The following is a 68,923-nucleotide window of genomic DNA, read 5'->3' as shown; positions in this document are numbered from 1 at the left end:
TATACAATTATATATATATGTTACTTCTATGAAAAAATTCAACTGGTATTTTGGTAAGAATAGCATCAAAATTTTACATTACTTTGATAGTACTAGTATTTTAACTATATTGATTCTAACAATTCATGAATTAGGAATGTGTTTCCATTTACTTTGCATCTTTTTCAATTTCTTTCTTTAGTTTTTTTGATCATTTTCATTGTATTGATCCTTCACCTCTTTGATTAGATTTATTCCCAGGTGTTCTGTGTGAGTGTGTGTTTAAACTGTAAATGGGGTTGCTTTCTTCATTTCTTTCTTAGTTTTTCCATTATTAGGATAAAAAAAAAATGCTACAGATTTGTATGCATTGATTTTTGTATCTTGTGATTTTATTGAATTTATCACATCTAAGAGTTTGGGATGCATTCTTTAAGATTTTCTACATATATAATTATGTCCTCTTCAAATATAGATAATTTAACTCCTTCCTTTCTTAGTAGAACACTTTTTATTTCATTGTTTTGTTTGTTTGTTTGTTTGCTTGTTTTTTCAATAGTTAAGCCTTCTTTTATTTCATTGTTTTGTTTGTTTGTTTGTTTTTTCAATAGTTAAGCCTTCCAGCATTATGTTGAATAGGAAGAACGAGTATGGAAATCCTTGTCTCATTTTATAAGAGAAAAAGTTTTCATTTCTTTTTCTATTCCATATGGTGTTGGAATAGGCAAATCTCTCTTTTTTCCCCCTTTTTATTCCTTTTTTAGTTTCTCATTTCTTCAAAGGTGTCTTAAATAAGACATCTAATGCACAAGCACCACCACAAAAATCAGACAAGTGGGATTGCATCAATCTTTTCAGAGTTGGTAAAAAATTATTTTCTAATTTTGACCTATAATTTATAATGTAGTATGGCACACACAGAGGATATTTTATTTAATATATACAACGTTATTTTGAGAACACAAAATTCATAAGATTTAATGCAGTTGTGAATCTTTGTTTAACTGACACTATTCAGAATCAATCTCCGAAATTATAAAGAAAACTATCTGCTTACTTGATAAATATAATTTCAGAGGACAGGCTAGTCCACACTTACTGGTGTTCGTGTGTGCGTGTGTGTGCATGCACATATGTGTGTGCTAAATTAGAAAACATTTACTCTGAGAGCAAAGAAGAATACTCTACATATTCCAATAGATTTCTTTTTTTTTATGAAATGGATCATACAAGCTATGTTAATGTATTACGGGGGAGTTGAGAGAGTTTAAGAGCCTCTTAGTCCACCTCTCTTGACTTTGAATTAAATAAATTAAACAGCAAAGGTTTTGTATAAGAATGATTAGTAAGTGCTGCAGACAGAATTCCCCATGAGATGCCTGTCACCATGATTCATTATTTATATACTTAAAAAGTAGGACAATGGAGTCTGGTTCCCGTCCCTTAGGTGATCACTTTCTACTAAACAAACAGCAAATTCGGAGCACTTGGTTTATAGCATGAAAACTTGGATACATCGAGTGCTTCCTTGTTATAATCTAAGAGCTTTATGTAGGTCAAAGATAATTTAATATATAAAGAAAAATTATGAAATTTTTTTTCATATAAAGTTTTCTCAGTATATTATTAGAATAACAAATGAAGAATATGAATGTTAAAAATAGTCTTTTGAAATTAAAAAAAATATTGATGAGCTAGAGAATTAGGAAGCATTGCCATCTAAGCTAAGCAAAATGTTTCTAGGAACAATTGAATTATTGTCTTCACTGTTAAATGGTATTATGATTTTCTTATGTGCTAAAAGTAAAGGATATTTACATGATGAACTGTCTGAAATGTTCTTATGGACATTACTTTATTTTACTTTCCCTATTTTTCTTACTAGAAATAAAATAGACATGGCCATTCCCATGTTATGGTGAAAAGGAGCTGGATCCCATGTGGGTAACCCTGATTGGAATCCCACCCCAGCAGCTTAAAATAACATGACAGAGGCATGTGTGATTGTGCTCAAAAACCTCTACAGGACAGAGAAATGAAGAGGAAGGGAATGTAGCATGTCTAAAGCTCATTGGAGGATGCTTTCTCCCTCTCACTCTGTGTCCAGCAAGCACAAACACTCTCTGTTGATTAAGAACAATCACATCAAAAAAGCAAGTGTGTGAGGCTTTGGATCAGGTATGATCCTCCATTTCAGTTGCAGTCTAATAACTTCATGTTTGAGGTATTTAAAATAATTTCTAATTGTTGCTTATTACTTATGTGTCACATGGCACTTACCAGAAAAATTCAGTTCCAGAAAATTTCAAAATGTATAAATGTATATATGAATCAAAGGTAAGACATAGAAGTAGATTATGCAAGACAATATTCTAGCGGTAAGTAGTTATTAAAAAAAAGTCATGGGAAAGCCTATAATGGCCATTACTATGGGACTTTAATTCCTGACATTTAGAGAAGCAGAAGTTTTGGGTAAATATGCAGTGTCTTTCTGGCACTGGATCTGTCCCTGAAGAATATGTATTTTGGTGAGGTCTCTGAGTGAGTTCTCTCTATTTCAATATTCACTACAATCACAGGAGAAAGAGTGCTTAAATCAAAGTATATCATGTAGGTATAAATCTATGATAAAAGACTTTTGAAAGTACTGTATAGTTTACTGAAAAAAATAATATAAGTATGTTTGGTTTGAAATTATCTTGATTTATTTTAAATCCTATTTATTCTGTGAATGAGAGACAGAAAGAGAGAGACAGAGAGACAGTGCCCCAAACAGGGTCTAAACAGTGCAACTACATGGATTACCTAGACTCAGAAAGCCACAAATCATAGACACGCATATGCCCAGGATACCCAGGGAAGCCTCTGAACACAAATCTAGAAATTTCCCATGAGGATCAGTCTCTCAGAGCATCAAGTTTTACTACTACTAAAGTAGTCATGAGAATATTTGTTCCAATTCCTAATTAGTGAATTATTGATTCCTTTTCATTTTTGTTATTAAAATGTAAATGTAATTCTTCAGAAGCACATTTTCTGCTCAGTATGTCCCTCCAAAGAATTTTCTAGGTAAAATTTGAAGAAAATTTATATCTACTATTTTGAATATATCAAAAAATAGAACTTGAATTTAAGAAACATAAATTCTACATGAAGATTAGAAAACTAATCGCAGTATAATGTGATGAATGATATTTATTGTTAATTCTCAAAATGAAAATTATTATTTCATACTCCTTATAAACTCTAGTAAAAATGCAAACATAGGTTTATGCATAATTATTTAAATTTCACTTGATAGAATGGAAGGACTTTCTTTTAAAACTTAATGAAATTTTAGCATTCTGGTCCAGAATTCACTTCCTTCTAATTAGTTCCCAGTATGGATGTGCTTTTTTGAATCACACTTAAAAATATTATCTCAAAAGATTCTTCATCTAGGGCCAACCTCTTAAGTCAGAGGTCGGTGTTGTGTACTGTGAGTCAGATCCCACATGACTGACCATGGTTAAAATCCTGTCCATGGCAGCTTGAAAACCATGAGCTTTTTGATCATCTCAGTCCTTTGCTTCTGAAAACTTTTAATGTCTAACACCAGTATCAGTATTTTTCAACTGTTTAAGACTTTAAGTTTGGGCTGGTAGATGGTGTGATGGTTGAGGTGCTGGAGTCCCACATGTCCGATTGCGGTTCAAGTCCCAGACTAGTGGCTTACTTTCTCTCTCTCTCTTTCTCTCGGTCTATGTCTGGTGAATGTGCACACCCTGTAGAAAATTTTTAAAAAATAATAATGAATAAAATAAAATGATTAAAAAGAAACTATGCTGATCACATGTGTGCACATACCAAAATTCTAGAGAGAATAAATGGAGAAAACAGTTGTTGCAGCGTGATCACACTCTGATGGGATTTTGCTTTCTCACTTTTTTTTTCTGTCCCTTTCTCTGGTACTTGCCTGTGCACACACCCCCCTCACAAGTAAGGGGAAACAAAATTTAAAAAGGCTCTTCACCTTGATAATGATCTCATTATGATGTTACTGTCTGTTGAAACAATTGTTACCTCAGATTGCATCCTTCACACATGATGTGGATTGAGAAGATAACTCTATAATAAATTTATCATGTGTTTGTGATGTCACAAAGTAGTTAATATGAAATCCACTGCTTTACCTCTCGAGATTTCTCCAAACACAGCACTGAAATGCTGAAAGTATTTCACATCAAGATGGAGAATGTTGCATATTTACAAAAAGTTTTTATATATTTTTTTAAGAGAGATATTTTGCTTTAGGGTGCATGTGCTCTCTGGAGAGACAGAGAGAGAGAACATGAGAAATCACCATCCCCAGGGGAGATGGCCAGGCTGCAATTCCTTCTCCTTCATTATCCTCTTGGGATTTTGAACATACATGTATATATATATATATATACACACACATACACACACACACTCAGTGAGAATTTCATAGTACTGGGTCCGACATCCAAACTATAGTTGACTACATGAGATTCCAGTGATGTAACCATTACACCAACTGCTGGTCCCAAGAAAGTTTTTCATAAAACAATGCTTTTATTTTTATATTAGGAACTGACACATGTTATTAGTTGATTTTAAGCAAAAAAATTTTTGTAAAATGTGTTCAGTTACATAGTTTTATCAATGAAAATTTAATATAAAATAATACATTTCCAGAATGCTATTTTAACTTTTTATTTTTAAAATAATTATTTTATTTAACTTCATTTATTTTATTTTTATTTTTTAATTTGACCAGACAAGGACAGAGTGAGAAAGAGAGAGAAAATGTGAAAGCAAGCCACGAGGTCCTGTAAAATGTGTTCAGTTACATAGTTTTATCAATGAAAATTTAATATAAAATAATACATTTCCAGAATGCTATTTTAACTTTTTATTTTTAAAATAATTATTTTATTTAACTTCATTTATTTTCTTTTTATTTTTTAATTTGACCAGACAAGGACAGAGTGAGAAAGAGAGAGAAAATGTGAAAGCAAGCCACGAAGTCCGGGACTCAAGCTGCATTCAACCATGTGGGAGTCCAGTGACTTTTAACACCATGCCACCTGCCGGCCCCAGCTTTTTTTTTTTGAAGATTGGTAACACAATTTTAGGCCTTTCAAAAAAATATTTTCCTCTGTGAAAAACTCTTGCAAAAGAAACATTGGGACGTACTATATTTGTTCCATAAAATTTCATGAGTTCTGATACCAGTAAACACAGAACATAATAATTCAGTCAAATATCATTGTATGCCATCTTAAAATTCAGTGAAATGTAAAAAAGTCTATTCAAATAAGAATAGGTATAGTTATTTAAACATTCAGCAGGCACTAGTTTCAAAAAAGGGTCATCTTTTGGCAAAATGGTCATATTTTTAGTTCATATCAGCTCTAAAAATGCAGTTTGTGCATTCATACAGTCATACATAACATTTGTGACTTAGCTTAAAAGTCACTTCTTCAGCAAAGGTTTTCATAAAACTTTGTGCAGTATGTTGTTAACAACTTATTTTTTCTTTATTAGCATTCATCACGAATTAAATTATAGCATCATTAATTTAATCTGTCTCCTCATTAGAGTTCCTGCTTCATAACTATAGGATCTGGGATGGTTAATTTTATGTGACACCTTAAGTGGGCTAAGGGGTAGCTGCTAACACATTATTACTGGGTATGTCTGTAAGAGTGTTTCCAGAAGAGATTAGCATCTGAATTGGTAAACTGAGTAAAAATATTCACCTTCACCAATATGGTTGGTTATTACCCATTTTTTTAGAGGGCAACAAATAGAATAATACAGCAGAGAAACAGTGAATTCTTAAACAGGGAAATTTATCTTCAGTTGTAACATCTGTCTTCTCCTACCCTAAGACATCAAAGCTCCTGATTCTTTCATCCTCCTCACCTCTACAGGATATTTTCATATCTTCATTCTCAAACTTAGAATTACATTTTTTTCCCCTGGTTCTCAGGACGTAAGACTCAAAATTCTTTACACAATCAGTTCTGTGGTTTTCCAGCTTGTAGATATAAGATTATGGAATTGCTTAACAACCATAAAGCTAAGGCATTCTTCATAATAAATATCTCTACAGATGATTAGATAGGTATATAAATATAATAGATGGATTATAGAGAGATAGGTACATCGAGAGATGACAGAAATACATAGATAGGCAGATTGTTTTAGATAATAGTAAAAAGAAAATTTTTTGAGAACCATAATCCAGGATACAAGTCTGCCTAAAGACTTAGAAACTATTTACTAAATATGTAAGTAAAATAATTAATAAAATGATATAATTCTTACATAAACAGAAGGTTTCTAAATCTTAAATGTAAGTCCTTCTTAAGAAGCAGCATCATGGGGCCAGCGGGTGCAGTGGCGGGTAAGGCACTGGACTCCTACATGGCTGACGGTGATTCAACTTCCAGACCTAGAGGTTTGCTTTCCCATTTCCCTCTCTCTCTCTCTCTGGTCAAATTTTAAAAAATAATACATAAAATTAAGTTAAATAATTTTTAAAAGTAGCATAATTTATTTTGACGTAACAATTTGTAGATTATATATTAGAATTCTCCTTCTGCCAACACGTTTGAACAGCATTTATCATTCTATAATTCAAGGCATTTATAATAACCAAAAGTTATCCTGGTATAAATGAAGCAAACTCTTCCTGTTTTTAGTGTATAATACTTAATTCCAAAATGAAGGAGTCTGAAGATGAAGGAAAATCATCATGTGGATAATGTAGATTAGATCAAAACATACCTACTTACAAGTTGGCAATTTCAATTTTTATCGATCATTGGAGATAGTGGAAAAATTTTGGTCAAATCTCAAATTACTATTCTGTTTTATTGCCAGAAGGTGTGTGGACTAGTCAGAGAGAGAGAATCCACAGTAGGGCCTGGTCACACTGCATTCCCTTTTCCTCCTTTTATCCATCCCGTCAGGATGCTGGGCATGCATGCACATGTGCCTAGTATGTTTTCCTTTGCTTGTTTTTTAAGGCTTAAAATGTATTTTGATAACTTGATGCTGCAGGACCAGTACTTGGCATAATGGCTATGTTGCTGAACTCCTATGTAGTTGATCAAGGTTCGAGTCCAGGACCTGGTGGCTTAAACTCATGCTGGGCGCATGTGTGCCTAAGATCCCGGAGAAGAGAATGGAGAAGGGATTGTGGTGCGACCATTGCCCTTGGGGGGTGATTTCTTGCTTTCTGTCTGTCTTTCTGGTGCACACACATGCCATATAGCAAAAACCTCTCCTCTAAAAATAAATAAATAAATAAATAACTTGATGCAGCATTACTGCACCATTTCTCAGGGAAAAACAAAAACAAAAACAAAAACAAAAACAAAAACAGAAACCAAAAATACCTCCAAATGTAAGTTATGAGAACAAGTCAAACATGTAACACCAATTAAAAAAAAAAAAGCCACAGCATTACTACCTAATATGGGCAAGGCTAATGTAGGCAAGGCTAAGACCTACAGTCAGACCTTCCCTTTACTGCAACCCTATTTCCAAGTTTGTATTAGGCCTCAAGAAAAGCTGTGAGCAGCAACACCTCAGACACAGAGGGGCCATTCCTGGGTTGTCCTTGCCCAAGTTAAAACCAAAGGCAAGTTAACACAAGACTTTTTTTTTTTTTTTAAAGATATACTAAAATGAAAATCTCTAAGGGAAAAATATCCTCCTTAGCACATGAAGGGGTAATATATGGGATAACAGAAGTGCATGAAAGCTGTCTGTGACCGCTGTGGACATTTGCCTGAGGGCAAACGGAGTAATGGGGCTGAGGTCATCTAGGGATGTTTGCATTTTGTGGTGTATGTAGCAGTGTTCCTGAGTTAGGGAGTGTGGCTGAGAAAGCAAATATAACATGATGCACAAAAAACAGAAGGCTCAAGATTAATGGGACTTTAGCTGGATCCATTTTGCCATGCTTGCCCCAGGCCCTCAACAATCACATCTGAGACTAAGTAATGCACCACACAGAGACTGATTTAACCATATACTACACAGAACTGACTTGTTAAATACCACTCCTCCCTTGCCCTTGGCCTCCAGCATTACTCCCTAGAGTAGTAGTACATGCAGGGAAGACCTAACTATTGGGAGAAATACCTAACATTTTTCTAGGGTAGAACCCTCACTAGTCCAAAAAGGGTCCTTTTGTAAAGGTGTTTAGGAAGCTAGACACTGCAACTTGATTAATATTGGGGACATTTGTTTGGAGTAAATTTAGCTCTGGGAGCAGCACTGTTTAACGCAGGAGGAGTTCCACCAATTGCCCCAATTCCTTCCAAAGTAGCAGCTTGACTAAAGTGTTCAGTTGTTGGTGGGGTCAATCCCAAGGTTCCATAGTGGCAGGTCCTGGATGAGCTGGGAGGAGCAGGGGGCATGGCGCCTCTGTTGTTTATGCCCATGGCCACTCCCATAGCCATCTGACCCATCTGTTACCTCCTGCTCTCTCAAGTTAGGGAAGGCTCCCTTGAATCCTTCCTGCTGTTGCTTCATCATTTCTTCCTGCTGCCACCACATGCCTTCCTCTTGGCACCCGTGCTCTTCCTCTGTCAGCTCCAGTTGCTTTCGTTTTCTCCCCTCTTGGTTGTGTATCTCTTCCATCCTCTGAGGTTCTTCTTGGTACCTCATCAAATTCTGCTTCATTACAATGACCTGGTGCTCATGGTGGGCAGCCTCCATCTCCATCTCCAGCTTCTCACTAGCGTCCTTGATGTTGTGGTTCACTTGGTCCTGTTGCTTCTCCGTCTCCATGAGTGCCTTCGAGCCCACGGCATACTCATACTCAAAGGACTCAGGCTGTGAAATCTGGGTGGCTTTTCTTGCTTCTTGGGACATTGCTGGTTTTTTATAACCAGCTTCTCTGGAAGTCCCTCTTTATCATCTAACTGGTCAGAGAGGAACCTTCACTACATCTGTCCAGAGCTTTCTGAGAAGTTGACTTTCCTGAGAACTCAGCAGTGCCTTTTCCTGAGGGCCTTCCTCATCATCAATGACTATGACTACAGCCCTTTCCACCTGGCCGAACACAGAAAAAGCTTCTTCCAACAGTTCGTTGGACACGTACTGAGGAAGGTTTCTGACCATAAGAGATGCACTATGGGAGTCAAAGCACACACACAGCTGCTTTCCATGGTGTGACATATTGTCCAGATCTCTTTTGGCAGTCTTTGCTAGGGTTTGTGTTTCCAAGAGGATAAAGCCAAAGCATTTGACCTTGTGAATGAAGGCTCAATCTGACTTAGCATATTTCTCAAATACTTTCTCATTTCCTCTTCAGTGGAATCAGGAGGAGGACTGACCACAAAGAGAAAGCTATGCTGTGTGAAGGTCTTCTCTCCTGGTTTCCTGAAATTCCTCAAGTCAATAGCCAAGCCTCCATTTTGGCTGCTGGTCTGTTGCCCATTTGCAAGTATTGGTGGTGGTGGTGGGTCTTGTTGCTGCTGGTGGTGATGTTGCTTACTTGGGGTATGATTTTGTTTCTCTAACTTAAGATTTTATTGCTCTGCTTTTTTTATACCCTCAACTTCAATTGAAGACAGTAAAGTGCCTCCTGGTCTTCTCTAACCTCAACTTCCTCTCCCTACTGTTCTTTCCTCTGAACAATGGCAACAGTGCTTGGTATGTTTTTCAAGCTACTAAGATAGATTCACACCACACTGGACCATGTGGTATATGGCTCCCAATGCACTGAGCTTAATCACTGCAGTATGAGCCTGACCATCAAATTACTTTTTATTTTTTTTAAGGGAGATTTTTGCTATAGAGGGTACATGCGCTCACTGGAGAGACAGAGAGACTGAATGCAAAAATAATACACTCCCCTGCTCTAGAGGGATGACTGCCACAGTCTCTTCTCATCCATTCTCCTCTTGTGAGTTTAGGCATACACATGTATGTGCTCAGCCTGAGTTTAAGCCACCATAGGATTTGAACCATGGTCAACTACATAAGAGTCCAGTGACATAACCATTATGCCATCTACTAGTCCCCAAAGTACAATTTTTATAAGATGTTTGATAGGACTTTTAAAAATATATGACAAAATAAAATTAAATGACAAAAATTAAAAATATAAATTTTATTTCTCAATCTCATCCAGCCTAAGATGCTCTTGTAGGTGTTGCTACCGTTTCGATTATCCATAAAGAACTGAGAATCCTGTAAATTTAACATGTCAATATAGTCCTTCTCGCATTATTAACTGAGAAAAATTAGGTGCTCAAGGACTTTTTAAACTTATTATTTATTTTTGAGGGGAGGAAAGAAAGACAATAGTTTTTTCTTTTCTTTTCTTTTCTTTTTTTTTTTTTTTTGAGAGGTTTTTGCTATAGAGCACGTGTGCTCACCAGACAGACAGAGAGACAGAAAGCGAGAAATCACCCCCCAGGTGGGATGGCCATACCACAATCCCTTCTCCTCCATTCTCCTCTCGGGATCTTGGGCATGCACATAGACGCGCCCGGTGTGAGTTTTTTAAGTCACCGAGTCCAGGATGCGAACCGGGGTTGACCATGTGGGAGTCCAGCAACATAGCCATTACACTAACTGCTGGTCCCAAGACAATAGGGTTTCATACCTTGATTCTCTTCCAGCCTTCTCACCCCACAGGTTCATCAACAGCAGATGTTATCATTATTTGGTCCTTCAAGAATCAACAAGCAAAATGACTCGAAAGCTTTGAACATCTCCAAACACTGCTGCTGCTGCTGATTATCTATGCCCTTGACCAGTCTTCCTTTGCTTTGACTGCATCACTGCCACATCTCAGCAGCCATTGCTTTATTTATACTTTGTACTTTGTCTTCAATATTATATTGATAAAGTCATATGTCATCCCCTATTATAATTTTTTGAAGAAAATCCTTCAGAATTTTTATCTTTGTCATTTGAATGGCAGAGGGTGAGAGGTAGGGAATAAGGGAGGAGAAAAAAATGAAGCAAAATATATAAGAAACAAGAAAAGGAAAATTATTTATTGATGGTAATGTTTACAGTAATATCCTTGATCGAGACAATATACAGTTTATTCTGGCTGAAAAATCTCATTTTGCATACTGTACTTATGTACAGTAAATGAATGTAATTACATAAATTTAAAATAAATAAATAATAAGAAATTTCCACTTCAAGGTTTGCTCTTTTCTACAGCAGATCAGGGTGCAATAATTTTGATACCTAAATTTAGTTTTCAGCCAGAATTGTGTCAGTGGAATTCATTGGTTTATACATGATGTTATCTGTTGTTTCTGCTATTAAATTAAGGCATGGTCATCTTAAATTAAGGCATGAGCATTATGAATTTTGTTCTCACAAATTGTTGTGTATTGCCTGATACTGCAGGCATCATCTTCATCATGATAGTGGCCCTACTTAAAATGAGTTATCTATTTGAAAATTGCTGATTTTTCTGTTAGGTATTATCTCTATATATTTCTAAAAATATAATTATTTAATTGCATTTCTTATTATATTTCTTATTTCTTCTTCTTGTTATTATTATTTAACTTGCTCTAAGGCACATGTGCTCACCAGAGAGAGAGAAAGAGAGAAAGAAGGAAGGAATATGAGAAAGTAAGCAGCCAGGTCTAAGACTTGAACCATGGTCAACCATATGAGAGTTCAACATCTTAACCATTATGTCACTTCTGGCCCCATCCCATAAATTTTTTTCACCTAGCCAGACACTTGTGTTGAAAGAGAGTCTGTATGTACTATCTCATTCTTCAGCTTTTCCAGGTAATTCTCAATGTGATTTAAAACTTACTCTTTTGAATCCCACTTCTGGGTATCTACCAAAAGGACAGGAGAACTCTCAGTCGAAAAAGTGCTTGCACATCAATGTTTATTGCAGCATTATTATGATTGCCAAGACAAGGAACCAACCTAAATATCCACAAACAGGTGAATGGATTGGAAGAGTGTGGCATATATACTCTTTGGAATACTTCTCAGCCATAAAAAAACAAGACCCTGGCATTTGATAGAAAGTGGTCAGATATGGAGGATCTATTGCTGAGTGAAGCAAGCCAGATATGAAAGAAAGATACTGTATGTATCCACTTAATATATACCAACTATCCACACTCTATGGTAGAGAGCGAAATATTGGAGGACATAAAAGCAGTGAAAATAGTTAACGAAGATAAGACAGTGTGGAATGGGGTGGGGGAGAAGAGAAGAGTATAGAGAAGATAGCAAGAGAACAAATAGAGAGGCATGAGATCAGTAGGACACAGATATGGCTTATTACCTATTGATGATGACATGTATAGTATTCTCAACTGGATTGGTCTGAGAAACATTTCATGTTGGGTAAAGTCTTTTTTACAAGCAAAATGAGAAATAGTAATTGACTATTTAAAAAATAATTGGAATAATAATAATGATTGGGAAAAACAATGAAAAGATATTGGATGATGAAATGGAGATTTTAATGTCTCTGTATTGACTGATGTGCATAGTATTCCTTCTGGAAAAAGAAATGTAATACACTGTAAAGTTATATGTGATTCAATGTAATATAAACAAGATTATGACGATAATAAATAAATTAAAAAAAGGTCTTTTGCAAACTCTCAAAACCAAGCATCAGAAGAAACATCAAGATTAGAATCGTCAGGATAATTTTTTTCCAAATACCCTTTCTTTTCAATTTCAAAAATCCTCTCTCCTTTTTGCCAAGATGGCGCCGAAAGCGAAGAAGGAAGCTCCTGCCCCTCCCAAAGCTGAAGCTAAAGCTAAGGCTTTGAATGCCAAGAAGCTAAAGCTAAGGCTTTGAAGGCCAAGAAGGACGTGCTGAAAGGCATCCACAGCCACAAAAAAAAGAAGATCCGTACATCACCCACCTTCCAGAGGCCCAAGATGCTCAGGCTGCAGAGGCAGCCTAAATATCCTTGGAAGAGCGCCCCCAGGAGAAACAAGCTTGACCACTATGCCATCATCAAGTTCCCCCTGACAACCGAGTCTGCCGTGAAGAAGATAGAAGACAACAACACACTTGTGTTCATCGTGGATGTCAAGGCCAACAAGTACAAGATCAAACAGGCTGTGAAGAAGCTCTATGATATTGATGTGGCCAAGGTCAACACTTTAATCAGGCCTGACGGAGAGAAGAAGGCGTATGTGCGACTGGCTCCTGATTATGATGCTCTGGATGTTGCCAACAAAATTGGGATCATCTAAAGCAAGTCCAGCTGGCTAATTCTAAATACACATTTTTCCACCATAAAAAAAAAAAATCCTCTCTCTTGCCATACAAATATTTTTTTCAAGTGATTTATAGAAATATAGTTCCAATGATATAAAATATCTGTTAATTGAGCTACTTTCTTCAGCAACTCTTCATCTTCAAAGTGCTCTGACAAATATAGCCTGTGATTTTCTTGAAGACTCTTACTATTCACCTTTCAACTCAAACACTTCTCAGAACTTGCTAAAAATTCTTGATGAGTTACTGATGTCCACTTGTGTCAGGTTTCCTTTATCCAATTTCTTACAGTTTTTAAAACACTCTGAGCAAAATATTTTTGAGTTAAAGTTAACCACATCTTGTCATCACCTACAACTATTTCTTTTCAGCTACAAGAGTTTTTGACAGCAGCATTTCACTGTAAAGGAAGAAGTGAATTAAATCAATCTTCTTTTTTGTGAAAAGGAGAGGCAAAATCCTTACATGGAGACAAACATCATTACAGATGCAAACACAGTAATTCCAAGACAGACACTTTGATTCCAGATAGGAAGACAAACCATTAAATGCATCCTGATGTTGGCTTGTTTTAGGTAGTTATTTGTTGCAGAATAAGTAGTATTGAATTTTACCACGATTCACAAATTGAACAAATACTACAGCGTGGCATTTAATAGGTAAAATCTGTTGAATCATCAACCTGGGTTGAGAAGATGTTTTTAGTTTATTACATAAAACCTCTGCAGCCTCAGGTGACATGTCATCAATATATTGATGTATCTTACTGCCTGTATGTGGAATCTTTTCAGTTTCTCATTTTGCTCCATTGTGTCAGCATTTATTTTCTCTAATTTTACACTTTCAGATTATTAGGTTCTCACGAGCTACATAACTTTTTTTTTTAACTTTTGGCCATTAAGTTCTACATTGTAAAAATTTGGTGTTTTGAGTCTGTTCCCCAACTATCCTTTACGTTTGAGATCGTAGTGGTTAAATGAAGCAACCAGAACTTTTACTTATACAATGTTTATATGTAACTATTTGTTTCTTTAATTTTGTTGGTGTTCTCGCTGCTTTTTAAAGATGCTTGTCATGTACAATAGCATAAGACTTCTCAAAATATTAACCCATGGAAATCAATTGTAAGTAACTGAGTGTAGGGACTGGTTTTGTGTGTGTGTTGCTTGTGATAGTAGTGTTGTGAAATGACTCAGGTGATGCTTACTCACTGTAGTTAACCTTATGGAAATTGTCTCGTAGCAAAGGCTTAGAATTCTTTTCTCTCATTTTGCTTCTTCCCTCATCTGTATATTATTTAATTCATTTTTTCTTCTTTTTCTTTAAAAATTTCTCTATGATACACAGAGAGAAAGAGTACTATCAATAGGGTCTCCCCATACCATAATCCTTCTCCCAGCCTTCCAGACACTCAGTATTACAGGTATGTACTACTGCACCTGTGTGTAACGGTTGACCTAGAATCTGAATCTAGGCCTTCTATGGAGCTCCACTATTGAGCAGCAGGGGCCTACAGCATGTATCACGATGGCTGGGCCTACTGCCTAATTCTTTAAGTAGAAAATTTAATAATTACAATAGTAATAAGGTATTATTAAAATTCAGTTCAAGTAGTCACAGTAAAACTTATAGAAATGTATTTTGCCAAATTGGAATAATCAATATTCTCGTACTCTCTGCTATAAACTCAGTTAAAAATTTTAACATTTAAAAAATATCCAACATTTAAGATAAATTGCATTTATTTTACTATTTTTCGTATGATCACACAGTTTGATGAACCACAATATTTTATTAAAAACAATGTTTTTTCACTCAAAAAGAAGTTCTACTTACCAAAATTATAAAAATTTTCTCTATCTCTCTAAATCTGTCTCCTTTCTTTTTTCTTTCAATTTGATTTTAAATACATTGAGCCTTTGAATAATGACTTTATTTAAACACAGAGTACATGAAGTAATATTATACAACTTTATGCTGTTTTATAAATTATTCTTCTAATTTTGTTTTCTTCATTTTTTTCATTTTATATTGTACTTTAGTAGTTGCTTTATTTTAAAATTAGTTAGAAATCTTAAAGTCAAATACTTAAAACACAGAACAATCCAGATATTGAAGATTTTGGAGGATTTTTTTTTTTTTGAGAGAGATTTTTGCTATTGAGCTCATGTGATCCCCAGAGAGAGAGAGAGAGAGAGAGAGAAAGTGAGAATTCACTTCACTAGAGGATTGGCCAGGCTGAAATTCCTTCTTCTCTGCTTTTCCTGGGATTTTGGGCATGCACACACAGACCTGGTGTGAGTTTAAGCCACGGAGTTTGGGATGCAAACTGCTGTCAACTACGTGGGAGTCCAGCAACATAGCCATTACGCTAACTGCTGGTTCCCAGGAAAAATATTTTTATCCATGGTAACAATAATACAAAGATTAGGATAATAGATTGAGATGGCAAAGAAGTGATGAGTGCCCATAAAAAATTCACTTTTAATTGTTTTGACTTACTCAGTAAATTGGGTATAACTACTAGCTATGAATGTGTTAGACCATGCTGAAGCATATGAAAACAGAAAATTTGCTTGTATTATTTAAAAGAGTGAGAAAGAGATAGGAGTAATACCTTTAGACCTAAAATAAATTGGTTTATTTTTATGAGTATTCAATATTTGTTCAAGAAAAAATTCTACAAATCTTTTGTAATTTTTCTTCACTGTTTCTACTGTATTTTTTCCCATTTGGTCTGATGTTAATACTAAATTGTGTATGTCAGCAGTGAAAATTTTATTTTTTCCCAAGTTTGAATTTTAAATCCATTTTTAAGTGTGGTGATTTACTCATAGGCAAGTCTGAAATAAAATATTGAAAGAACCATCTGGGCTTGGATATTTTTGGAAATAATATTTTACCAATTTTTCAAAATATATTATGGTCTTCTCAGATTTTTTTCTCTTTTGAATAAATAGTTATCACTTATATTTTGGGAAATTTGCCATTCAATTTTATCATAGAACCTAATTTATCTTTTAATTGAAAATGAGCAATAAAAACTATATTTTTCTCTAGTCATAACTATTATTCACGGTGCTATTTTTGCTGAAACAAACTGTCTTTCTATGAAATAAAGCCAAAAAATAAAATATATTGATCAGTGATAAAATATTTGTCTTTATTTTATGTTGCTAGGCCTAAATAATACAAATTAGGCAATTTATAAAGAATAGAGGTTTACTTATCTCATGGTCTGGAGATTAGGAAGTCTAATATCAAGGTGAGGGACTTCTTGATTTGTAATGGCATGGCAGGAAGCAATCACATGAAGAGGCAGGGCCAGCCAGCATCAGGGAGCAAGAGAGGGCTGTTTTTACAACACGCTTTCTCCATAACTCATTAATCCACCACAATAGGTTAACCCATTCTTATGGACTCTGTATTCTTGACCCAATCACCTCTTGTTTGGTTTCATCTCTTAATATTGATGTAATTGGGGCCGTCTGGTGAAGCAGAGGTTAAGGCAGCTGTATATCACATGATCAACTCTATGGTTTGAGTCCTGAACCTGGTGGCAATGAGAGAGAGAGAGAGAGGAGAATGAAAGAGAAGGGATCACGGTGTGGCTATCCCTCCTGGGGATGATTTCTCACTTTCTCCTCTCTCTCTCTCTCTCTCTCACTCTCTCAGTCTCGCTCTCTGGTGAGTGCATATACCCTATAGCAAAAAAACTAATAAACACACACACACACACACACAATCTGTAATGACAATGAGCTTTAATATGACAATTACTTAGGACACTTTGTCCCTAGCAATATTGAAATATATTTATTTTACATGTGAAAATAGATAATCCAGTAAACATTTCATTTATATTCATGTATTTTAGCTATTTAGAATTTATCTCTGTTCTGCCAAGAATTCAACAACCAATGAAAACTAACCCTGCTTACATTTTTAAGTAAACATAATTTTGACTCTTTCATGACAGGTCTTTAAATCTTTTCATCAACTAAGTCCACTTTAAGAAGTGTGTTTAGGGTCAGTCAGTAATGTGGTGATTAAGGTGACTGTATTCCACATAACTAACTGTGTGGTTTGAGTCCAGACATGATGGATTGAGAAACACGGTGGGAGCAAAAATCGTGAAAGGAGAGAGTTGGAGAAGATACTGCAGTGTTACCATTTCCAATAGGGGATGCTTCCTCATTCATTTTCTCTTTGTCTCTCTCTCTATCTCTCTCTCTCACTGTCTCTGGTGAGTGCAAACACCCTCTGACAAAAAAATAAAAGAAAAAAAAGTATGTATGTTTATACTATTGGAAGCATGGATGATTTAACACATTTTACATGTTACAATACCTGGACAAAATAAGATAAGTTAAATATAGAACTGTAACCTTTGCTTCAATTTTGTTACTTTTGTATATTTAAACCTGACTGTTAATGCACTTTTGCTGATTTAATTACCTGCACAATCATACTTAATTGCTTTCTGTGTCGTATAATGTTCAATAAAGCAAAGCAATGAAGCAAAAAATAGCAAGACCTCTTAGAAAGGTTAAAAGGAAACCTGTATTAGGACAAGAGTAAATAACACCTCCATGCTAATTACCAGTGAATGTCTGAAATTATAAATAGTGAAAATTCTCATTAACACAACTAAAAGGTAAATTTAGATTTTTATGATCAGGTAAGTAAATAAAACTTGGTAGTGGTAGTCACAGTAACTCTTTTTTTTTTTTTTTAGAATCATTTTATTTAATTTTATTTATTTATTTAATTAATTTGACCAGAGACTGACAGAGAGAGAGAGAGAGAGAGCGCTACCAGGTCCAAGACACAAACCATGGTTGATCATGTGGGAGTCCAGTGCCCTTAACCACCACGCCACCTGCTGGCTCCAGGTAATCATACGAACCCTTAATGTTAATTTCTCCTATTTTTAAAAACTTTACTCCAGTGATTTCTCTCAATACTGGAACAATAGGCATTTTGAATTTCAGTTCAGTTTCCAATAAAGACTTAAAGAATGAGTCCACTATTTCAAATATGTATTTACTAAAATGTAAGGGCATAGGGACCAGCAGTTAGCATAATGGCTATGTCGCTGGACTCCCATGTAGTCAACTGCGGTTCACGTCCTGGACCCAGTGGCTTAAAACTCACACTGGCGCGTGTGCATGCATGCCCAAGATCCCGAGAAGAGAATGGAGGAGAAGGGATTGCGGTGTGGCCATCCCCCCTGGGGGGTAATTTCTCGCTTTCTGTCTCTCTGTCTCTCTCTATCTGTCTGGCGAACACACGTGCCCTATAGCGAAAAACCTCTCCCCCCCAAAAAAGAAATGTAAGGGCATAATAAAGAATATGAGCATGTAATATAATTAATATACATTAAAATATACATTTTACTAAGTAATGGGCATTAATTATATAAAACTTTCTTTTTTAAAATCAAGAAACTCTTCAGTTCATTTCTATACTCCATTTGTTTCTATATCAGAGACACGATTAGTACTATTCATTTTCCTGAAGAAATAACCTATGATTGCATGAAAACTACATATTTACAAACTCTTAAAAAAACTAATTAAATTAGCCTCGAGACCTTTTAAAATTTTATCATCAGGATGGTTACTGTTTAAGTGGAGCCAATAATTCTGTTTCAAGCTTTACCGAGATCAAAGGACTCCAAACTTCTGAGAAACCAAATGCTCTCTCTCATTATCAGTGTATATAGACTTTTCCTCAAAAATTCTAGATGTCATATTCTCATAAAAAGGTATTTTGCTTTCTATTTGTTTATTATGTGAAATTAACAAGTGAAATACATGTATACTTGTGTAGAGCATGATAATAGATACATATATAAACACATTATGGAATGGGTTAATCAAATTAATTAGCTTAATCAGATTAATTAGCATATTCATTTTCTCAATAGTGATTTTGTTTTGTGGTGAGAACACATAAAAGCTACTCTCACCATTTTTCAAGTATATAAATATTGTCATTGACTGCAGTCACCCTGTTATACTGTAGACCTCTTGTACTTACTCTATGTAACTGAAATATTTTATCCTTTGTTCCAAATCTCCCAATCTATCTACTCCCCAGACTTTGCTAACTAACATTTTGCTCTCTGGTTCTATGATTTCTCCTTTTTTAGATTCCATACATGGGTGAGATCATGCAGTACATGTTTCTGTGCCTGGCTTATTTCACTTAGCAAAACGTCCTCAGGATTCTTCCATATCGTCAAAAGAGGCAGGATTTCTTTATTTTTCAAGCTGAATTTTGTTTTGTGTATATACTGTATTTTCTTTATCTATTATTCATGAACATAAATTTAGGTCATTTCCATATTTTAGTTATTGTGAATAATCCTGCAATGAATATGGAAGTACAGATAACTCTTTGACATTTTAATTTTCTTTACCTATGTACCTAGTAGTGAAATTATTAAATGCCATGTTAGTTCTATTTTTTTTATATTTGCTATAATGCACCTGTGCTCCTTTTTGTTTTCACTATTTGAGGTTATGCTCATGGCAGGAAGACTGTTGGGGTTCCCTTTCTCTCTCACTCTCTCTCTCTCTCTCTCTTCCTATGTAGAGGAAATAAGTAAACTTTAAAAAAGTACTATTTCTTATTAGATTGTTCTCATTCACATCAAAACCTGTTCTAATGCCTGAAGGTATTAATCTTTTTTTACTACAATGTTTTCAACAGTCTAGAAAACACCAAGGATCTCTTCTCAAAAAAGAAAAACATTGGATTACACAAACCAATCACATTGAAAAGTTACCAGATAAGCAAGTAGGAGAAATGAAGATGAATCCTGGTTGAACAAAATATAGACACAGATGGAAGGATACAGAAATAATAATAGCTATATATGCATTATAATATAAATAGCATAATATAAATGGGTTAGTATATAAATATATTCCCTAGATATGTCTGCTAAATCTGTTCAGAAGTAAAATTTCTTAGAGCCAGTGGGCACACCCAAAATCTTGATCGTGGTTTCTAAATATAATTCCCAAATAAAAGGGATCAGAGCTTCGTAAAGAAATAACTATTAGGACACAACAGAAAAATATAGTGACAAGCACAGTACAATGCTTGGAAAATAGTATACCAATCCAAATTGGAAAACATGTTATAAATGATCTGTTCACTAGTACTTCTTCAATAAAAATTATAAAACAAACAAACAAACAAACAAAACAAAACTCAAGAACTATGAAAGACTCACAGAGAAAAGAAAGCTAAGGAGACAAGCTGACAAATGTGGTGTCTTGGCTTAGACCATGGATCAGAAAAGTAACACCAGTCTAGAAACTTGTAATAAGTATTAATATTAAGAATTTGGTTACTAGTAAAGTACTAATATTGCTTTAGTTTGTTCCTTTTATTCTGTTTAGTCTTGGTTTTGACAAAATTACAGTGGTAATAGTAAATGTCTGCAATAAGAGAAACTGGCTGAGAGAATGACTACATTAGTTTTTGACATTCTATAAATATAAAATTATTTCAAAATAAAGATGTTATGAAAATGCTACTAAGAAACACCAGTTCTCATATAGTAACACACACATGCTTCACTAAGTAATAAGAATTGGCAGCAAGAATCATTAACTGTAATTTTGAAGTATTGTGAGAAAAATAATATTTAATAATTTTTGGAATAACTATACCATTATTTAAAAATGACTGTGTGCTCAGAGACAGTGCCACAAACTAGTAAGACGTTGTTGATTTGTGTAGATACCAGAATGACAGGGGAGGGAGTGGATAGTAGAGGGTGTTTAGGAGGGTATCAGGGAAGAGATCCTTAGTAAACATAATGCAAAGTTCTCCCTTGAAAATGATGTAGGTGATAATATCTTTGATTTGATTGTCCTGTACAGTATGCATACTTTATTGTGTGTTTTAGAGATGTACAACAATTAAATGTGAATAAGAACGAATAAAATTTTAAAAATCAGGGGCCAGCAGATGACTTAGTGGTTATGTCACTGGACTCCCACATGGCGACCATGGTTTCAGTCCTGGAGCCTGTGAGTTAAACCTCATGCCAGATGCATGTGCATGCATTCCCAAGAGCCCAGGAGAAGAATGAAAGAGAAGGGGTTGTGGTGGGGCCATCACCCTGTGAGCTGATTTCTCACTTTCCCTCTCAATGTCTCTCTCTGTCCCCTACCCTCGCCCCCTGAGGACAAGTACCCTAAGACAAAAACCTCTGCCAATTAATAAACAAATAAATATTATAAATACAATAAGAAAAAAAAAAGATACTGCTGCTTTGTAAGCTAAGGTCACATGTTTAACCATAATCCAAGCTACTTGGGAGGTTGAGGTAAAATTCTGACAGAGGTGAAACTGTCTCAAAACAAAAAATAGACTGATTTCTATTGCAGATAATATGGCAGATACAATGAAATAACTTGAAATGTTTTTCTGCATTAGTAATTTTTTAAAGTTAAATTTTATTAGAAGTTAATAAAAATAAACATGGGCATTTTCTCCCATTCAATTACTAAATCCTTGTGAACTGTATTTTTAAATTTTGTATTAAAAATGCCACACAACTATTTTCCAATCTAAAAAATAAAACACTATATTTATTTTCAGCTATCCCCTATTTCACAGTTTCTTATCTCATCAAAACTTCTTAAAAGAAATATTGACTCTGGGTCTTCATTTCAACTACAGTTGGGAATTCAAACCCTGATTTTTTTTTTTTTTTCTAAAATTGTTCTTGTCAAGGTTAGCATCAGATTTCATATGCTACACTCAACTTGCCATTTCTTTGTCCTCATCTAATTAAAATTATCATCAGTATTTTACCTAATTCACATTTTGTCTTTGACATATTTTCCTGTTAAATCTTCTCTGAAACCCTCAGTCCCTAGCTTTCTTCTTATCACACTAGCTGCTTACTCTCAGTTATCTTGGTTCTCAGTTATTTTGTTTTTTGGCCTCACTTCATACACTACCAGAGACCACAGAGATTTGGATCTGTACTGGTCACTGCAGTAGGAGTAGCAGTGAGTGGCGACATTTTGGTGATCAATTGCTTATGAATAGGAACAGAAGCCCAATCTGCTAATCTGGGGAACTTTTGCACTGTAAAATGCAATATTATAGTTTAAATAATTATATGTTCTTGAATACCAGTATTGAGTATGCTAAATTATATGACATAATGAATACATTAGTTCTTCCAGCCATTGATGTTGTGCCCTGATTGTTCTCAGTAAAACAATTGTATCCCTTTGTTTATTTTCAATGCATACTTTATTCTTAGAAGAGTGCCTGAATGGGGACCAGCAGTTGGCGTAATGGCTGTGTCACTGGACTCCCACGTAGTCAATCACAATTCGAGTCCCAGACCTGGCAGCTTAAACGTATGCTGTGTGTGTGTGCGTGTGTGCCCAAGATCCCAAGAGGAGAATGGAGGAGAAGGGACTGCGGCATGGTCATCCCCCCCGGGAGGTGATTTCTCACTTTCTATCTCTCTGTCTCTGTCTTTCTGGCGAGTGCACGCACCCTATAGCAGAAACCTCTCAAAAAAATAAATAAATAAAACAAAAGAATGCTTGAATGTTCAATGTCTTGCTGCATAAATAAATAAATAAATGCACAGGAACGTGTTATCTATGCCTATATCATGCTCTTAAATTGTATAAACCTGAGTTTTAAAGTGAGAGTGCAAGGAAGAAAAGAACAAACAAAGGGATCGATATAAATTATATTAGAATGTAATACCTTTTGCAAAACTAGAATCGAACCAAAATTTTGTATTTATAGCATAAAAATACTATTGGCACTTCTTTTAAATTTCCCAATTTAATTTTCGTTCAATTAAGTGCATTATTTTTCAATGCTTCTCTGATGACATTTAATAACTTTAATATTTTTAAAACTATATTTTCTTTTAATAACCTGAAAGAAAGAATGTGTGCGACCTCATTTGAAAGACCTTCATTGATTTCAAGGGATGCATTAATACAGGGGAGATTATTACCTCAATGTGACAAAATGATATTCTAAATTTCACCTAAGTATGTCAGAAGTAAATTGGCTTTAAGCATTATACTCACAAATAAGGTTCAATATACTTTTTAAAAGGAAAAAAAATCGCTTTAGGTATCCTAATATATTTTCTAGAATGTCACAAGATGCAATTAAATGCTTCTACTTAATAACTTTGTTCATTAGACAATGGTGTTTAACGAGAAGTTATTATAAAAATGGTTAGCATTGTCTATCAAATTAAAGAATTTAGCAAGTAAAACTAGAGACAAAAATTGTTTGTTCCTGTCTGTCTCCATGTCGCATCAAATCATGTCTGATTATAGCTAGATTCCCTAGTATTTAACTATTATTGAATGCAGTAATGAAAGAAGCCATGGAGATACTTAATTATCCACACAGTGGGTGTCCAATGGAGAAGCTTCTTTTTAACCTTTTCCTCTGTGATAAGATAATTACTGTCTGGTGCAATTGCTACTAATATAAATATTCACTGATTGCAAACTGTGGCCTAAAGGCTGTTACAGATAAAAGCTTCTCTGTGACCCTGTGGGGGTGCCATTGCTCATTTCTAAACAAATAAGGCCTCATCAACCAAAGAGCCATCAGTGTTTCCATATCCAGAAAATTTAAATAAAATTAGAAGATAATTTCTTGTGAAACATTATGAATCCATTTTACTAAATGAAATATTCAGTACTTTTTTTTTTTTTACTTTTTATTTAAAATAGACCCAGATAATCATCCATGAGAATATGAATCTGTGTTAGGATGATTACCCTGTAATATTTTCATGAATTATTTGGAAATGTAATGCAGATTCTTTTCTCCAGGCAGTATTTCTAACCACTATAGTGTATAAGGGAATGTTTCCTTGCTCAGAGTAGTGGAATCAATTAGTATTTTCTTAATATACTAAACATTCAACAAAATATTGATGACAAACACCGACAGATGGTATGTGTATGCTTCATCAATTCAGTGCTGAGAAATGGTAAAGATTTTGACCCTTAGAGGTTTCATGGTTCCTTTGAATCAACAGAGATAAAATTTTGTCCAATTCGGTTTTTGTGCAGTACGCTAATATCCTGCTCAAATTTCCTGAACATTGGTAGTGCATGTGTTTCTGAACTTGTATTCCTTTGAGAATCATATACATGATTAAAACTCCTCATTATTAATATATACTGGATAACAAGATGTGTATTGTCATGGAACCAAGTGGATGAGAATGAATACTTTAAAAGAAAAATAATTTTTGCTCTCTAACTTCTTGGTACAGAATACGTGGTCCAAAGAAATCATTAGTGTACATATTCATGAGTTAATCAGACTCGAAACTGAATGCCAGTGTAATTCCCTTGAGAGGATTAGGTAATACGGATGTAATAAGATGTAATGTGCAACACTATTAACATTGCTCACCTCTTACAGTACAGCGTGTCGTGTGCAACTATTATTCCAAATTTCACAAACTCGTTGTAGTCTCACCATTTCCACGTATCTCTTCTTACACATGTATGTATGTCTTTATTTATTTTGAAGGTTTTTCTATAGAACATGTGTCACTGGAGACAGAGACAGAGAGACAGAAAGCAATAAATCACCCCCTGGGGGGATGGCCATGCCACAATCCCTACTCCTCCAGTTTCCTTTCAGAATTCTGGGTATGCATACACGTGTGCCCAGAGTGATTTTTGAGGCCCATGGGTCCAGAATGCAATCAGCAGCTGGCCACATGGAAATCCAGTGAGTTCATCACCACACCACCTGCTGGCCTCTCCACATGGTTCTTACTGAATTTTAAATCTGGACCTACTCTAAAGTGTCCTTTCCATTCCACTAAGATATAAGAAAAGAGTTTGGACTCTTTTTTAATTTTGGGTGAAGAGAGATTAAGTCTTTGTCCTTATTGTCCTCTATACCTTTTGAAAAAATTTCCCATTACACTCCTATACATAATTCCAGCAAACACACCCATAGCACTGACTTTGAGATTCATGGCATTTATGTATAATTTTTTCTCTCTTCTTAATAATTTTTGTCAGGTGACCTCTCAGAAATTATTTAAAAATGTAGAACTCAATTCAAAATACTGAGAGGAGAATGGAAGAGAAGAGATTGGGGCGTGGCCATCCTCCCCCCATAGGGTGATTTCTTGTTTTATTTCTGTCTCTGTCTTTCTAGCAAGCGCATGAGCCCTATACCAAAAACTTCCCAAAAAAATTTTAGAACTCAGTTCAGTTTTCTTCACCAGTTTGTTTTTGTCATCACTAAAACTGATTTCAGTGTTACAATGTTGAAACTATTATGATCCAGAACTTTCAGTTGCTGACCAACTCTATCTTTTCATTGCTTCCCTCTCACTCCTGATAAACGATGGGATCCAATGTTCATAACTGCACCATTAAAAAATCCAATAATTTAAGTATTTTATTCCTTGACTACTTTTCTTCATTGTAGATTACTTGTTCAACTACTCTCCTTATGGCTATGAGTAAATGTTATTTGACTTTTGCTTTTTTGGCATGTCTGACTAGCACTAACCAAGTAATGGACCTTCTCTTTTTAAAAATTTTGCTATAAGCAATATGTACTCACTGGAGAGACAGAAAGAGCAAGAGAGAAAAAGTGAGAAAACACCCCCTCAAGAGATGGACACAATGCAATTCCTTCTCCATTACATGTGCACCATATATTTTTCAAGATGCCTTGTCTGAGACCTGAACAGGTGCAGTTGGCCATGTGAGATCCAGCTGCCTTAACCACCATGCCACTGGCTGGTCTGGTGAACCCTCTCTTCACAAGCTCTATCCCTATTAGTTTTTAGCCTGTACTTTCAGTAACAGTTGAATTCCTTTTGCACCTCTACTATTTCCTCACCTTAAGGTGGTAATCCTATTCCTGGTTTAGCAATCACTTCCTTTGTACCTGTTTCCTGTTTGGGAAGAAAGTCTTAGGACAGAACATGTGATCTTTATATAAAATCAAATAGAAGAGCTATGCACTCACACAAAAGTACTTTATGAGTTTTCTAGTCATTCAACCACAATTTCCCAGAAATGAATTTCAAACTCTCTGTTCCTTCTTTCTTTAGTCTTTTGACTTGTTGTCATCCTTGGTGCCATCCATTTCCTATCACACAACTTTTGGATGATTTTACTCCATAATTAACAGATAAAATTAAACTTGTAGGACCAGCAGATCACATAATAGTTACGTCACTGGACTCCCATATAGTCTACCACGGTTTGAGTCCCAGACTAGGCTTAAAATTCACAATGAGTGTGCATGTGTGTGGGCCCAAAATCCCAGAGGAGATTGGAGGAAAATGGATTGCAGTCAGTGTGGCCATCCCCCCAGGGTGTGATTTCTTGCTTTCTATTTCTGTGTTTCCAGTGAGCACATGTTCCCTATAGTAAAAATCCCTCTCTTAAAAAAAAATAAATAAAAGCTTGCTGATTATAGCTAAATGTCTACTACCAACAGTATCTCCTTCCTTTGAAAAACTGTTTTTATGGTTTTTGAGAGTATAACACAGATTAATAACAAAGTAGTTCTTTCTCCCTCAAACTGTACAGGGGACTTACACTTTTTTTTTTTTTTTGGAGAGGTTTTTTTTTTTTTGCTATAGGGACCGTGTGCTCCCCCGAACTGAGTTTTCTAGTCATTCAACCACAATTTCCCAGAAATGAATTTCAAACTCTCTGTTCCTTCTTTCTTTAGTCTTTTGACTTGTTGTCATCCTTGGTGCCATCCATTTCCTATCACACAACTTTTGGATGATTTTACTCCATAATTAACAGATAAAATTAAACTTGTAGGACCAGCAGATCACATAATAGTTACGTCACTGGACTCCCATATAGTCTACCACGGTTTGAGTCCCAGACTAGGCTTAAAATTCACAATGAGTGTGCATGTGTGTGGGCCCAAAATCCCAGAGGAGATTGGAGGAAAATGGATTGCAGTCAGTGTGGCCATCCCCCCAGGGTGTGATTTCTTGCTTTCTATTTCTGTGTTTCCAGTGAGCACATGTTCCCTATAGTAAAAATCCCTCTCTTAAAAAAAAATAAATAAAAGCTTGCTGATTATAGCTAAATGTCTACTACCAACAGTATCTCCTTCCTTTGAAAAACTGTTTTTATGGTTTTTGAGAGTATAACACAGATTAATAACAAAGTAGTTCTTTCTCCCTCAAACTGTACAGGGGACTTACTTTTTTTTTTTTTTTTGGAGAGGTTTTTTTTTTTTTGCTATAGGGCACGTGTGCTCACCAGACAGACAGAGAGAGACAGAGACAGCAAGCGAGAAATCACCTCCCAGGGCAGATGGTCACGCCACAATCCCTTCTCTTCCATTCTCCTCTCGGGATCTTGGGCACGCACACATGTGCCCTGTGTGAGTTTTAAGCCACCAGACCCGGGACACGAACCACGGTCGACTACATGGGAGTCGAGCGACATAGCCATTATGCTAACTGCTGGTTCCCAGGGACTTACACTTTTAAATGGATGAAATGTTTCTGTATTCATGTGTTCTCCATACTCTTACCTCTCAAACATTTTAAAATATCAATCTTTTGTTCTTTTTTTATATTTTCAATATTTCTTTGACTGGTTTTAGAACATGAACACATTCTCAGTCAGTGTATCTTAAAGTATAACAATCATAAGAATGATAGGGTTCCTGGCAGTGCTTAGGAAAATGGAAAATATTAACATTTCACCTATCAACGAGGAATATTCTGTTTCCATTGACAGTTTGTTGAAAGTGTAGTCTACACTTCCTGATTGTCTTTTCTTACACTTATTCCTTAATCTACTCATTTTATGTGGCTTTCACTCTTTAAATAAGCTTTCATGATAATGTTATCTCTAAATTCATAATATTTTAGTGACAGAGATTTGTCACAATTTACTAAAATTTGTGTTCTTTGCTTCTTCTTGGACACACAACTACACTGTATTCCCCAGTCTCTTAGAACTTAGGTGTCAACAAATAAAGTTCTAGTGAATGACATTTCAGTTTACCAATTATGACATTTCGTGTGTCCTTTATGTGTCAATGATTTTATGGAGAAAGTGGGGTTTCTTCATGCTATTCTTTTTACCCACCACTGTCTGCTGCCCGGATATAGACACAGATAAAAGATACTGATGATAATGTATCTAAGATACCAGGGAAACAAGATCCCTAAGTAATCACACAAAGGAGATCACTCACTAATAAAGACCCTACATTTTATGATACAGTGTAAGTGAGATATACGCTTCTCTAGTGCTTGAATATCCATTTGTTTCTGTTGTTTTCTCTACCCTAACCTCCCTAATATATAGATAATACATAGCCTCAGCAAGTTGATCAATAATACTGGGTGGATCTCCTAAATGGCTGATATTGCCCCAGCTCATCACGCTGTGCTTTGGCTTGCAGGCTTTTGTACAATGTTATTAAATAGTACTATTTTTCCAACTCAGAGGTCACCTCATGCAATGATCTCCTCTATGTAAAACTCGTTTCATGATTTTCAGACCCATATATCCAATTCACTATTTCATATCTTTACCGTAACACCTGAAGATCACCTCCAAATCACCACGTGGATTTTGAAACGTTGATCAATGTCTACTCCTCACAGTTATTCTTGATTTTTGCAAAAGATTTTAAAATGGATCAAAATGATGGCTGGATATCTTCAGTGACACTTTTATATTATCTAGCATAATCTTTGAGGATTCTGGGGATTCTATGGCAAGGATCATATTACATTTCATTGTGTATGAGCTACTGATAACTCTCTGAGCAGTAGATGACTAACAACAATCCACAATACTTTTCTCCAGAGAATTACAAATAAATTCAGTAGAGATTAAATTAATGTTCATCCCCACTGTAAAAGAAGCCACTTTTAACTGTATGGAACAAACCTACTTTATTATTTCTGATTGCCTATATATTTCCTGTGCTTTAAATAAACATTTCCTTATTTACTTATGATTACATAATTATTAAATGCAAAACATAGATTCCAGCACCTTGGGCTGGAATTTTTACTCATGGAACACTAGTCATAGATTTTTAAAATTTTCTACAGAGATTTTTGCTATAGGGAGGATGTGCTTGCTAGAGAGACAGAGAGGCAAAAAGCAAGAAATCATCCCCTAGGGGAGATGGCTATCTCTTGCAATCTCTTCTCCTTCATTCTTCTCTTGGGATTTTGGGCGTACATGCACACACACCTGGCATGAGTTTTAGGCTGCTGGGTCCTGGCCTCCAACCATAGTTGACTACATGGGAGTCCAGTGACATAACCGTTATGCCATTTGCTTGTGCCAGTAATAGATTTATTTTACCTCCAGAATATTTATTACTTATTTATGATTGAGAGACAGAGAGAACTCCAACGGGGTCTCAACACTGCAAACCTAGCCTAGCCTCAGTCAGCCCTGATTCATGGACAAACATGTGCCCAGTATACTCAGGGAGGTCTCTGGTCACAAACTTGGAATCTTCCCATGTGGGTTTAGCCTCACAGAAAGACATGTTTTGCTGCACAACCTTTAATGGGTGTGCTTCAAATGGCTTTGCTCATTTGAACCTATTGTAACTTCTTATATGTTCCCTAATAAGTAAAATAAAATTAACCAGTTTACTATGTGAAACATTTTGACATGCGTTCTTTTAAATTTAAAATAATGAACATTTTTTTTTTTGAGAGGATTTTGCTATAGGGGGCGTGTGGTCACCAGAGACAGAGAGATAGAAAGCAAGAAATCACCCCCCCAGGGGGCATGGCCATGCCATAATCCCTTCTCCTTCATTCTCTTCCTGGGATATTGGGCATGCATGCACACGCACCTGCCTTCAGTTAAAGCTGTGGAACCCAGGACTCGAACTGTGGTCACTTACATGGGAGTCCAACGACATAGCCATTATGCCAACTGCTGTTCCCAATAATGAACATATATTTAAAAATATTACCATCGTTATTATTATTATGAGCCATGCCAAAATTCCTTCTACTCCATTCTCCTCCTAGGATTTTGGACATGCATGCACACATACCTGGTATGTGTTTTGAGGCACTGGGTCTACTACTTAGTCATATGGGTTTCCAGTGCCTTAGCCACTACACAACTTGCTGGCCTTAAAAATATTATTTTTAATAAGTTTCTAGTATCTATTAGATTGTGCAAAATGGAAATACAAAAGTTTTGACAGATTATTTCTCATTTACAATGCTAATTTTGAACAAAACTATTGTTTTTACATCTTAAATATTAGTTATTTTAGTGTAATCTACTCCCTATTGCCAATGGATTTTCTTAATCAAAATTATGCTTTTATTTCAGGTACACTTTGAAAGATAAAGCTATCCCTGTCCTTCTCTAGACTCTTCCACATTGTATTCAGAAATTTATTTCTAAAACCTATTCATTACACTTGCACACATTTCTTTCAAATGTCCAAATCTCTTAGAATAGAAACAAAATATTTCAAATCTAGCACGTTCTACATCCTACCTACCTTGGAGATTTCATCTTCTCACCATGCCTAACACACTCTTGTCCCATTTTTCTTATTTCAGCTCCAATTTGTCGTGAAACTTCAATAATGCTGGACTTTTTTTTTTTTTAAAGTGGATTCTATTGCTGGGAATGATGTTTTCATGGCAGTCTTCATCTGGTCAATTCCAACTCATCATACAATACATTTCAGACATTTTGAATCATTCTGCCAGTCATGCTTTTTCTGTTTTGAATCAAACATATGTTTGTGTAGCATGTTGATAATTCCAATTCTGTAACAGATATACAAATATGTAAGTTTCTTTGTCTGCAACTCATGTTACTTAGGGTGCCAGTTCTAACTTGTGCTAAATCACAGGAAATTATAACCTCTCAGCTTATGGATTATTTTCTGGTTTTAGAATAAACCATTTCAAGTTCTCTCATGTAGTTAATTCAAGGTTTCAACTCATTAAGTTCAAGATTATCCTTCCATTTTTTAAACTCCTCCTTTATCTCTGTAGATACAAGTTATTGAGTAGGAGAAGGGGAGGAAAATGAGATTACAATATCCTAGACTGTGTGTTCTTTTTAGAAATGCATCTGGGGCATTCATTATTTACCTGCAACCACAGGTAAGGGGTTTGACCAACTACAATGTTTTAATCACAGTGATCAAGTGCTGTTCATCCTTATTGACTTAATACCTAGGTAGCTTTGCTCTCAATTATTTCATTATATTTTTAAGCTGATTTCTTTTTCTGATGTAGGCAGTGAAACATATGCCACTACCTTTCCTGGATCATGATAGTCAAGGAGCAGTGGTGCTCAGGGATTTCCAAATGTATTCAGAGTTTCTTTAATATCTCCTCTGGTCCCACTACACATGAACACACACACACACACACACACACACACACACACACACACAAGCATCTAGCTTTGGGGACACAAGAAGGAGACAGAGCCATTTTCTCAGGCATCCACTGCTTTGTAAATTCTAATTACATGTCCATTAATGCACTGTGACATTCCAGTGTTTCTTTAATATATATCTTAAAGTTATGAAGGCAGATAAAGCAAATACACCATGAAGTCTTTATTTAAAACTCAGAAATTGAATATTTTCAGTTGGGTAATTAAATTTGTACTTATCTCTGCTTCAATGAATATGAAATATTATAGTGTGGATCTGTCACTTTAGATTGGTTGTATGACTTCTCAAAAAAAGGCTACTTTGAAATTTTCATTTTAATCTCTTCAATTTTCTGTAAATTAAATATTAATCTATATCGATATAACTTACATATTAGTCTTCTTCAATATTGTGCTGTCACAATTACCTAACTTTGAAAAACACATTCTATTTCTGGTTAGGCCAATTACATGTGTGAAATTCCCACAGTGTAGATCACTAACGTTAAGCAAAAGGGTATATGTTTGTATGAGCTTCACTTAATCCTGAATAGAAATATATATTTGTTTATTTTTTTAAATTTTAATTACATAAATAGCTTTTAGATAATTTAAAATGTTATTTTAAATACAATTCAATGATTTCTCTTAAAATGCTTGTAAAAATTAACTTGGTTGCTTTAGATGAAAGCCTTGATAGACTTAAAGTTTTCTCATTCTATCACATACTTTAATGTCAGGGAATGATTATGTGATTCTTAAATGCAAAACTTAGATTGAAGATAGTATTTTCATTCCTCACACATTAGTAATAGATTTCTTTTACCTACAGAATATTTATCTCCTTTTTTTTTTTTTCCTTTTTAATTTGCCAGAGAGTGTATGCACTTGCAAGAGAAAGAGAGAGGGAAAGTTAGAAAGCACTCGGCACAGAGAAGGGTCAGATTGCAACACATCTCCTCCAGCTTTCCCTCCTTTTTGAATTTTGAACACTCATGCACATGTGCCTACTGCGTTTTTGAAGCTGCCAGGTGAGGAATTTGAACCAGGTAGTTGACCATGTGGGATTCAGATAATTTAACTACCACACCACACATGGAATAGCCCGATTTCTCTTTTCTTCAAATTTTGTTCAGAATACAGTAGAGAGAATCTAATGAAATAAACCTATTATGGAAGGAATTTTGTCCTAGCAAAAGCCATATGTTGAAGTCTTAACACCAAATGCAATTATATTTGGACATTAAAGTCATTAAGGAGATAATTACAGTAAAATGTAGTCATAAGTATAGGGTCCTAATCTAATAGAACTGTCTTTATAAATAAAAGCTGTGAGGTATTTGAGTGCATCTAGTAAAGGTTTTGTGAAGATATCAGTAAGATAGCCATATTCAAGCCAGGAAGAGATATCTGACAAAAATATAAACCTTGCTAGCATGTTATTCTTGGCTATTTGTCTGCAGAATATGTGAAAATAAAATTTTCTTTTTCAGCCATTCAATCTTTGGTAGAATGTTATGTACCCACAGCAGACTAATAAAATTAATATTGCATAAACATGTTTTGGATAGAGAACATTTTGACATAAAATATGAAAGGATTTAATTTCTTGGTGGAAATTTAATATATACTCACCAAAAATTTAGTTCAAAAAGTTTGAATGAGCATAGTAAAATATAATAATAAATATTAGAGATGACAAATATGCTTATATTTTGATTTGCTTACCACATAGTACATCTATGTTTTGAAAAAAATCATAATTTACTCACAAAGATGTATAATGACAGGACCAGCAGTTGGCGTAATGGCTATGTCACTGGACTCCCATGTAGCTTACTGCGGTTCAAGTCCCAGACCCGGTGACTTAAACTCACGCCAGGCATGTGTGCGTGCATGCCCAAGATCCCGAGAGGAGAATGGAGGAGAAGGGATTGCAGCGTGGCCATCCCCCCTGGGGGGTGATTTCTCGTTCTCTATCTCTCTGTCTCTCTCTCTGTCTCTCTGGCGAGCGCACGTGCCCTATAGAAAAACCTCTCAAGAAAAAAAAAAAAAAGATGTATAATGACTATGAAGAATATCATCACTCATTTCTAAGGGGCCCTAAAGTGTACTTGACATAACTGGTTAGCTACAGTTCCGAAGCAGTGTCTAAAGGAGAAGCTTACCTAAGCCTGAGTTGTGACATTTGAAATGGCTAAAGTGCATCATTCTTTCTCATCAGAGAAATATGTCTTCATAGAAACAAACCACATGGAGTGTGAGCTCAGTCACTGGCCTTTGTTTTGTTTCCACTTATTATATCATAAAACATTTACTTTCCCTCGTTATCCTGATATTGAGTTCACATAAACATCATAATCATAATAAAAGTGAGCAACCTTAGTTGCCCTCTCATTTGGCCTAGTTGCTTCTTCTCTAGAGTCCAATATACATACTAAACAATACTTGCTGTCCTTCCTGAATAAAGTAGCCTCAAACACTATGAGCAAACAAGGATACTGTATTGTAGATTATGACAACAGGATAGAATGGTGGATCCTATCCTCAGTGTGGGCTGAAAACCTGGTTTTACTAGAATGCCCCATTGTTAACAAGAAAATAATTCTGGCAATTTGCCTTATTTGAAGTCAACTGATATGAAGCTTAATTAAATATAAAAAAATAAATCTTCATAGCAATGCCCAGATTTGTGTTTGAACAACTGGATACTGTAGCAGAGTCAAAATGACACAACAAAAGACCACCACAGGGCCAGCTCCATAGGCTAGTGAATAAGGAGGCTGGATTCCACATGGCAAACCAAGGATTGAATCTTGTTCTTGTATAAAGAGAAGCACTTTTAAAATCTTAGAAGGTGTGCTTTGGAGATGTACAACAATTATATATCAATAAGAAATTCTAAAAATTAAAAAAATCTTATAATACTAAATATAAAGAGTCATAATTTAATTTTGGAACTTAAATTTATAAAGGACTTGATGAATCATTTTTAAGTTTTTCTGCATCTCTAACTCTGTTTTATAATCTTAAAATGGATCACTAAATAACTACTCATAAAACAGCTCTCCTGGGACCTTGGATAGACCCATATTTCTTCCTCTTGCTTGTATTGATAGTTATGAAGTATGATAGTAGACTGTGTTAGGAATGCAGCATCCTGAGATAGGGAAAGGCTGACTGGAATGTCCTAGAATCTGTTTCACCCTGCACTACCCCTACAAAGCAGACGTCATGTAAGGTCTTGGCCTAGTATATCTGGTTGTGCCAGGGTATAAACCTCAGGGAGCCTCAGCTGTGGAGGTTTATACACAGGAACAGTTGAAATTAGTTGATAATAGTTGATACTACTATTTTCCTTACTATAAGTAACTGCTCCAATTATTCACCACATTATCAAAGCACCCAATTCCAGCATCTTTATCTCACTAATAGAATATCATTTTAATTCCCATTGGCTAGATAAAATTTAGGCCACTGTGCAAGAATTCTCACATTTCTGTTGCTATAATTTTATCTGTATCCTCATCCATCCTTTGAGTATGTCCTTTATCTCTTAATCAATTTAATATACTTTGAAGGTGCATGTTTTAATAGAAGATAGTAAAGGCACAGTATGTAAAAATTAAGTTTCTAAAATCAGAATGTCTTCATTTTAAATGATAGGTTCCTAAATACTTAGTTGAAAATGTATGTATGTAAATCATTTAACATTCTCATCTCTAAAATTATATAATCGTAGTATTTATCTCATAGGTTTTCTGAAGCTATTAAAGTAAATTTAAATTGCTTGGTACTTATTTAGTGCTATTATGTACAACCTATGCTATATATTTATTCCTATCAACATTCCACATAATGGTGAAAAATTATAAAATGTATTACCATTTTGTGTTTTCAGTCATCCTCGGTATTGTCTTTCTAATCTAACAAGTGTAAATATTTACACCCTTTGTTAATTTTAAGCTTCCCTCCACCAAAAAACAGTTTTTTTACTTCTCTATCAATCATTTATAAAAAGGAAATAATACTTGATGTTTGATTTTGGAGCCATGGGTGTGGGGACTTGAATCATGGTTGATAATGTGGGAGTCCAACAACATGACCACTGAGCCATCTGCTGGCCCCTATACTTGTTGTCTCTCATCTTTGCCTTCTTGTTTAAATGAAATATGGTCTCATTGCTGTTTTTTCTCTTAGGCTATGGGTTAAGGAAAGTGAAGATACCAATTTCCATATTGAATAAGTGCTTTTATTGGTTTTGTTTTTCCTCCAAGTTGATTTATATTATAAACATGAGGGACAAGGAGAGATGATAGACAAAGAAACACCATCAGTAGAGTTTTTACACCATGGTCTCCATTCCCCAACTGTCTAGGTCATCAGGATCTTGCGTGTATGTGTATGCCCAGTGTATTTCAGGGCAGCCAGGATGGGGGTTGGACTCTATATCATATAGACCATATGGCTTCCATCACTGTGGTTTAGTACTCCACTGATCACCACCGAGGCTACTTCTACTGTGTTTTTAAGTCCTACCGTGTTTTCCCAGAGCTTACCTATCGTGATTGCATAATTGCAGCATCTGCCAATTATTTCACCTTTACCTTTCCTTGCTTTAAATGGAGAAGTTCTTTCTTCTCTATTTTTATTCACATAATTTAAATTGGCGTCTCAGTACAAAAAATATATTGTGTTAATTTTAACGTTATTTAAGAGTCTCTGGTGTAAAATTAGGAATTGTTCTAACTATCTTTTATTTCCCTTAAATAAGTGAATGATGCAATATATACAATCATTCACTTAACTATTGTTAGACTTTGTCATAAATATCCCCTATAACATTGTATAAGATTGGCTACATTATTAACCATATCCAAATATGGGTTTTTTTTTCAGTTTATATAGCTACGTAAATTCAGTATCTGACTACCTGTAAAAGTGAGTTATAATATTTTAACATGGCATTGAAAAATAAAGCCACAAAGTCCAGTGTTTTCGTTTTTCCCTCTCTTTTTTATTCTTTCACCTAAAAGAGATAAATATTTAAAATATCATAAAATCGGGGGTCATATTGCTAGTTAGATATGAGATATTTTTACAAAAAATTAAGAGAGTTTTAAGGTCCATATCCTAATTTACTGAGCTCAATCCACACAGCATAATTAAAACATTTTTCTGTAAGATTAAAAGTAGCATGACAAATAAAAGACTAATCAATTGGAAGATAGAGTCAATAAGGTTCTATCACATACATGCAAAAACACACAGGTTGAAAAAAATAACCTGTTAGGATTAATCACTGTTTTTTTTTTTTTTATGCGTATTCCAAAGAATTTTTTTTCAAATTTTACTTAATAGTTATGTGGAAATATTATATAATACAGTATATTTTCATTTATATAAAATCTTATTTTATTTGTATGAAACAACCTCTAGGCTATAGCACAGGAAATAAGAGTCCAAATTGGAATCAGATATCTGTTGTTAGTTATTCTTATATTATAGGATATGTACCTGTAGAAAATAATCTGATTATGACCCTGTCTGCTTCCATTTTAAAAGCTACAGTACTTCATTTAAACAGAGTATTTTAAGGATCTCTTGCATCAGAGATACAATTTACAAGGTCACGCCAACTTATTTACTCCTCTTTAAAATCACTGAAAATGAAACAACTCTGCCACTAAGAAACAATTTTTACTTTCTAAACTTAAGAAAACAAAAATTACTCAACTTGCTTTTAAGTGCACATTAGTAAAGCAAACATACTATGCAGTGTGTAAGTTACATGTATATTTTTGATAAATTTTAAAAGTAAACACATCTATGTAGCCACTACCCAAAGAAAAATATAAATAAGCAACTACTCCAAGGTCTGTATCTTGTCCTCCCCAGCCACTATCCAGGTAACTATTCTAATTCCTATTATACATTCGTTGCATCTGATTTTTTTTTAATTTAATATAAATGGAAATATTCATGTTATGCTATTTTGTGATCTAGCTGCTTTTGATTATTTTTATGGTATCCATCTGTATTATAAAAGATAGTATTAGATTTTCATAAAAGGTAGTATTAGTTATTTTTCATTGGGGAGTAGCATAATATTATCTAACCACAGAACAATGATAATCCTTTCTACTCCTGAATGATTTTTGAGTTGTTTTCTTTTCTTTCTTTTTTTTTTTGGACTATTATGAGTACATACCTATAAACACTCACTGTTTCTTTTTCTTTCTTTTTTTTTTAAACTGTCACAAATAGGACTTTTTATTTGTCAGTATTAAAAGTCTGAACTTTAAACAGATTCTTAGACTGGTAGTTCATACCCATCAGCTTGTTCAACTTTGGCACTCATCTCATCCCCAGTAGCTTTTCCAGAGCTACTATCTTTACCATGAAGCTCCATGAGCTTTCCCAATTCAAACTTGGGCTTCTTCAGCATTTTTACTTTTCTGACAAAGACATAGAGACGGTAGATGGATTGGCAAGCCTTTTCTATGTCTTTTCCTGTGCTGTCTGGAATCAGTTTATTGACCACATCTTTCAAATCATTTGTCTGCACCTCCGGGTCTTGATTTTCATCATCTTTCTCCAGATTTGGTGGACTTGCTGATGCTTAGCATAAGAGGTCTTCCGTATCTAATTGTTGCATCTTTTTAGTAAACCCAACACAGAAACACAGAAGAGACAAAGCAAATAACCATCAGTAGTCTTGACATCAGCATGAACTTCAATCATGGTCTGCCATTTTTTGACCATGGAACACATTTTTTCACAGGTGAGATCCATGCCATAAAAGTTAGGCAGTTTTTGCCCTGAACATCCTCAATAATTATCTTGAATTTCCTATATTCGGCGACTTTATCATTCTGCAGATCTGCAAGGCTCACTTCAAATACATGGCCCTTAAGGTTGTCAGATGCAATTTTGGTTGCTTGAGTCCTGGTAACTAGTGTCTTCCCAATATTTCTTATGTTGAACATGGCAGGTGCTTTCACGTCAAACCAATCTTTTTTAGAAAATGGACCAATCACTTTATCCTTGGCTCCCTTTTGGCTGCCTTTTGTAAGGCACTTATTCTTGCCAACTGCCATGGTGCTACTCAGAGAGCCAATAAAAGCCCTTGGTGTTTCTTGATACACATATTCATCTATTTCAGTTTGCTGTAATAATGGAAATGCTGGATCATGAACTGTTCACATATTTTCACCTTTAGTAGGTATGACCAAAAGTTTTCCAAAGAGTTGGGCCAATTTGTATATTTCTAGCAGCAGTACATGGAAATTCTGTGATGACACATTTTTTCCTACATATGGATATAGAAACATTTACAAATACATCTCATCTGATGAATGTATAAGTTTAACTCATTGTACTTTTAGTACTTTTAGTTGAACACATTTTCTTATGTTTATTTGGTATTTCATTATTCCCTTTTGTAAGGTACTTTCTTGAATATTTTATCTGTTCTTAAAATTGTTTCACCTATCTTTTCTTTGAAATATCAGAATTTATTTTGTTTTTGAATCCTGTGTTAAACCTATGTTTGGAAAATATCTCTGTCTTCTCACTCATTGATATAAATGTCTTTTTTTTAACATTTTTTTGGGGGGATGGAAGAGGTTTTTGGTATAAGGCATGTGTACTTGCCAGAAAGACAGAGATAGAGAGACAGAAAGTGAGAAATCACTCCTCAGGTGGGATGGCCATCCATCAATCCATTCTCCTTCATTCTCCTCTCAGGATCTTGGGCACACACAAGTGAGTTTAAGTCACGGATTCTGGGGCTTGAACCATGGTTGGCTACATGGGAATCCAGTGACATAGGCATTATACCAACTGCTCGTTTCAACACCAATGTCTTTGCTTCTTGGGAACAATAAAGTTTTTCTGTAAGCCTTTCTTATACCACATTATTTAGAGTCTTGACATGTGGCAAGTAATTCATATTTTAAACTATTAGTGAACGTGTTTTCATGGTAAGTAGTGAAGGCTAGGCTGTGAAAGTCCCTAGGTAGTCATTTTATGAGAGGAACTTTTTCAATGACACTACATGATAAATCAAAGATATATGTCCATTATTCAGGCACACAGAAAAGCTCTTTTAGAATATATTTGCAGACACTCAATTATCGCTTAAAAATATGCTTTTATAATGATAACTGAAGATTTAACAAGGAAATCTTTGGTACAGGAAAATAGCATTTGTGATCATTAAGTTGTTTCTGGTGCTTTAGTGACTAACCTTAGAAGTGGTAACAGCTAAGACTGAATGGATAAAGAGAAGGGGAGACTGAAGTTAGGGAATTTCCTGTTAGGGTTAAATTCTAGCAAACTTATATCTAAGCTTTATTCCTAGAAACAATGCATAGAAACAGGCTCTGCTTTTGAGATATATGTATTACTGCATCCTGTTAATACTTAAGTAGAAAAGATCTCTATAACCAATTGATCACAAAATCTTTTGTTCAAGATGTCAGCCCCTGAGACAGGCTACGTTAGTTCCATCAGTTGAGATCACTGACAAGTGTCTCACGGTGAGCTTTGACTTAGCAGTTTGCGCATTTCTTTAAACACATAATGGACGACCTGACAGCACCTGATTGTACACTAATAATTATTTCCCTTTTTCTTCCACCAATCATATTTTTCCATATCCTCAGTTGCTTCATTTCCAGTCCTTAAAAACTAAGCCCTTCAATCAGAGCACTATGTTTTAGTTTTGACTCTCATCTCTTTGCTGAGCTTTTCTTCAAAAAAGCCTTTCTTTCCGGGACCAGCAGTTAGGGTATGGCTATGTCACTGGACTCTCATGTAGTCGACCGCGGTTCGCGTCCCGGACCCGGCAGCTTCAACTCACGCTGGGCACGTGTGCGTGCATGTCCAAGATCCCGAGAGGAGAACGGAGAAGGGATTGCGGTGTGGCCATCCCCCCTGGGGTGTGATCTCTCGCTTTCTGTATCTCTGTCTCTCTCTGTGTGTCCTGCGAGTGCATGTGCCCTATAGCAAAAACCTCTCCAGAAAAAAAAAAAAAGGCTTTCTTTTCTTGTAAACTCTTTGTCTACATTATTGGAAAATTGAGGAATAGGCAAACGAACTTAAGTTCAGTAGCATTCTAAGTGACAATACTTTCTACCTAAATCTATAGCTGTAACCCCAGAGCTAGCTAATCATCCTAATACTCTAGTGGTTTCATTTAAATAATTCCACGCAGAATATAAATATGCATTGTTATTATTTAACTTGTATATTAATATACATCTTCAGTTTATCAAACTTTAGATAAAAAATTTGAATAGACTATTGTGTCAGGAAAGAAGAGGCAATGAATCATATCAATTTCATAATGCAGAACAACTAGATTTTAAATGTTTTCTAAGTAACCCATTCATTTTCAAACTGTGGTCCTTGAACTTTCAATGATCTTGTTACTAGAATCATGTATCTGTTGCTACAAGGGGTTCCGTTTACAGCTATTCCAAATGACTATTCTATTTATAGCACAGAAAAAATGTTTAATGCTCTACATTTTTTTTTTGCTTTGGTGCTTTCAAATGTACTGACTATAATAGCACAGTAATTTTACATTTCCCTTAATGATCAATAAAAGCCATAATATTTTAAAAGACAATTTTTAATTATTTGAACAGAAGGAATCTATTCTAAAATTATTTTAGAGAATAAAATCTATTTGTGTAACTCTATGAAAGAAACTGTAAAACTCTCCTCACTAAAGTCGTTAAAATATCAGACAATTTGAATTAAATGAAAAATATGAGGTAGCCTCGTTATTTGCTGACTCCATACCTGCGATTCTACACTTGGCCAAATTTACCTGTAATCTGTGACCTCAAAAAGTAGTGCTTATGGTACAGCCAGTCATCTGTGTGCTTGCAACGGGGAGCAAACATTTTTCACAGGTGAGATTCAGCAAGGCGGTTCTCTGGTTTCAACTCTTTCTGCGTGAATGTCTTTTTTGCCTGTGGTCAGCTTAGTGGGTATTTATTTATTTATTTCATTCCTGTGCTTTCTGTGGGTAACTTTGGTTATTTTCAGTTGCCCCCTAACCATAGTACTAAAATAATCTTTTAAGCACAAGTCAGCCATATGCCTTATAGTACTTTTCTCCTACACCCAAATGCATAAAAAATAATCCAGAAACTACTCCAAAATAATTTGCAGAAGGATATCCAAATATAACTTTGAGAATTTCTATTGTAATATTAAGGTATAAAGAATTTTCCATGATTACTTTTTAATAAAAATGTGAAATACAACTCATTCAAAAGAGTGCGTAAGAGAGATGTGCATGACTTAATAAATGGTTGAGCATCTGTGTAATTTTACTCGGGTCTAGAAGTAGAACTTGGCCAGTCCTCAAGAGGACTCTCAGTTCAACTTCTAATCAAACCTTCCCTGTCCTTGTTAAAATGAAACTTTGTCCTGATTTTCATGGAAACCAAATTGCTGCTTCTCTTTATACGCTTATCTATTTTAGTACACTCTTTGAAATGTAAAATAATTGTAATCACTTCTTTTTATCAGAATTTAGTATCTGGATTCAATCACGGATCTACCCTTTCTTAAATGTTAACGTTTTTTTTTCTGTCTCTGTCTATCTATTTGGGATGATATGTATGTGTGTGTGTGTGTGTGTGTGTGTGTGTATTCATTATTTTCAGAAGGCACCTGCTCTCACAAGAGATAGAGAGAGAATAGACAAGAGAAAGAGAAAGCACCCCAAGTGGGGCATTATCACAATTCCTTTGATTTTCTCCATTCCATTAGGATTTGGGGCATACAAACACCTGTACTCAGTATATTTCTCAAACTGCTGAGGCTGGGACTTCAACTGTGATCATACATACGGGATTCAGCTCCTTGTTAAGAAAATCCTTATTTATCTATTCATCTTTAATAGTAGCTAGTTGTGAAGATTTCTAAATTTTTTAAAATTTTGGTTTATCTGATTATCTCTTTTAGTTTTAATATTAAAATTTTTGCTATAATTGAAATGCTTTTTAGGCTGATTATTTTTAAGACTTTTGGAAAAGATTATTTCACACTCTTCAATGTTGCAGACAAGAAGACAATCTAATAGCTAAGCAAAACCAATTTGCCACTTTAAAGTAAACTATCCTCTGACCTTTTCTACCTTTCTGTTTCAAGTTATATCTCTTTGTAAATTTTTTTGTTCCAATTTTTTTGAGTTTTTTTTTCAGAGATTGATGTCTTTTTTCCTTTATTAACTTATCAGATATTATCTCTTTAGTTAGTTTTTTTTGTTTCATTTTCTTTCTCTCATTATAACCTTGCAATGTATTCTTTAAGTTTCTTACCATCTTTCTGTGATTTTTCTATCCTTTATAATTTGTAGATCATTTAGCTGATTTTTATAATTAGAAGCTTTTAATCTTAATTCGAAAATTATAATCTGTTTATTTAAAAAAATCCATGTCCTCTCTATATTTTCCAGTTCTCTTCTAACATCTACAAAACCGTTGTGCTTATGTTCTTTATCATACTAAGCATAATGGCTTTACAATCTAAGTGTGAATCAGTTAAGAAGAGTATTATTGTTTGTTATGCGTGCGTGTGGGTGTGTGCTGGCATGTGTGTATCAAGTCTCTTGGTATGCATATTTATCTTTGATTGAATTCCTGACATTTGAAAAACTCGTTTGCAAAAATTATTTGTGACATAGGATTTACTTAAAAATGTATTTCCATTTGCTTCTTCCAGATTCCGTGGACACACTCAGTTCTGCCTCGAATATTTCAAATTTTCTGATATTTCCTGAGTCCATCAACTTATAGATCCTTTAAGAAAAGTACGTATGTTTTTATTTAATCATTGTTTCTGAAATGCCAAGGTAGAGAACCAACATTCTCATAAATCTATGTGGAGCTCCAAAGTTTGGCAAATTCAGTTGCACTTTGAGGGGGTATCATCATAATTTTTGATGGATGAAATGGAAAGTATGGGAGGAAGAGATCAATAGTGCCTTTAGAAAGGGTTTGGTTTTTGTAAACAGAAGGATGATATTAACTTTCATAAAAGCAGAGAATCTGAATACAAAAGTTTGACCTAGTTTGAAGGATGAAAATAAATTAGAAAAATGTTAGCTCTTATATGGCTAAGCCACGTCTAAGTGGAAATTTTAGAATATGCAATAGTATATGATGTCTGGAGTTCAAGGAAAAGACTAAGATATAGACACAAACCTAGAAATTATCACTATAAAAATATTTTTAAAGCCATGGGTCTAGGTGCTGGTGGATATATATCCTCAAGTGGAGTGTTAGAGCACCTCAGTGTTAAGGGAGTGAATGGGTGATAAGTGCAAAGCAGGATCCAGTGAGGTAAAAAGAAAGATGTGCAGGGTTATAACTAAATAGTTTTCCAAAAAGGAGTGTATGATAATGAGAAATACTGCTTATAAATCAAATATGAGACAGATAAAGAATAACAAGTAGATATATGAAAATAAAAGTTATTGATGACCTTGGCAAAAAGAAATGTTGGTATAATTGTGGAGTGAAATTCCTATTGGAGTGACTTAGAAAGGAAAATGAGAAGAAAATTGGAGCAGTAAATGGGCAATTTCTGGAAGAAATTTGTTAGAAGAAAAGAGAATAGATAGATAAAATGTAAAAAAAGTTTTGTTTCATTTTACTATGTTTTTTTTTATTTTATTACTTGAGAGAAATAAAGACGTACTTGTCTACTGGTGGGAACTATGTAGTATAGAGGAGGAAAGTTGATGATTGCAGAAAGAAAAGAACAAAATAATCATGCAATTAGAATACATGAGAGTATAAGATCTATTGCACAAGTGAAGTAGTTGATTTTAGGATGCAAATGTTTCATTTCTTACGTTAGAAGAGGATAAATGTGTAGAGCTATATGCTAGTACGTCCATAATGTTTGTATTAGCCAGGGGTCTCTGAGGAAGCAGAGTAAATTGATAAAATAGGATTTATTAAGAGATCAGCTCATGTGATTATGGTAATTAAGAAGTCCCACAATAGGCCATCTGAAAACTGGAGATTGTAGGATTATGGTAGCAGGGACTAGTCCAATTCTGAAGGTGTCAAATGCAGGAAAACTGATGATAACTCACAATCCAAGATTGAAAGACTGAGAACCTGGGAGCTTCACTGGTGTAAATCCTGGAATCCCAACACAGATACGTTCTGATGTCCAGGGCAAGAAGTTTAGCTTGCTCTCTGGGCTTCTTGTTGATTAGATGGTTCTCACACACACTGAGGATGAATCTCCACATTTAGTCTATAGTCTATTTGGACTCCACTCCATGTTAATCGGTCTGGAAATGCCAGAGAAATGTCTTTTCTTTCCTTCCTTCCTTCCTTTCTTTTTTTCTTTCTTTCTCTTTCTCTTTCTTTCTTTCTTTCTTTCTTCTTTTGAGATTTTTTTTTTTGAGAGGGTATTTTTTTTTTCCATCTTTCTTTCTTTCTTTCTTTCTTTCTTTCTTTCTTTCTTTCTTTCTTTCTTTCTTTCTTCTTTTGAGATTTTTGCTTGCCAAAAACACACAGAGAAAGAGGAAGCAGAAAAGTACACTCCAGGGGGTATGGCCAAGTCATAATCCCTTCTCCACCATTCTCCTCTCAGGATTTTGGGCACATATACACGTGTGCCTGACACGAGTTTCAAGTCTCTGGATCTAAGACTCAAACCTCAGTTGACCATCTGGGAGTCCTGCAGCTTAATCAATATACCATCTACTGACCCAGGTAATGCCTTTCCTTCTTACTCAGTAGTCTGGGCAAATTGACACCCAAACTAATGGCCAAAATGTGCACCTCTCTAGAAGTTTGCTAATGATTGATAACGCTGATTGTGAAGTAGAAGCAAAGTTATTATCTGAGTGCAAGATAAGGGGATACTATTTTCAGTTTGAAAAAAAGAATGGAAGGCAAAAAGCAATCATTTAAAAGTGTCAAAGAGGTGACGTATTGCCAAAAATACAGTATAATTTCCTGCCCTTCAACTGGAAGATCACTTGAAGTTAGTACTTAAGAAATAAAAGTGAAGACGGGAAGATTATATGATGTAATGAGTGTTATGTAGAGACAGGTATTTAACCATTAGAAAATAAACATGAATAAACCAAAGGACACTAAGCAAGTCGAACATATCTAACAAAGAGATGACTATGATATGTGGTGGAATTTGAGGAGAAAAAAGTTTGAGATAACTGAGGCACAAATGTTCAAATTTTTGATTAAAAATCTAATGGGAAAGTAATATTGTAGTCAGTCTGTAAGGTGAAGAGAGTTGGAAAGAGAAATGGTGACAAGAGTGTAGGTACTTGAGACAGAGTGCATAAAGTTGTCATTATTAAAAATAAGAGTTCAGAGCATATATATACAAAACACACACACATACACACACATACACAATATAAACAAACAAACTAACAAACAACCAAAAAACAGATCCAGAATTAGTAAGGAGAGATTTCATTGGCAAGGTTGTTTTATAAATGGTTGGGAGGACTATTAGAAAGGGAGAAGCTGTGACACTAAGGTATATATCTAGGATCAGGCAAACATGTTTTTTGTTACTTTTTATTTATTTTTATTTACTTAGTTTTAGAAAGGGATAAACAAAACCAAAACCAGGAAAAAAGGGATGAGAAATTGAAATGAAAGAGTGACATGATAGCAGTAGATCAGAGCAAGTTAACCCTGAATCTAGCCTACTTAAGAGATTGAGGAACTCTTCAGGAGTGCTGAATGCTGGCTCAGGCTGGGCTATGCCAAAATTCACAAGCGTGAAGTCTGCCTCACATCTTTGGACTTTCCAGCCAATGGAATTGTGAGCCAAATAAATACCAAATAAGCTTCTAGTCTTTATAAATCACCCAGCTTTAGAGATTTCTGTAAGCAACACTATATTTGACTAAGACAGAAACGATTTAAAGATAAAATTTAAACTGAACAAGGAAACAGACAAGAAAAATTTGTGCAATTTACAGCCTGGTCATGCAAAGAGTAAAAAAGCACTTGACAGAGGAAGCTGAGTATGGCCAAGATTAGCACTAATAGAAAAGACCTAAGTACTGGAGCTGGCAGGTGGTGTGGTAGTTAAGGGCACTGGACTCCCACATGGCGACTGGAGATGGAGTCCCAGATCTGGAGGCTTTGCTTTCTCTCTCTTCTCTCTTCTCTCTCCTCTCTCTCTCTCTCTCTTCTGTCCTCTCTCTCTCATTCTGTCTCTCTCTTTCTCTCTCTCTCTCTCTCCCCCTGATCTCGCTCTCATTCTGTCCCTCTCTGGCCAAGTTAAAATAAATAAATAAATAAAGTTAAATAAAATAATGATAATAAAAATGATCTAGGTGCCAATGACAATTAAATGACATGAACTCTTTAAATCAAATAAGTAAAGGTATAAATAGATTTCAGCATTTTGTTGCTATAGTTGCTACTAATATCCCAAGATCTACTAATAATGGACCAACTTTTTTTATTTTAAGTAGTGTTTAATATAACTAGAGGGTTTATTTATTTATCTATTTTAGGATACATGTGTCTTCTCGAGAGAGATAGGAAGAGACAGAGAGGGAAAGTGAGAATTAACTCTCCCAAGGGGGTGGTCATGCCATAAGTCTGTCTCCCCCCTTTTCTCCTCTTGGTATTTTGGGTATGCACGTTACAAGCCCAGCATAATTTTCAGGCTTCCAGTCCAGAACTCAAGCTATGGAGGTGGTCATGTGAGACTTAGCCATCTTAACCACCATACAACCTGCTAGCCCCTATGTGATATTTAAATATGTAAATATTACATCTGTCCCAAATTTATTATCATTTATTTCTTTTTACATTGACATATTTTCTGAAAATATTTTAAATCATAATTGTTTTACATGATAAGAAGACAATAACCCCATATTTGATTGACTTAAGGAATTAGAAAATCCTATTATTTATTACTATTTTTCTTTTTATATATCAACAAATTAATTAATATTAAACCAATGACTTAAAACACATGTTAATCATGTTACAAGTGATCTAAAAAAAATCACCGTAGTGAGACTCAGGATTCCAATATTGTAGTTTAAATTTGTGTGTGGGTGTGTGGGTGTGTTATTACTCACACTATTCAGCATATTTATGCATTTGCTTTGGACATTTACCCATTGTTTGTAACACTAAAATGCAACTCTAACCTAAGTTATCAGCAGCTAATGGTATATTTACCCCTGTCTTTAATGAGGTGAATTAGCAATAGAATTGTAAGTGATTATAAAATAAAGTCGACCAAGACCATTGTGTTTGCTTTCACTTTGCTTGTAAGCTCTATTTCAAAATTCCATTAGCTAAATTAGAGGTTTATCCTATAACCCATTTCTCCTACACAAATGGCAACTCTGCATTTGTGCTGATTGTCACTGTATAATTTTATGAGTTTGTCATTTAAAAAATAAATGTAATTGTACCGTCTTATAGCAGAGAAAATGAAGCTATTCAACTATACTATCTCACAGATATTCACATGAATATTACATATTTTTCTACAGAGTGGTTGTGGGTATAATGAGATTACACCTATTCCTAGTACCTTTCTGGATAATAAGAAGCCACTACTGTAAAAGATCATTTTCAAAGTCATTGAAAAGTAGAAAATGACTACAACGTACCAATAATGAGGGCACAAGTAAAATTGCTATTAAATTTTTCTCACTGTATTGCACCAAACTGTACGAAGAGAAATGGAGACACCTTTTTTTACTATTTAGCTAATGAGAAAATACATGGAAAAATGATTTAATGGTCCTTTTTTACTAAGAAATAACAAGGACTTTACTTCAAAAAATATCTATAAAAGATTAACTCTTTAAAACAGATACCATTTTTATTGACCAGAGTAAGTAGTACTGATTTAACTTTGGCGTAGAATTCAAAATTGGAAAGATAATAATATACTTTGCATTTTATAATAGTTCTAGTCTTCACATGTAGTATCAGTTAAATCCAGCAACTATAGTTACATTTTCAGAAAATTGGTAACCTCTCCTCTATCCAGATATTTCCCTCTGTCCCTATCCATATTTGGACAAGCCGAGTGTGAATAATGACTACTCTCTTCATAAGAGGCATGAAAAACACGTAGGGTAAATCAAAAGTCTAATTCTGTCTCTGATAACATCTTATTTGTGCTAAATACCAGCTGCCCAGATTATTTCAGAAGCATGAAATACACTAATTATCTGGACGCATATTTTATATTTCCATCTAAGCGTCAAGTCTTCCTATCTGTCACTGAAGTACTGATGTCTGTGTCCCTAAAGCATCCAATGATTTTTTTTTCCCCGTATTGATGCTATACAAACTCCCAGATATATTGCTCCCCAAAAAACCTTATATGACTCATCAAAAACTCTGCCATCTGGGACCAGCAGGTGGTGTGATGGTTAAAGGCATTGGACTCCCACATGGCTGACCATGGTTCAAATCCCGGACCTGGTGGCTTGCTTTCTCGCTTTCCCTCTCTCTGTCTCTCTCTGATCAAATTGGAAAATAATAAAGTTAAATAAAATTATTCTTCAAAACAAAATTTCTGCCATCTAGGAACCAGCAGATGAAGTAATGATTACGTAGCTGGACTCTGACATAGTCTATCATTTGAGTCCCAGACCTGGCTGTTTAATGTTTAAACTCATGCTGGTGTTTGTGTGTGTGTGCTCAAAATCTCAAGGGGAGGGAACCAGCAGTTAGCGTAATGGCTATGTCGCTGGATTCCCACGTAGTCGACCGCGGTTCGTGTCCTGGACCCGGTGGCTTAAAACTCACGCCGGGCACGTGTGCGTGCGTGCCCAAGATCCCGAGAGGAGAATGGAGGAGAAGGGATTGCGGCGTGACCATCCCCCCTGGGGGGTGATTTCTCGCTTTCTGTCTCTATGTCTCTCTCTGTCTGTCTGGCGAGCGCACGCGCCCTACAGTGAAAATCTCTCAAAAAAAAAAAAAAAAAAATCTCAAGGGGAGAATGGAGGAGAAGGCATTGCCGAGTGGCTTCCTGTGGGCAATTTCTCACTTTCTTTATGTCTCTTGCTGTTCTTCCAGCGAGGGCACAGACCCTATAACCCTACCGCAAAAAAAATCTCTCTCTGAAAAAAAAAAAAAAAGAAATAAAAAGAAAACAGCTACTTATATTATGTAATACATAGCTTATTATCCAGATTCTGGCATCAGTTTATCTATTTTTTAAGTAACTTTGTAGAGATCTGACTCAGTTTCTCATCTGTTCTTGAAAAGATGGTTGCAACTACTACAGCTCTGGAGGGGGGAACACTGGTTTTGCTCAACTTAACTGTAACTCACCTAAGAGCTGTGCTCATGAAAGAAGTTTGCCGAGAAACAAACAATTTAGAAGCAGAAATGCTGATGTTTGCTAACAGGGCTCTGGATAGAAAGAAATATACCTGTAACCGGATTTGAATTTTAATGATTTGTTTTCAAAATACCCAGGTCATAACCTGTGTTCCTCTTATGTTTTAAAAGCAGGGAAAAATTTTTTTCACAATTTCGAGCAACTAGTACCTTTTAGATTTTTGATTTATTAAAAACATTCAAAGTCTCCCAGATGCACTAATAGGAAGATTTAGATGTAGCAGATTAAGAAACCAACAATGCCACTCATATACTGCATTATCTATAGATTTATTAAAATTTATTTGTGGTGTTTTTATTTTAAAATGACTTGTGAGTTGGATTTAGTGATTTATCAAAAAAGTTAAGCTAAGAATGTAAGCTAAATATCCATTGACATTATATGATCACTATGATTATATCTGGTTCTTTGAATAATAGTTATAGTCCACTACACATTTTTATATTAATTTTGAAAATTTATAAAAAATGCATTATTAATACTAGTAGATGTCTTTCATTTTTGTTTAGCATATACCACATTTTGCAAAGTCTGAATAATTGTTGAGGCTAATTGCTCACCCTGTCTAAAGAACAAACAAAATATGGGAATTGATCTAGTTAATGGCACTGCAAGTGAATGGATTATTTTAAGATTACACTATGACCACTTAACAGAATTAGAAACTACTCTGCAGATGAAATGAAACAAATTAAATGTCATAAAGCAAGTTTAATATTTTAAGTAGTTTGGCAAGTCATAAACCATGTATTTGCTAGGATAACATTTTAAAAAGTGAAAATTGGGACCAGAAGGTGATGTGGTGATTAAGTTGAATTTCCTCATGGCCAGCCGTGGTTCAAGTTCTGGCCCTGGCAGCTAGAAAATCATGCCAGGCACGTGTGCTTGCATACCCAAAATCCCAGGGGGAGAATGGAGGAGAAGGGATTGTGGCATGGTCATTCCCTCGTGGGAGTGATTTCTCACTTTCCTTCTCTCTGTCTCTCTCTCTGGTTAGAACACACACCCTAAGAGAAAAACCTAACCAAAAAATATAAGTAAAATAAAAGGTAAGAAACATACTTCTTTTAAAATATTTATTACTTCCATGAGCAAGGGAAGGGCAGGGAAGAAAAGAGATGGTGAAGCAGGCACCCCAAACAGGTTCTTCATGCCATGATTCTACCTCGAACTTAAGCCAGCCCTGGTATCATGGGCAAGGGTGCACTCAGTATTTTCAAGGAGGTCTCTAGACATGAGTCAAGAACCTTCCCACATGTCAGCCTCATGTAGCATTGTTTTACTGTTGTATCACCATTCATTCCCCGATTATTTTTTTCTTTTAGCTTTTTGCTATAGGACACATACACTCACCAGAGACAGACAGACCAGACAGAGAGGGAAAGTCAGAAATCACCCCCAGAAGGGATGGTCACACCACAATCCCGTCTCCATTCTTCTCTCTGGACTCTGAGCATGCATACACTCACATGCACCCATTTTACCATGCAATTGACCATGTAGGATCCAGTCACCTTAACTTCTGTGCTACCTGCTGCCCCTCATTCCAAGTTTTTAAACTTATATAATCTTTATTTTCATGAAAAATATTTCAAATTTTAAGCCAAACATAGAAATCAATCAGCATCTGTAATTTTAAAGCAAATATATTTTATATAATTATTTTTCTTAATGATATTTTATTTTTAAACATATTTATTATTAATTCTAATTTTAATTTAAAACAAATCCACCAGAATAAATTCATAAACTTTTCAAATTATATCTACTGTACACATTTTTTTAAACATACAGGCATGGATTTTAGTAGTTACTGTCATCACTTATATTTTATAAAACTATAGTCATACCATATCAATGAAACAATAAACTTTGTTCACAACAAACTAAAATTATATTATTAAACATGATAGCATTAATTTTGTTTCACAATAAAAGGCTAAAAGCATTACTTCAATTAAAAAGAATTTGAAATTATTTGGAAGAAACTATGTGGGATTTTTTTTTTTTTCCCCCTTGGGAGAGGTTTTTGCTATAGGGCGCTTGCCCTCGCCAGACAGACAGAGAAAGACAGAGAGACAGAAAAGCGAGCAATCACCCCCTAGGGGGAATGGCAACGCTGCAATCCCTTCTCCTCCATTCTCTTCTAGGGATTTTTGGACACACATTCACATGTGCCTGATATGAGTTTTAAGCTGCCATGTGTGAGACTTGAACCATAACTACACAGGAGTCTAGTTATGTAACTATTATATTATCTGCTGACCCCCATGAAAGTATATTTTTTTAAAAAATATACTTTCATGGGGGTCAGCAGATAATATAATAGTTACATAACTAGACTCCTGTGTAGTTATGGTTCAAGTCTCACACATGGCAGCTTAAAACTCATATCAGGCACATGTGAATGTGTGTCCAAAAATCCCTAGAAGAGAATGGAGGAGAAGGGATTGTGACATGGCCATCCCCCCCCTTGGGGGTGATTTCTTGCTTTCTGTCTCTCCATCTCTCTGGTGAGTGCACATACCTTATAGCAAAAATATCTTTCTCCAAACAAAAAAATATATGTCATGAACTAGAGAGACCTAGCTATACAAGATACAATGCTTAGAAACTATAAAAGACAAATTTAACTTCAGAAAATTAAATATTATCTTTCTAGTAAAAATAAAAATACACATGATAAAACTGAAATGATTTATGAGTAATGTTGTATAATATATTGATTTCCTTAACATATATTTATGATATTTATAATCAGATAAGAACAAATGTTAAGTACCTAATAAAATAGAGAAAAAGGAAAGTGATCATTGTTTCTCAAAAAATAATTATTTTATGCATGAAAATACTCTTGACATTTTCTATTAAAAAATGAAAAATCGGGTTGGCAGGTGGCATGGTGTTTAAGGGCACTGGACTCACACATGGCTGACTGTGGTTTGAGTCCTAGACCTAGTGACTTACTTTCTCACTTTCCCTCTCTCTCTCCCACACTCTGTCCCTCTCTGGTCTAATTAAAATAAATAAATAAAGTGAAATAAAATAATTCTTTAAAACTTTTTTTTAAATGCAAAATAAAACCAATCTGAGATACCATTTTGTACAAAATAATTAAGGACCCAAAATTCAATGCATAGTGTTAGTGAAAATAAGATGAATGTGAACTGCTTTGGTAATATTTATTAAACTTTAAAAAAATAACTGGCCCAGCGAGTGACATAGCGGTTAAGATGCTGGACTTCCATGTGACTGACTGCAGTTCGAGTCCCAAAGTGGCGGCTTGAAACTCATGTTGGTTGCATGTGCAAGGGTGCCCAAAATCCTGAGAGGAGAATTGAGGAGAAGGAACTGTTGTGTGACCATCCCCCTGGGGATAATTTCTTGTTTTCTGTCTCTCTGTCTCTCTTTGTCTCTCCAGCAAGCACATGAACTATATAGCAAAAATCTCTCTCTCAAAAAAAAAAAAATTAACATAGCCTTTGATCCAGCATTTAATTTGCAAGAATTTCAATTAAAGAAAGACTTAATACACAGAAAATCACTGGTACAAAAATTATCAATAACATTATTCTTACTAAGGAGGGAAACAACAAAATACCCCTCCACAAATCTAATTAAAACATAATGCCATATCCCTGCAATATGAGATAATACCACCAGCGGCACACACTTGGGGCTCTGCCTGGATTCCTTTGGACAACCAAATAAACTCATCCCTGAGGTTCTGTGGGTTTGGCCTGCTAACTGTTTACAATTTACAAAAGCTTATAGTGTTAGCCAGGAATTGGTTTCAGTAACTGTAATCACCTCACTTGGGAGATTTCCCTCTGGGAGTTTCAAAGACACTTATTGCTAATTACTGATGCAGAACTACAAAATCTAGTCCTCTTGCTTTAAGATATGGCGACTCTGTGAGGTCACTCAGATCCTGGAACTGCCCATGGGATCAAGCTAAGGACAGACGCTAGCTAAAACTATCTGTACTTCTTTCCAGACCTTATCCTGGATCCCTTTCTTCTCACAGATTTCTCCTTTGAGCATTCTTCCAACAAAACACTTGTGCAAAAGTCCTCATTTTGGGCTCTATTTCTATGGCTTAAGATATACCATTTAAAACAAAGCCAACCTTTTTATTATTATTATTATTATTATTATTATTATGGCTTGTGAGGCTTTTTGCTACAGGGCGTGTGCACTTGCCAAAGAGACAGAGAGAGACGGAGAGACAGAAAGCAAGAAATCACTTCCCAGGGAAGATGGCAATGCCACAAACCCTTTTCCTCCAGTCTCCTCTTTGGATTTTGGTCATGCATGCACATGTGCTCAGCGTGAGTTTCAAGCTGCCATGTGCGGGATTCAAACCATGGTCGACTATCTGGGAGTCCAGTGATATAACCATTCTGCCATCTTCTGCTCCCCAAAAAGTCAATGTTATTAGATTACTGTTGATAAAACACTTCAAATTTTAAGTGAAATTGAGAGCTCTAGAATGAACTTTCATTTTTAGACACATAATAAAAGAGCCTATTTCTGTGGCCTGGTGGTTAAGGCAGTGAAATCACCCCTAATCACACAGTTCATCTTGGACTCAGTGACTTGAGAAACACTCTAGGCATGTTTTTTGAGTACGCATGTCCAAAATCCAAAAGGAGGGAGAGAGAGAGGAGAAAGGATTGTAGTGTAACCATTCCTCATGGGGGATGATTTCTAACTGTCCATCTCTGTCTGTCTCTCCCTGGTAAGCACATATGTTCTCTAGAAAAGAAAAAGAATGATATAAATACATGAATTTAATAGTTTCTTTATGTGTGTCTTTCTAGGAAATTGTAGTTGTAGCCTACTTAGAATATGACAATAGAAATGGAATATTTCTTTTCATTATACACACATACACACAACATATACAACATACACACACATATATATATATATTTTAATCATTGTTTTAAAGTTTGGAAGGTTTTTTTGGGGCCAGCAAAAGGCATAGTGGTTATGCTTCTAGACTCTCACATGGCTGGATACAGTTAAGAGTAGCAGACCAGTGGCTTGAAACTCATGCTGGGTGTGTGTGTGTATGCCCAAGATCTCAGGAGGAGAACAGAGAAGGTATTATGGAGTGGCTATACCGCCTGGGGTGTGATTTCTCACTTTGCCTCTCACTGTCTCTGTCTTTCTGTCTCTCTGGAGAGCATAGGTGCCCTATGGCAAAAAAATAAAAAAATAAAAACAACAACAAAATAAACAACTCTAAAACAAAGGAAAAAATATCCATTGTATAAAGTCAATTAAAATGCAAACCGAGCTATTTGATGTAAGTTAATATGACTTTTAAAAATATCTTTTTCTAAAATGTAGTGATCCCTAAATATGTGTGCAAGTATTAGCATATGAATATTGCTTATTTATACAAAAGATAAACGTGCTCCTTATAAAAAACGAAGATGTGCTTATACTAATAAATCTAAATACAAGGAGAGGCTTGGCATGCTATTACAATAAATACCATATCCTTCATTAAGAGGACAAAAAAAGCTAACTGTATCCCTTATAATTTTCTAATTTATTATTGAATTTCTGTTTGAAAGTGATACTTCTATTTATTTTTTAAAATTTTAATTAGAACTACAGGGTTACTAAAAATACATTAGTGTCCCATATTTATCATAAAATGTGAAAGCAATAGATTTTACAGCTGTCAGAATTTTAAATAACAAATACTTTACCAGAAATTCTTTGTCCGTTTTCTTTTATGACTGTATCAGCAATTTAAAAATCAGTCAAATGATGATCATTCATAATTTAAAAGACTATTACCCTTTAACTATCTTCCCTTTTCTTATTTTCCATGTAAACTTTCCAAAGAGGAAAATTGTTTTTTAAAAAAGTAATTTTGCTCGCTGCACTTTGCAGGTCATGGTTAATTATAGAATCAATATTCTGCTCTCCAGGTGGTCAAGTTACACAAAGCCACATAGCTGTTTTATCACATTACTCAAAGTTATGTCTCTGTGAGGCCCAAAGGAATGGAAAAGATTGAGTTTACTTTGTAAAACTGTAATTATCATGAAATACCACATTTTTAATAGAAAAATACCATTATGATTATAATTATGATGATGTTCTAAGCTCTTTATATGTATTAAATCGTTTAATGTTTAGAGAAGTTATACTGACCATATTTATTACCTTAATATCTCATTCTTGTAATGGCATTTTGAATAGTAATATATGAGTACTTAATTAAAATGGAAGGTTAATTTTAACAAAATATTGTTAATTACTGTTCTGATTCTGATTTTAGGACTGTCAATCAAAACTAGATGTATGTGTCTATCAATCTACTTATGTCTATATGTATATTTTACTTTAAAATATGTTGGGTTATAGAATTAACAGAAACTTTTTCAATAAAATACTTCTTCCATTGTCAAAAATGCACTAATATTTATGCTGTATTCGAAAATATTTAATAATAGTCACATATTTGAATGTTAAAATAGTGAGTATAATATATTTGTATCATTTACATTGACAAGTTTACTTTCAGGGATGAACATCAGCATTAATTAACTCATTACAAAATATACAATGAACATCTAAACAGGTTATGTGGAAGAGCTATGAAAGTATGTTAACGGGTTACCCAGAAACATTCTGGTGGAAGTGATGGGTCAGAAATTCTTCCCTGATTTCTGCTTGTGCTCACAAATATCATACTATGGTCCATGTTTATAATTCTTTTCTCAGAAAAGGAGCCTTGAATTTAGGTGCTAAGGACATTGCTCCCACTTCTTCTCTTATTTATGTGACAGTCCCAATAAACACTGGATGAAGGCAATTGCAGAGGTCGAGCCAACAATAATGAGATTAGAAATAATAGAATATTGAAATTAAGTGCTTTCTAAAATCTTCTGCAGTTCTATTCAATATAGTATACTAATTCAGTGCTGAATATTATATATATATATATATGTATATATATAATATTCACAAATATATAAAAATACACATGTAAATTATATATATTATAGAATATGTAATTATGTGTATATATATTATAGAAATTAATACGCCTGTTCTTCATAAGTTCTTAAATATATGTAGATGTCTTGTGTCTGTGGTGACATGTGCACCCACACTTATTATGTGCTAAGAGAATATACATCTAGGTCACAATTGTCAACTGGTGGTATTTATACTTTTGATGATTTTTATCAATTTTCATCAATAATTTCAAGACTAAAATTGTTATTTCTTAACAAAGATATTCTCTGGTATCAATTGTCAAAACAAGCCCCAAACTTTTGATTGTCATAATATGATTCCTTTTTTTTAGGAACTTTAATAAAATTCAAAGGATAAGTGCTGTAAAGTTAATTTTGCAAGAAGTGATTAAAAGATTGATTTCAATCTCTACTCTATTTTTAGTCTCAAAGAAAGAAATGCAATTTTGTTAGAACAAAGCTGTGCTATTATAATATGTGCAATAGTTGCTTATTAAGGAGAATGAAACCAGTGCAATTCCAAGATGATCCATACTTTCACAATGTACAGAAATATTGTGTAAAATGGAATTTAGCATTAAAGACAATAATTAAAACATCTTACGTATCATTTTGGCTCATTTCTTTTTACATGCATCGGTGTCATATTGAGTTAGACAGTTATACTGTCAACACAGTAATCTGCATTTAAATTATATTTTGTGTGATGGTCAGGGAAAAATGCTTTTAGTCAGCTTTGGAATCCAGGAGCAAAGCCATCCACAAATTATTTGCCTCTTTGCATGATACAAAATTAGAATTTGTGTACTTTGTTCATCCATCATCTATTTGGCACCTTTGTCAGAAAAAATGTTAAATTATCTTTGAAGAAGAATGATGGGGTATGATTACTCAAACATTCATGTAATTAATAAAACGTTCATGTTTAATAGCTTCTGTATGTGCTTTTATACTACAACATAGTCAAATATGCTTAAAACATTGCATAAGACATTTTATTAAAATAGTGACATCGCTCAAATGTGAGTTTGGTATATTTCTTCATTCTAATTTATTATAGAATTTCACTTACCAAAATATAGTGATTAATATTTATTATGAATACATTTGGTGCCTTAAGTTTGAATACATAGATTTTGGCTTTGGCCACATGACATAGAGTGTTCTTCCAAAATCACCTAAGAAACTTTTAATATTTTTCCCACATGCTGACTACTAGTATAATGTCCCATGCAACAGTTGTACTTACGTGTCTGTAGGGCTCTCTGTAGTTGCCAAACTCTTTATTCTTGTACAGAAAAGCCTGGGGATTCATGTTCTTCAATGCATAGAATTTAAACTGTCATAGATAGGCACAGTATAATAAAACTTGAGTCATCTTCTTAACTGAGAAAACTCAACTGTGCCACCAATATTTTCTTTAGAATTTTCTTGTGGTATCCAGTCTAAGTTACCTTTCATGGATGTGTGTTTGACATAGCACCCTTTCTTCTCATTAACAGCTGTGCCTCTTTCTTTTTCTTTCTTTTTTCATTTTTTTATTTTTTGTTTCATTTCCAAAGGACACATATGCTCACCAGAAAGACTGAAAGCGAAAGAGACGAGAGGTACTTTCCTTATAAATATTTCTATCAAATTGGTTTACCGAACACAGAGTCATGTTACTCTGGACAACATCATATGCAAAACAGTTCAAAGCAGTATATTAAGGAAATGTTATTCTGGATTAAGTCACGTGAAGACAAAAAACAAAATGTTTACATGCTCTGTAATTCGTATTAGCTAAAGCATTGAATCAACCTAAGTGCCTAAGAACTGTTGACTAGATTATGTGACACATATTCACAATGGAATACTACTTGTCCATGAAGAACAAATAATGTCATTTGACATAGAGTGGACAAACATAGAAGATATGATGCTAAGTGCAATTATTTAGGCTATGAAAGACAAATACTGTATGTCCCCACTTAATATATGCAGATGTCTGCACTCCATGGCAGAAACTAAGTACTTGATGGTATCGAAATAGAGAGATTTATAGTATTAAACAAATACCAGAATCCCCAAGTAACCAAGGGGGTATTGGTGAGACAAAATGAGCAATATACTCAAGAGGAATAGTCTATGGAACTGTAAACCACAGTCAAGTAAAATATATTGCTGGCAATTCACTATACCTCAAAAAAAAAAAAAAAGAAAAGTAGAACTAATATCAAATGTGCATGACATTATGTAATGTTCATTTTTGAAAATGGTATGTTATATCCTTGATTTTGTCATTCTACTGTATGCATGCTGTGAAAAACTATTCTCTATAAAGATATACAATGGTTATTTATAATTTTTTTGAGAGGTTATTGCTATAGGGCATGTGCGCTCGCCAGAAAGAGAGAGACAGAGAGATAGAAAACAAGAAATCACCTCCCAGGGGCAATGGCCATGCTGCAATCCCTTCTCCTCCATTCTCCTCTCAAGATCTTGGGCATGCACACACACGCGCCCGGCATGAGTTTACTGCAGTCAGCTACATGGGAGTTCAGCGACTTAGCCATTACGCTAACTGCTGGTCCCCCAAAAATGGTTATTTATAAACTAGAAACAATACTTTGAAAATAAAATATAAAAGATAGCATTCTTTGAAAATCACCGTGTAACCTGCAAAGATGTACTACAAATAAATATAAGTAAAAATCATTAAATAAGCAAGTTATTTTAAAAAATTTTAAATTAGTATAGTAAAATTTAGCAGAGCACATATTTCTTTTAAAATGGTCACAAGTGATCTGTTTAATAATCATTTTAGAATTCAAACTAGAATAGATAATATTTATCCATAAATTTTATACAGATCCATTTATATATTTATATATTTATACACACACACGTACAGTTTGTATATTTATAGACAAGAATATCTTTGCTGAAAGTTTGTGTTCCCCACCCTGACTTAGTTGAAATTCTAACCCTCTGACATATTAGGAGGTGGGGTCTATTGGGAGGTAATTAGGATGTGAGAAAGGTGCCCTTATAAATTAAATCGGTGTCTTATTAAAATAGGCCCCAAGAGCATGTTTGTTTTTATGTGATGACATAGCTAGAAGACACCATCTATGAACCAAAGAGTGGACTCTCATCAGTCATCCAATCTGCTGGCCCTGATATTGGATTCCCCACCCTCCAAAAGTGTGAGAAGTAAATTTCTGTTTTTTATAAGCCATGGAATTTTTTTTGTATAGCTCCTCCAAACAAAGATAATCTCTGTCTGTCTCTGTCTCTCTCTCTATGAAGTTTCTACATATATGGATGTTGTGAAAAACTATATTCCACAAAGATATGCAATGATAGTTTATAAATTAGAAACCATAATTTCAGAGTAAAAGAGATAACATGCTTTGCAATCCATACTGTACCCCACAAAAAGGTACTACGAACAAATATATAAACTTTATAAAACTATAAAATTATTTAGAAAATCAAAAAGCCATATTGTCATTCCTTAGTCTTCTGGTAGTGTTTATTTATTTATTTTGGAGAGGTTTTAATGAATATGCATTAATTTTCTATATTACCCTTGATGGAACATTTCTTGGGCAAGCTTATGTCTTGTTTTCCTCTGCATCAGAGACCCTTATCAAAGTTCTTGTCCTGGAAGAGTACCTGGCTTGTTATGTACCTTCTTAATGTTCTAGCAATGCTAATCTATTGCCAGTTTAAGGGATGTGTAGGTTTTCTTCTTCTATGCTTGAAAGATTAATACCTGGACATAAGTATTTATTGAAGTAACACAGGTAAGTAAAAGAAAATTAATTATACATGTTGCGTGAATATTAACACTTTTTTTTTTTTCTGGAGAGATTTTCACTATAGGGTACGTGCGCTCGCCAGACAGACAGACAGAGACATAGAGACAGAAAGCGAGAAATCATCCCCCAGGGAGGGTGGTCACGCCGCAATCCCTTCTCCTCCATTCTCCTCTCGGGATCCTGGGCACGCACGCACACGCACCCAGCGTGAGTTTTAAGCCACCGGGTCCGGGACGTGAACCACGGTCGACTACGTGGGAGTTCAGCGACATAGCCATTACGCCAACTGCTGGTTCCCACTAGTGTTTATTTTTCATAGTTTCTTAATGACAACAAGAGTCTCTTGCTTATGAATTAATAAAATCTTCTCATTCTTCAGAACACAAAGCGTGCAACAATTCATGTTTGTTTCCATATATTTCAGAAGGTAACATTTATTTTCCTTTTTCTTTAATTTTTTTGAGGAGATGGAATATGTGATTTACATGAAAGTTGCATTTTGTTTATGCCTTATCTGCCTTTCCTAACCATTGAGTTATTCTTTTTACTGCTCAAATAGCATGTGAATGTGTTACTAAGAAATATATTTTATATTCTGATTCATATTTTGGAAATAAACTGTAGGTCTAATCTATTTCTCTATTCACATACAGTATGTAAGTATTGCTAAAAAAAGAATAATAAAATTATTTCATTGCCTCCAGATTTCCTCATTGAATTTATTAGTAGGTATATAATGTGAATTCATAATTTTATGTTCTTATTACACCTGCTATAGCTTTGTATTTTGTAAGTATTTGTTGATATTGGGTGTCTGAATATTTTGAAGTACATTTTCCAAAAATAGTAGATATATGCTTAGATTTTTCTTTCTAGCCTACTAAATCCTAAAATGATATATGATATTTTTGTCCAAATCCTCATCTGTTTCACCTATTTGTCATTGGTAAAAATTAAGCCTAAACTTCTAGTTCCTCTTCTTAATTTCTTCTTTTTTATAGAATTATTTATTTAATTTTATTTATTTGTATTACTATTTTAATTTGACACGAGAGAGAGAGAAAGTAAGAAAGCTAGCTACCAGGACCAGAACTCAAATTGCAGTCACTATAGAGGAGTCTGGCGCCTTAACCACCATACCACTTTCCAGTCCCCCTCTTCTTAATTTTTCTTCCTCTTTAAAGAGAAGACATTGGAGGAACCAGTAGATTGCATAATGGTTATGTTGCTGGATTCTCATTTAGTCGACTGTGGTTTAAGTCCCAAATCTGGTTGCTTAAAATCCTGCCAGGCATTTGTGCATGCATGCCCTAACTTCCAAGAGGAGAATGGAGGAGAAGGGATTGATTGCATTGTGGCCATCCCTCCTGGGGGGATGATTTCTTGCTTTCTGTCTCTCTGTTTCTCTGGTGAGCGCACACACCCCGTAGCAAAAGTCTCTCTCTAAAAATAAAAAAAATAAAAAGAGAGAGAGAGAAGAATTTGTCAGGCAGTCAAGAATTTATCAGCTACTCTGCTGTTAAACTATTTTAATCTCTCTTACATTTAATTATGTCAAGCCATGCAAAAAGTAGGAAACCGAATAATTTCCTATTTGTATTTTTATGCCCTTTTATAGTACTGAAAAATATAGTTAATTTATAAATTAAAATAAAATTGTTAAGTAAAATTATAATCTTTAACCATGATAACCAATATGGTATTATTGGTAAATAAAAAGTAAAGAATCATTAGTCTACATGCTAAGGGTGCAGATATAAGCAAAGTAAATATGTGCATCCTGTCATGAATCTTTTAATTACACAGATAAAAAGTAACTACTGCAAAACATTATAAATAAGATACTTCCTGGTAAGAAATAAAATATATTAAACAAGAGCTATGCAACAGCAGCTGCCCGTTTAGCTAAGGGTTAAAAGCACTGTATGTGTGGGTGTTTTGTTTTGTTTTTGCGATAGGGTGAGTACTCACCCAGGAGACAGAGAGAGAGAGGCAGTGGAAAGGAAACTGACAAATCACTCCCTAAAGGGGAAAGCCATGCTGCAATCCTTTCTGCTCCACTCTCCTCTTGGATTCTAGGAATGGACACAAATGTGCCTGGAGTGATTTTTCAAGCCACCAGGTCCAGGACTTGAACTACAATCAGCCATGTGGAAGTCCAGCACCTTAACCATAACACCACCCGCCGGACCCAACCTGGTAAGATTTTTGAAAATATTGATGTCCTGGGATCCAGCAGTTGGCGTAATGTCTATGTCGCTGGACTCCCATGTAGTCAACCGTGGTTGGAATCCCGGACCCGGTGGCTTAGACTCACGCTGGGCCCGTGTGCGTGCGTGCCCAAGATCCCAAGAAGAGAAAGGAGGAGAAGGGATTGTGGCGTGGCCATCTCCCCTGTGGGGATGATTTATCGCTTTCTGTCTCTCTATCTCTGTCTGTCTGGCGAGCGCATGCACTCTATAGCAAAAACCACGCCAGAAAAAAAGAAATTATTGATGTTCTAAGTCAATCCTCACATTTTTTTAATTAATTGATTTCAGTGATGGGTGGAGGGATACCTGTGTTTTGTATTGTTTTATTTAAACTGCCCAGATGATGCTATTTTGTAGCAATTAGAAATTGAGAATTATAAGGATATGTAGGCTACTTTTGAATTCTTAGTCTAGGGAAGATGCTTTGTGAAAGTTGTGTTCGAACAGATCAGTGAATGATGATAAGGGACGAAACATGAAAATACCATGAAATTTTTTTTTTACAGGACAAGGCAAAAGCTAGTGCAAAGCCTCCGAGATCTGGTGAGCCATGAAGGGTCCAAGGAGAGAAGGAAAGCTGACATGTTTTGAACATGTTGAAAGCTGAGAGTGTAAGAGACAGTCAGAGAGATCAGTTAGCAAATGAGATTGTTACAACCCACAGTAAAAATTTTAAATGTTTGACCAATACAGTGTTTTATCTAGAGTGATATAATCTCATTAGGTTTTTCTTCTTTGTTTTCTAGGTTTTGGCCATAGGGCACAGATGCTTGCTGGAGAGAGGCAGGGAGGAAGAAAGTGAGAAATCACCCTGCAGGGATAAATGACCCAGCCACAATCTCTTCTGCTCCATTTTGGTCTCTCATACACACACAGACACACACACACACACGCACACACACACGTACCCAGTGTGATTTTCAAGCTGCTGAGTTTGGACTCCAACCTTGATCAACCACACGGGAATCCAGCACCTTAACTGCCACACCATCTACTGTCCCTAATCTGATATAGGTTTTAGGAGTTACTGGTAGTCATATGAAGAATAAGTAGAAGATTTCAAAAGTGGAAAGGAGATCATTTGTAGGCCTTCATGTATTCAAGAAGAGAGCTACCTCTGTAAAATTATAGCCAACAGGCCAGCAATTCTAAGATGCACAATGAGACATGACACAGCAAGGCAGTCAGAAACACATACACTATGTGAAATTAGCAAAAAGAAAAGTGGATGAGTGATGAGCAGGACACAAACAGAATGGCAAATCTCTATTCCAAAACCTCTGTCTAGCCTCCCTTTAAATTACTGCAGCATCCAACTGTAGAAACTCTGGAAGAAAAAAAAAAAAAAAAAAGCACACAACCACTTTGTTCAAGTTTCCTCCCTTAAAATTTGTATGCTCCTCTATCTAACAGAGTCTTTGTACCAGTGAGGGCATGCTCTTTTGTGAAGATATATCTCTGCTGTACCAGTTGAAGTAGAAACACACAGTGACTTCACTTCGACACACAAGATTGCTCAAATGGTATCACTTCCCACACTTGTTATTACAGAGAGATCTCATGGAAGGTATATAAAAATAGTAAAATGTCTTATAATTAAAATGCCATCGACTTTCTGATGGAAGGTGAAATGGTTGTATAGGTATATGAAGCTAAGTCTACATATTATATATGTAAAAATTTTTATGATTATGACAATAATTATTTCACAACTCTCACTAAGTCCTTATTATTTACGGAGACCCTATTATTCACTGAACAGATTTTAAGGTATTTTCAAGCAGGAACACATACAATTTTGTTTCTTTGTTTTGGCTATAGGAAGCATGTGTTCTTTGGAGAGACAGAGGGAGAGGGTGAGAAATCATCCCCAGGGAGAATGGCCATGCTGCGTTCCCTTCCTCTCCATTCTCCTCTAGGGATTTTGGACATACACAGCACACACCCCAGTGATTTTTAAGCCTCTGGGTCTAGGACTTCATCCTGAAGTCAGCCACGTGTGATCCAGCTGCCTTAATCTCCACACGACCTACTAGCCTAACAGATAAAATTTATAAGAGACCTTATAGGTATTCATTGTCTTCAGGGTTAAAGTGACTTTCTCTATTATGACACATATGCTAATAAACATAAAGGAATATTATAGAATGAGTGCGATCTTGCCACCAGAAAATATTCATTTATGCTTCACTGACTTATGCTTCAGAAGTTCTAGCTTTACAACATATAGTTCCAAGGTTTCATAATGTAAAGAAAGCATTTCACTACTTCTTATGCAACTATTTTTAGAAAGGCTTTGCAGTAACATCATTACTTCAGAGAACAGATTTTGGTAAAGAAAAGTAGTAGAGACAAATTCTGTGGCCATATGTTTGCATCAGGATCAGTAGTGTGAGTGTCCAGAGTGAATCGCCAAAAAAATGGAGCTTATTTCCAACCGAACACAACTTCAAAAAATGTCCTCAACTTCTGTAAATAATTTCAGATACAAAGACATAATTTCAAGTACTTCAGCTCAAGTCAATAATTTGCTACAATGGTAGGCATGATTTTACCTTTTTATCACTGATTAGCGTGGAAGAAATAGGACATTAGGGAGGAAGACAAGCAGAGTCTATTTTTGGTGGTTCTGTACATGAGTTATCTTTATGACTTTATGCTGGGTTTACTCTTGCTTGCAGTATTGCTATTAAAAAAGTGAAACTAGGGAACCAGCAGTTAGCGTAATGGCTATGTCGCTGGACTCCCACATAGTCGACCACGGTTCGCGTCCCGGACCCGGTGACTTAAAAAAACCCACGCCGGGCGCGTGTGCGTGCGTGCCCAAGATCCCAAGAGGAGAATGGAGGAGAAGGGATTGCGGCATGGCCATCCCCTCTGGGGGGTGATTTATCGCTTTCTGTCTCTTTGTCTCTCTCTGTCTGTCTGGCGAGCGCACGCGCCCTATAGTGAAAAACCTCTCAAAAAAAAAAAATAAGTGAAATTATAACAAAAATAATACTTAAAAAACAGTCATGTAAATATGACATCCTATTTACTTATAAGAGGGACATAAATAATCATCATAATCATCATTTTATCATAATCATTGATTATTAAACATAAAAATGTTCTAGGATTTAGTTTTAAACATTTATGTATTATTTCTATTAACACAATGATATTATTAAGGAAATATTAACATTTATCCTTCTTTAAAATTGTAAAACTTGCCAATGTCAAGTTCATGTAAATGCATGGTTTATTTTATTATTTTATAATATTATATGTATGTATACACACACACACATTTTAAATTTTGTAAGAAGGGCATGTACTCTCCAGAGAGATACAGAATACAGAAAGATGGCTAGAAAGGGAGAGAGAGAAAACACTTCCCAGTAGAGTATGATACTTTCCAGAGGGGTATGATTACCTCACAATCTCTTCTCTTCTTCTCCATTGTGATGGGATTTTAGACATGCACTCATCCATTTCTGGCATGTTATTTTAAGCCACCAAAACTAAGATTCAAACTGTGTGGTCTGCCAGGTAGGATATGACTCCCTTAATTACTGGGCCTTGAAGCAAGTCTAAATATGATACATTTTAAATTTTACACTTTGCTTTTACCATTACAACAATAATTGTGTCATGCCAGACAAATTGCTTACTAAGTACATTAATCTAATGGTTACAAGAAGAGTATTGTGGTGCAAAATGATAATTTCCCTATCACACATCAATCACATAGTATTAGTGATCTCAAGCTTCTCCTATATTCTATGATCATTTAGTATGGAGCTCCTTCAGCTCAATCACAGTCTCCTTACAACTCCTTCTTTCTCTGTTATTATGGCTAATATTCATTCCTATAGGAAAAGCTCAGAATGATTTCAACTAAATCTCTTGTCTGGTTGCTCTAGAGAATGGGACACCCAAAAAATTTGAAGTCAAAAGGATATTCAAAGTTTATTGTTCTCTTATTTTAATAAAAAAACTTAAAAAAAAAACACTTAAAAATTACCAAAGCCCAAGATTAGGTGAAATGGAGCAACAACTTCTTGGTAAGTCATTTCAGGGGAACATAATGATTTTCATTTTTTATGGAGTGAAAGCAGCAATGTTATTTTGTTTTACTGCACTCTTTTAAATACGGATGATCAGGTACAGTCCACACTTTGAAAATTATCCATAGCTACAAATGTTCAACCAAACTCTGTGTTGATGGTCTTCTGTATCTACAATGCATTGGAAAGGAGATAAGTCTTTGGGACATTGAATCAATGGACTCATCTGTGAGTTTTAATAAATTTACTTAGATTTTATTTAGTTGTTTCTATGTTTAATATGCCATTCCTAATAGAGACATTGGAAACATTGAATAAGAATGTCTTATTAGACTGTAAGAATTTTTATTCATTTTTCCCTATGTCCTCATTTTTCAGAAAAATATTAAAATATTCGGCACAAAGAGAAATAAAACTTCAAGCTCACAAAATGATTAAGTGCTAATAACTGAATTTATATATGACATTTAGTATTTTTATCTAACCCCAAATTTAGTTACCCTATATAAAACTTCCTAAGATTTAACTAGCTTCAAATTTAAAAAAAAAAAATTGAAAATGATGAAATCTATATACATTATAATTGTACATACCCGTTGTCTTTCCAAGTTTGTAATCCTTTAAATAGAAAATAAATATTTTTTCATCATCCTGTGGAAACAACCCTCAAGTTTTTCTCAAAACTGTTAGTAGTTTTGGAAGCCAAATCTCCCAGATGCAAGGCTTCTGGCGGTGGTGTCAAGAGCCAGAAACAATACTCGGCAGCCTGAACGCATGGGCAGGCATTTTCGAGATATATCATTTGTAGTTAAAAACAGTCGTGATGCTCTTTGAGCTGTTGACAGCCTCCTTGATTCATGTTTTAACTGCTTATCAAAAGCCAGAGTTATTGCTGTGAAAAGCATTGAACTCTGAGCAAGTCAAGCAAAAACAATCAGTCTGCCTACTGCTAACTGTGTTTTAAGGGATTTTGCTAAGATTCTGTTTGTGCAAGGTGATTCTCCTCTAAACATGAGTAAACAAACAAAAATGTTAAGTAAAAATACAGTTGATATTCCTAAGAGACTACTTTCTAGTCACATTTGTTCAGTCTCTTCTAAAACTGGATCAAAGTATAGATTTAAAATCAGCAGACAGGAAGAAAATCGATACTTTATGTAAACGTGAGTCATATAAAGAGCATTCTGACAAGTGAATTTTATGAACAGTAGTCTCTCATGTCAACACAAATAAGCCAATGAGTAAAGATATTCCTAAATGAAGATCAACATTGGGCAAAAGATACTAGATCCCTTTAATAAAATGGAACTAAAATTCTTTCATTTTATATCAAATGTCAGGGTCTTGGTTTTTTTGTTTGTTTTGTCTGTTTGTTTTTGTTCATTTGTTTTTAATGGCTGAGTAGTATTCCATAGAGTATATGTGCCATTTTTTTTTTTTTGCACATAAAGGGTTTATTTTAAATGTTTTAAGGATAGGATAGAGTTACACCATAATTATAAAAAATTACTTACAGAATTAACAGATTTATATTGTGTATACTTCTAAATGCAGAGAACAGGGAACTGTCTACACATTGTATAAAATAAAATTAAAATTAAAAATGAATTCAAGCTCAAAAGATGAGGCCATTTGCCTAATTCAATCCCTTCATTTGTTCATGGACATTTGGGTTGGTT

General features: G+C 34.9%; 2 pseudogenes; one reads left to right on the top strand and one right to left on the bottom strand.

Moving 5' to 3' along the window:
* Positions 1-8,228: 8,228 nt before the first annotated feature.
* LOC102480488 (non-POU domain-containing octamer-binding protein pseudogene) lies at positions 8,229-18,962 on the bottom strand (annotated as a pseudogene).
* Positions 12,717-13,280, top strand: LOC106736123 (60S ribosomal protein L23a pseudogene; annotated as a pseudogene).
* Positions 18,963-68,923: the final 49,961 nt, after the last annotated feature.

Source organism: Tupaia chinensis, unplaced genomic scaffold, assembly GCF_000334495.1.
Source record: "Tupaia chinensis unplaced genomic scaffold, TupChi_1.0 Scaffold000658_1, whole genome shotgun sequence".
NCBI lineage: Eukaryota > Metazoa > Chordata > Mammalia > Scandentia > Tupaiidae > Tupaia > Tupaia belangeri.
The sequence above is the reverse complement of the archived record's forward strand: the minus strand, read 5'-3'. Positions and strand labels throughout refer to the sequence as shown.